General features: G+C 45.7%; 1 long non-coding RNA gene across 5 annotated transcripts; it reads left to right on the top strand.

Annotated features, from left to right (window-relative positions):
* Positions 1 to 13767: 13767 nt before the first annotated feature.
* LOC139046235 (uncharacterized) lies at positions 13768 to 51683 on the top strand. 5 transcript variants are annotated; one of them, XR_011506054.1, is made up of 6 exons: positions 13768 to 14356; positions 14795 to 15374; positions 36333 to 36636; positions 38076 to 38271; positions 41483 to 48172; positions 48989 to 51662. It is a non-coding gene; the product is annotated as an uncharacterized lncRNA (long non-coding RNA). The 5 variants fall into 5 exon arrangements; XR_011506056.1 differs by having other exon boundaries at positions 38076 to 43345; positions 47971 to 48172; positions 48989 to 51658; XR_011506057.1 differs by lacking the exon at positions 38076 to 38271 and having other exon boundaries at positions 43158 to 48172; positions 48989 to 51683.
* The last annotated feature ends 20194 nt before the right edge of the window (positions 51684 to 71877 follow it).

Raw genomic sequence — 71877 nt, forward strand, 5'->3', positions numbered from 1 at the left:
AATATGCATAAATTCGTGTGATAGTACCAACACAGACTTTATTTCCTGTTTTGGGTTTGGCGAATTGTGTGCTTTACGTTGCACTAAAGTCGATTTCTATATCTATCATAACGGTTTCCCGTGTTTGCTGAGAGATATATAACCGTGTAGGCTTTTTCCACTATGAGAAAAAATATTTTCCAGCTGCATTGCGTTTCTGGAAATGGAATCAACCGTAACCACTGGCACCAAATATTTAGCAGTCTGGGCGCTGGTGGAGAGAAGGAAGGAGGAGGTTGCACTGCTCTGAAATCGCCTTGGCCGCAGGGCAGATATTACGATGTGCTATTTCTGTGCTCTGGATAGTTGAGCTTGTGGGGAAAGCCAGCACGGCCGGTGATCAGTGCGAAACCACAGCCTGGAGTTGGCGTGCCCACCAGGGCCTTTATCCTGGCTGGGGGAAGCTCCTTTCCATGGATAGAAGCTGCTTGATTATCCGCTGGTGTGGATAACCCACTCTATGGATTATTCACAGCAATTTTTAGGCCAAGCCTAGATCCTTTCCTCCCAGCTGTCTTCCACCCACTCTGATTCCCCAGACGGTCTCCTCCGCTCAGCTGGTATGAGCGGAGGAATCAGTTGTAACGCCACCATGTTGGGATGTATTAAATGCCTGTCGTGTGCCCAACTTTATTAGATCAAATCTTCATACAACTTTGCGACATAAGTGGTATCATCTTATTTTCCCGAGGCGGAAACAAAGATTTAGCGAGTTCAAGGTACTCGGGGAAGGTCACACACACATCTCAAAACTGAGTATAATGAGTTTAGGTTGACCACTCCTTTTGATAACTTGAGCCATAGAAACTTCTCTATGACTGAGAGGAATCTGAAATGAGTTTTGCCAGTTTAGTGTGACAAATTTTAAACAAATCTCCTTTTATATAAGAAAAATTAAAGATCACTTAATACTTGCAAGGGCAAGCAAATACATAAAATTCAAGCTGTGTAGCATACACTCTATGATTGTTATTCAGGTTTTAAAAATAAATCAGATGAACAAAGATGGCTAAAGTATCTTTATTGCTAGATAATTATTCTTTTAGGGCAGATTATAAATGTAGGTAATTTTTTTTTCAATATATTTTGCTGGATGGGGACAATTTCCTGTTCTTTCCAGATAATCCTTTCGTTAATATTTCTCTTTAAAGCCTGTTACCTCTGCTCCTTGTGCTACTATACATCATTGTTTCCATGGCAACAACACATAATGAGGAGAGGGTAGCAACTGGCTCTTGAGAGGATGGAAATGCAGTGGAAAGTTCCACCTGAAATAACAACACGCAGATCACTTAGCGTATGATAAACAACAAAGAAAGGGATGCTTTTTTTAGAACACAGCTTATTTGGTTTTGGGAATGCGCTCATTTTTCTGACAGCTTCTCTTTCTTGTGCTATGTTTCTTGCCTTATTCTTTTTTTTTGAGACCAAAATAAAATCATTAAAAACCAAAAATTCAACCTGACATTGCAAGTGATTCAACGGCAGATGTAGCGATTTGTGCTTCCAGACATAGATCTTGAGCAGAACATTTACAAAGGCTCTTAATTGGGAAAGGAACGGGACTCTTGATTAAGCTCCCTCTAGCTGCCAGGATGGCGCTGAAGAGTGAGATACTCTGCTGAAGCGAGATTTCCCCAGACGTTTTCCTACCAAGGACCTCTGTTATTTCTCCTTCTATCTTTCCGAAAGATTTTTAACACACTGAAATAATGGAAAGTATTCACTATTAGTCTATATGGTCTTAACTCAGAGAAATATGAGATTTCCTTTTTGGAATACTGAAGATAGCTTTCCAAGTGGAGTTCCCCAAAAAGGAAATCATTGCTGAAATACTCTGTTTTGAGAGGGTCAACAGAATAGAGTGGACAACAAAGATGATTATTTTATATTAAAAAAAATTGTAGGGCTGTTTGAAGTACCCTCCCTTCCTTGTGCAGCACAAAGCACAATGTAAACACGGCTCACATCTTATGGGAGTAAACACAAACACAGAGGTGGTGTCCCGAGAAGCTGGGGAAATGCCTATATTACCTCACTGTGAGGCCAAAGGAGGCCACTTGTCAGAACCAGCCATTGGTTCGTTTGTGGGCATTGCTCTTAGACATTTTTTCCCTAGGTTCGAATTCTCAAGCAACCAGGGATCATAGACTACATTTAAAAAACCCTCTAAAGGTAACAATTAAGCACCACAACACCTCTGTTTGTGCATCTGTGTAGTGTAGCTATCACACGTCAGCTGAATCGTCTCAAATCACACTCTTTTCTTTGAGTATCTTCATGCGCACTCTTCCCTGGGATCACGCCTGCATGTGGGAGTCCCATTCATGAAGCCCAATGTCTTATTTCACAGCTGCTCGCTGCATGTTTTGCTCTACTTATTGAGGTCAATGGCCAGAAGATCTCAAGGTGAGGTTCTCTGGCCACCTGCTTCAGCGTAACTTGGGGTACCTGTTAAAAATGCACAGCCGCAAATACAGACCGATTGATTCATTTTGGGGGATGAGAAATGATAATCTGAATTTTTAATAGGCTGATCTGGGTAGAAGCAGGGTAACAGGAGAGAGCTGGGCCTCTGTAAGTGGGGAAGGGCATGAGGAAGATGTGGGAAGTAGAAATGAGGGGTTGGAAAGACAGTAGTAGTCATCCTGCCATTTGCAAATGATTTATAGTTTTCATAGCCATGGGCTCAGGACACTGAAGATGGAGAGGTGGTTGTTAGCCCCATTTTATACATGAAGATACTGAGCCACAGAGAGGTAGTGACTTGCTCAAGTCTTGCTTGGACTAGGACAAGGACTTTTGTCTCTTATTCCTCTCTTCTATTTCTTCCATTTTATACTGTGGACTAGTAGACTGAGAATAACCCTACACTCTGCCTGTGTCGTAGCTTTGCCCAGGGTGAGCTCGAGCAGGGAATAAGCTATCAGAGACGGAGGCATACCTAGGAGACCGGACTTTTCCCCAAGATTGACCTGTACTAAATGGATGTCCATGACCAATGGTGTTTCATTAGGCTCAACTGCATAATGGGTCTTTAATGTGGGTAAGACAAGACCACCCAACCCACTCTTAACTGATGAAGCTGAAACCAGATCTGCAGAGGTGAAAGGCTTGTGCATTAGCCCTGTGATAACAGATTTCCTGATGGCTGGAATCGACCTCTGTCTCTGCCTTCGGCCAGTGATATTGACCAATAAACGGCTTTATGTCAGTAGATCATGAGATATAGTGCAAGTGAACATTACACGCAGATAATAGCCTTTGTTCAGGGTCTTTTGGAAAACCATTTAGTGCGCAATCTTTACCTAAGACTCTCAGAGGAGAAATGTTCTGAGAAACCTCTTTAGGATGAAAGGTTTTCACATGATACAGTTTATTTTCTGAGGGGTAACATACACTGAAGTTAAGGAAGGCGGTCTCGTAAGAAGGAAGACGGCGAAGCACTTAGGAGCGGTTTGGACCGTGTTTATAAGGAGTTGTGTCAGCTTTCCAGGCGTCCTCTCTGCGCATGTCTTAGAGTGGTGTCGGGAGTGACGCGCGAGGAGGTAAAAGGCTGTCCTTGCTGTAGCTGCCATTTTTCTCTTGGAGAAACACAATTACTTCCCACTCTACTTTGTGTAAACAGAAATGTAAGTGTGTGTCTCTGAGCTGGTTATTCTCCCCTGTGAATTAACGGAGTCCATCAGAAAGGGGCGATGAGTGGGCTCCCTGTAAATCATGACCTCCCAGACGTTCCTTTGACATTCAATTTAAGGAGATTGTTCTGGTTGAGGCTGGTAATTGTGCCTCTTCCCTGGGCAGTTTGCATCTCTGCCTGGCAGGGAAGTGAAGCAGAGGCGGAGGCAGGAGAGCACTTGGCAGGTGACCTCTTCTAGCGATTGATTTTTAAACCTTGTTTCGAGTGGTCTGAGGAGTAGATTATTTAACAATTATTGCCAGAGTTTAGATTCTGAATTTAATGTCTTCTTCACATCTAGAATATGGAACACTATTGTGAGACATAAAACCGCAAGGTGACCGGGGTTGAAATGAAGGTAATAATGCTCTAAGGAGGAAGCCAGCTGGGCTGAGTGGTGATGCAAATCGCCTGAGAGACACGAAAATGACAAGCGCATCCCAAGCATTCGTATGTCTGTCACATTGGTGCTTGTGAGGTGGAAGAGATGTAAGAGTTTGTAGCAGCTGCGTCCGCGGCAAGAATCAGAATTGAGGGGGAAACGAGAGAAATCAGACCCGGCTCTTAGATTCCGGGGTGACAAAATGGCCTGTCTGTCTCATCTCAGGATTTGCCACGCTGATCTGAAGAATAATTGATCTAAAATTAGGGCAACATGAAAGGCTTCCATATGTGTGGTTCTTGATCTCATAGTTTTTCCTTTTATACGCTCTGCAGTAGGACGACACACGATGAAGAGTTTTCTGGTTATGAAAAGAAATGACGCTAAAATATTACAAATCACATTGCCTACTCTCTTTTTAAGTTTGTTCTTAATATAATTTAGACCTAGGTAAGATGTTCTCTTAACTTCTCTCGTCTTCTCTTTCTATTTACAAAATGGACAAAGCGTCCCTCATGACTTCAACTCAACAAATACCCTTCGAGCCCCTTACTGTGTGTGGTGCTCTGTTCTGGGCGCTCATACTGCTGATCTCCTTTAGTCCCACCAGCCTCTGAGATAGTGCCCTAGGTCGGGGTCTCCAGGAGTCAGAGTCTGAGATGCAGAAGTGTGTGCAGGAAGCTTATGGGGAAAGGCTGTTGAGATCAGCACCTGCCGGGAGGGAGGGGTTGCAGGCCATGGAGCTGCCGCAAAGGCCTCTGCAGGTCCCACTGGGTCTCTGGGCTGGGAAGCCCCTTCTGAGTTGTCCCATCTTGAGGCACGGGGGCTAGGCTTTTACATCCCCCATGGCTCTCACTGGTTAGCGGATGTCAGATGTCCCCAGGAGCGGGTGTGACCCTGGGCAAGTCCGTCTCTCAGCAGCTGAGAGCCATCAGCTGTGTATCTTCCTAGCAGCTGGGGACGGATGCCTCGGTGCTGAAGTGGGGCTATCTGGGTGCCCGCCATAGCATTCAGGACAGGTAGTGTCCCGATTTTTACATGAGGACACAGAGGCTCCAAGAGTTTAACTTGCCCAAGGTCACATAGCCAGGGGGCCAGGATGAACTCCACGCCATCTGATCCAGAACCCACACCCTGAACAACTGTTTTGTCTCCTCCTGCAAACCAGATAGCAAAGCAGGAAAGACAATTCTAAGAGAAGAAAATACTCTAAAGAAAATAAAAGGGGGCATACTGATGTGGAGTTAACATACTGATGGCACTTCTAATTTCTGGTACCATCAGGTATTATGTTGTGTATGCGGCAGAGCCCACCAGCCACCCCGTTATTCTCCCTGGGCCCACAGCCAGATAGCATCATCCAGTTTCTCTTGTGGTGACGGGACCACTTCCCGGACTGGCCCACAGACCCCTCTATACACCGAGCTCCTTCCCCAGACCCGTGGGCTCCAGTGGCCACCTTGGAGCTGGTGCTGAAGACAGCAAACTGCCACGGGGCTGGGTCTCTCAGGGATCCTGTGCAGCTGACCCGGAGCCCTCACCCTGGACTGTTTGTCACACGAGAGAGGAATAGACTTACTCTTTTCAGCCCTGGAATTTTAGGGGGTCTGTATTGGTTACAGGAACTCAGTCTACGGTCGTGAGCACAGTGTAGACATTTATTTAAAACACTTCAGCATAAACAGTACAATGTAAGGGTAGCTATTATTGGGGTAGTGTGATGGTTAATTTTACTTGTCAACCTGGCTGGGACACAGTGTCCAGATATTTGGTCGAGCATTGTTCTGGATGTTTCTGTGGAGCGATTTTTTTGCATGAGATTAACATATAAATAGGTGGAGTTGGAGTAAAGCAGATCACCCTCCATTATGTGGGTGGACCTCATCCAATTAGCTGAACACCTTCATAGGCAGAGACTGACCCCTCCCAGGCGAGAAGGAATTCTGCCAGCCATCTGCCTTCCAGCTTCATCTGCAATGTCTGCTTTTCCTGGTTCCCCAGCAGACTGCCTTTGGACTCGAACTCTGCTCTTTCTTGAGTCTTCAGCCTGCCAGCCTCCCCCGTCAGATTTCCAGCTTCACTCATCAGATTTCCAGCCTCCTCCATCAGATTTTGGACTCCCCAGGCGTCCTCAATTATGTGAACCAATTCCTTAAGAATAAATCTCTCTATATACATATCCTGTTGGTTCTGTTTGGGCAACCCTGACTGATACAAATAGTTATTAGCATTTGATGAGGAATCCCTACTTCAGAGATGGCTATAGCATCTTCATATATCATATAGAAACATCTAGAATGTTTGTTAATCAATATAAAGAATTTTAGAAATACGTTTTTTGTTTTTGTGGTTGGCGGTGGTGATATGGATTGTGTTCAAGATGCACAGCTGGCTAAAAGGATTTTTCAGTTCCCATCACTCTTGCAAGAAAGAGATACAAGACCGTGTCGAGCCCACTAGCCTTAGGCCTAGAGCTGTCTTGGGCCCGGCTGTGTGTCCACAGAAAACTTTGCAGCTGGCTCCGACAGGGGTCCAGCTGATTGCGCTGCTGGAGCTTCCTGTGCCTGCCCCTGAGTGAACCGCTCATGCAAAGTGTTTGCCGGTGAGCCTGGGGACAGAGAAAAGGGACTTCATCCAGCTTCCAGGAGCGGGTTGTAAGACTGCTTTTTATGTTTATTAATCACTTTTGTACGGGTGGCACAATCTGATAGAAAGCTTGTTTTCATCCTAACCTGACATCTGCATGTTCCCTCTCACCTTGAATCTCTGAAGGCTGTCAATGGTTACCAAAAAAGCTGACCATTGTTGCGTGACCAGTGTGACTTAAATTAGATCCCCAAGAAAGAAATAAGACAATGCAGAGAAACGTGGGCATGGGCATGGACGATGGCTGCAGAGGACCTAGATTTGAACTCCAAATCTGCCACTTGCTGGTTGTGTGGCCTTGGTCAACGCCCCCTTCCTTTTCACAGTCCCTTTATCAAGTACGTACCTGTCACTAGGGGCTGTTGTAGCTAGGAGCGGATGCCTGTGACACACTTAGTCCGGTGCCCACGTACGTGTCGAGAGTAAGTGCTGCCGGGTACCACCATTGTCAATGAGCAGCGCTGCCTCACGGGGGCTGTCAGGGAAGTGAAGGGTAACCTTTTAAGCATCGTCAAAAAAAGTAGACAGTTTTGATAGCTACATTCCCTACTTGTCTTGTTGATAAAGAGTGACCATTGAAAAACAATGCTATCCCACGTTCCTAAAGAGTGACAGCTCAAGTGTTTACTAACAAGGTGTGTGGAGAGAGCTGTAATCTAATTCTTTGAATTAGCCTGCACAACATTTTCTGAACCATTTTGAGAGATGTTACTATGAGCTTTGGGACCTAAGAGTTCTGTGTTCAAGTAAGTTTGGGAAATACTGGTGTATTCGTCTGCCCAGCTGCCGTCACAGAATGCCACGGACTGGGGACAAACTAGGGGAATTTATTTTCTCACGGTTCTGGAAGTCCAAGATCAAAGTCTGCAGGGTTGGTTTCTGGGGAGGCCTCTCTTCCCAGCTGGCAGATGGCCACCTTCTCGCTATGTCCTCACGTGCCCTTTCCTTTGTGTGCGGGCACTGCTGGTGGCTCTCTCTCTTCTTATAAGGACACCAGGCCTATTGATGAGGGCCTCACCCTAATCACCTCGTTTACTTAATTACCTCCTTAGAGCCCTGTCTCCAAACAGTCTCACTGGGGGTTAGGACTGCAACAGGAATTTCGGGGAACACGGTTCAGTCTGTAACAACTGAGCGTGAAGCAAAGTTAACTGTGCATCCCTGTTATCAGACTTTGTTATCTTGAAGAGCCTCCAAGAGGATGTACATTCTGTAGTCTTCCCAGACTGATTATTCTGTGAGGTTCCAGTCTCATTTTTAACTGATCACTTATTAAGGATTTGGGAAAAACTACTCAAAATAAACCGTTGTGCTAATCTGTGTGTGCATTGGTATGTACTCAGAGAAAGCTGAGGCGGGTAGGACTCTTGGTTATAATATTAAATATTCTAGTTTGTTCTCTCCTTTTCTTAATTGGTTTTGATGCTGTTTTTTATAGCCATTCCCCCGCAGGCCAGCGAGATGGCTCCTCTCTCTGCGACAGTGAGCTCGCTGGTCACAGTATACCTCTGCCGTGTCAGGGGCCTCGGTTACTGCTCGTGCTCAGATACCGTTCCCACTTTCCCTGGAAAGCTGAGGTTGAATGAAACCTAAATATTCATAAGCGATGTGTCCTTGTATTTAGAAAGCAATTCTCTCTCCCGGAAAAAATAATGGTAGTACCAACATCTTATGCTCCCGGGGTGACATTGCTGTAACGTGATGTGCTCATTTGTATTCATGCCGAGCTTCGAACCAAGCGTCCTCGTCTGCAGATTTTTCTAATTAAATAGCTGGAAAAACCATCTACCATTATCTCATTTGAACTTTCTGTAATTGCTTATTTCCTCCTCTTCTTCTTTGTAATATATAAATAAAGCCTTCAGATTTTAATTTCCCTGTGACTTTTCTTTATTCTAACTACTACCTTTTCTTGACATTTTTTCATCAGTTCATTTAAAATAAAAGTTTATTATATTATCTTTCTGATGTAATGTTAAAAGGCAAATTGCTGTAATTCCCCATTATTAAGGAATTAGTATTAATAAATATTGTGATTCATTGCTGCAAAACGTTAAAGCGTATAATTTTCTTCTCTGTGTTAGGCCTCATTATTTAACAAATGTGCAGATTTGGTATTATTGGTGTTATTTTTAGGAACAGATTTCTCTTGGAGGTAGGAGAGTGTTGTGGAAAGTTGGCCTCTGGAGTCATAGAAGCTGCTTATGAGCTGTTGGACCCTGGTGGGGGGAGGGGGTGTCTCATTTTTCAAATCTGTAAAATGAGACTCTCTTATTTTGGGGAGAGATTCATGTGGTTGCAAGGAGGATAAACCCATTCAAGGGAGCTGGAAAAAAAAGGGGAGTTTTCTCTAAGAACATGGTAGTAATCGATCATTAATTGACTGACTGATTGATTGATTCAAAAATCTTGAGCACCCAGTAAAACCCAAGCAGGCGCGAGCACACACACACACACACACACACACACACACACAGACATCCATATCTTACTGACAATCTGAACTTTATTTAACCATTCTTCTATTTTGGGTGTTTAAATTGTTTCCAATCTGTGCAATTATAAATAATGTTACAACGAACTTTTTTTGCACATAAATCCTCTGAAATCTGTGATTAGTTCAGTAGAGAAGATTCCTGGAAGTAAGATTACTGGGTCAAAGTGTATGTACTTAAATGTTTTATGCATATATTTCAAAGTTGCTTTCCTGAATGATAACCCAATTTACCTTCCCAACTAGGAGTTTGTGACAGCAGCTGTCTCTCCACATGGTAAGTACTTAGTATTACTATCTCAGTATTGTCTTAATTTGCATACCCATGGTTATTAGTAATTGGTAAGGCTAAACATTTTCTTATGTGTTTATTAACCAGATCTATTTTCCTGAGAATTACCTAATTGCACATGCTTATCTTTGTATTAGATATTACTGTTTTTCTTATTTATGACAACTCTTTACATATTAAGAATGTTAAATATTTATTATGTTGTTTGCAAACACATTCTCCTACTTATCATTTGATTTTAATTTTGCTTACACCATTTTCTGGTGGACAGATGTTTAAATTTTTTTATACGGACAAACACAAATATCTTTTTTTTAATATGAGTGGTGGATATATGGATGTTCATCATATAATTTTTTTCTATTTTAAAATGATTTGGAGATAAAACACATTTAAAGTTGTACCTGCTCATTAAAGATTTTTTCCATTTTATTTACACTTAGAAAGCCCTTCCATCTTTCCTAGGTCTGCTTCATGAAGAATGCCTTTCTTCCCCCTTGGTTTGTTTCATATAGTGCTCTAATTATTAACTTGTCTGCTTTCCAACTAGACTGTGAACTAGAACCTTGTATTTCTGAGTCCACAACGTCTGGCAGGTCTCATTCAATGTTTCCTGAATAAAGGGAAGAACTGTCTCTGGGGGAAGCAGGACTGCCAGATGGATATGCGAGGCACGCCCCGAGCGGTGGCTCCGGCGTCATCCTGAGGCTACGAGGATAAGTCTTCAAAGTAGGGAGCTCTCAGCAGAGGTGACTTCACACAGATGTCATGGTCTAGACTCATCGAATCAGTCAGAATATTCGAGACCCCTCTGTGAACATATCAACCTCCTCCCCAGACATGTCCCTCTCCCAGGGTTTAAATGGCATGTGTGCCTTTGTCAATGCTGCTGCACAGACAGATCAGGAGCAAGGAAGGGACGTACCACACTGGACACCCACCACCAAGCTCCTGCCACACTGAAGAGCAGGAGCTAACCTGTATGGCGGGACATACGATCTTGCAGAAATAAAGGCTTTGGGGTCAGTCTTGTCTTTTAAAAAGAAGGCAAACTTCCTAGGAATCTGGCTGTGGTCCTCGCTCCTTGTTTCCTGCGGTGCCCAGAAAACTGCTGAACGTACAGTAGATGCTCAGTGAGTCCCACGGGACTATCGTTTCCTTTTCTTTTGCAGACTGCCTTTCTTAGCAATTTTATGTACAAGAGGACTTTATTTTTTTCTCTTCTCGGATTTTTGTTTTTAACCAAATGCTTTTTTATATTCAGGGCTGAGAATAAATATTCTAAATACAATGTTAAATCTCAGTTGGATGCACAGGCAATTTTTCAAAACCTCATTTGGATTCTTGTTTCAGCTCACAGTTACCTTGTTATTACTTTGTGTCCAGAAGATTCATCTCTCTGAATGCAGCCCTGTTTCTCCCTTAAATCTGTAGAGCAGTTTGTTGGATAAGTATGCATCTTGCTATCTTTTTCTGCTCCAGGCTGGAGGAAGATAGTAGAACATCTAGAACAGACTAGAAAAGACTGGGTAACATGGTGCAGGAGAAGCAATTTGGCAATGAGACGTCAAAGCGAGGGCAGCTCTGGGGTCTGCCAGTGTGAGCGGCCGGCCGGGCGAGGTCTGAGTCAAGGGGCCAGGAGCTCCGGGCAGTGCGACGTGGTTGTTTGAAAGCAGCTTTTCCTGGGAAATCAACAGCTGCCTATGTTGGCTGCTTATTTGACAAAAACAAAGGCAGCAAGTGATGAGCTAGCACACGAGGTCCCCGTGGAGACCTTGAAGACACTACTTTGCATACCGCGTGCAGCCCTTTGCTTTCAACCACTGTTGTGTTTGCTTTTTCTATTTTCAGTTGCAGGTATAACTTTTTGTGATTTTGCTGGAATTTTTTTCCCCAATTTTTAAAAGTTGTGGTAAAATGCACATAAGATAAAATTTGCCATTGTAACCATTTTTAAGGTTACAGCTCAGTGGTGTTAAGTATGTTCATGGTTTTGCTACATTTTTAACACTAATGCTTTCTCTTCAAGATTTCCTGCCTTGGGCCTTTGAGGGCAGACAGATTGGCACTTGGCATTGTAGGAAGTAGCCTGAAATTTCTATTTGTGTTTTAAAAATTCAGATTAACTTTATTTGCGTTTTATTTTTAAAGGGTATTATTATTATTGATGTTGTTTTTGGTGGTGGTGGTGGTTAAATATGAGACTGAAAATAAAACCTGGCTTTGTTATTAAATATGACATGAGGGGAACTTTCCCGGCGCGATACTTCAGATAAAAATGTCTCTGGAACCTCAGGAATCTAATATTCTTCACACAGCAAAGCTGGTTTTCCAAATTGGTGTTCATTCCTGTGCTAGGTTCAAATTTCAGCTCGTCTGAAGTGTCTCCTAAAGGCAGTAAGTGAAAACACATCGTCCTTGTATGCCTTCCATGGTGGTCCTGGGGTCCAGCCACAGGATTTTAGGAAAGTCACTTTTCTGTTCTGTGCCATAGTTCATCCTGCAGAGAATGGCAGCATTTTGCACATAACTGAAGAGCTGAGAGGAATACGATGAGGTCTGTGCGAGCAGCACAACAGAATCCTGCTGTCTTCAGTGGTACTGTCCTCTGGGCTCACCCTGCTCTGTTCTTGCAAAGCATCTTGTGTACCAGGAGATGTCAATACTGCCTGGATGGGGTGTGTGTGTGTGTGTGTGTGGTGTGTTTGTGTGTGTAGGAGGTCATTGTGAATGTATGTTGTTGCTATAATTAACCATTTTCCTCCCTATTTACTCAACTCCTGACATGAACACAGGTAGTAAAACAAATGACACATTCTTCACTGCTCACTTGGCAGGAATTCTGCTTGCCACCTGTGAGTGATTATTTGCAAATTGAGAAATAAAAAGAAGAACCAGCTAAAGGCTTGGACAGAGTTGTATATTGTTTCAACAAAATATTTTAGGAGGTGTAGATTTCTAGTTCTTTCTTCCTATCCTAGTTACTTTTCCCTTCCCTCTCTTCCTTCTTTCCTCCTTTCTTTCTCTGGTGTAGAACATACTACCTCTTTAGTGTTGCCTTTCTTTGGTAAATTTTGATGTAGTTTTTGATCACACTCACCACGCACGTAACTGTTTCTTTGCAGGTGCGTTTACTGATAAGATAAATCAATAGATTTATCACAGACGGCTCCTCTGAAGTTTCTCTGTTTGTTATATTTGCTGTACTGTGGCTAGGAAATGGAATTCTGGTTTTTGCATTTTTTTTAATATTGCAGTTTGTACTTCATAGCATCCTGCACTTAAAGAACATGATTACTGCTAATTATCATTTAGAAAATTGTTTTTTGCTTGATTAGAGATTTTAACTATGTGTACTCAAATCTAGTGGGTCTTCATTATGTGCATTACTCTCTATTCTATACTGGCTTAAATATTAATATATGGAAATTCAGCTTCATCTGCCATACCTTTCGATGTCAGAAGCATAATCGGCGTAATTGGCTTAGATTGTTGTTTCTCCTGTTTGTATTTCATATTATCTAATGTCATTAGTGAGTTGACTACTGAGTGGGTAATCTGCATTTCAGAGCTGCTTCTTGAGCACATTGTTACCATTGATTTTGATGATTTTAATTCCCCTTCACCCCAGGCAGGCCCTCAAGCTGCATCGTATTATTCAAAGACCTGCTTTCCTTTATGCAGTGAGCGAGTCTTTCTGTTTCTGAAAACCCATCTGCATTCTGATAAATGCTGAGTTTTTTCCTTGGTCTGGGGGACAACTTGATTTTTGCAGCCTGTGGGAGAGGGTGGGTAGCTCAAGACTTGAGTGCCTTCCTTCCGAATGGTGGTTAACCTGGTAGCCTCCGGTGCCCAGAGGGAAGCTGGGCGCCCGGTCGGGTCTGTTTCCGAGGCTGAGCTGGGTAACTGACCAGCTTCTCCGAGCCTGGGGCCAGGGTGCCCCCTCTGTGCAACCCTTGTGCAGTTTACTGCTTGTACACAGCAGCCAGACCTCTCTGCTCTCCCCGAGGCTCGCAGGTCTGTCTTGCCCTTCCTTGGGAAATGATTGCTGGACTGATTGAGAGATTGGAATCCAACTTCCTCTTGGTGTTTGAGTGTATTCCAAAACTAACTGTAAAAAGAAGCCCACATTAAGGACTGACTTTGGCTACGGTCAGCCGCAGATTCTGCTCGCCCTCTGCCCGGGGGGCGGGGGCGGGGGGTGGGGGTGGGGGGAGGGGGGGCGTGGGCTCCTCGTAGCTGCTGGTGGTGAGTAAGCCATTTGCATTTGCACTTGCACAGAACCTTGAACGTTAAGGCTGCCAGGGAAATCACCAGCACCAGTATTCTGCTTCCGTCTTTTCATAGACAAGAAAATGGAGGCCTAGAGAGGTGAATGGCTGGCCCGAGGCCACAGGGCTCTGAATGGCAGGCTGAGAGGGACAGCCGCCTCTCCAGGAAGTGCTTTTTCCGTCTTCACAGTACCCTGTTAGTGGCGTGCTGTAACACCTGCTCACCACGTCAGCGTGGGAGTGACAGCTGTGTACGTGTACAAGTCGTTCAGCGTGGGTTTTGGGGGCAGAGGCTTTTACAAGGGAAATGAGAATACAAAAGGAGTGTAATTCGAAGCGCGTGTGTATGTGTCTGCGCACAGGTACGCGTTAAGGGGTCTACCAGGGTGGTTCTGCCTGAATGTGACTAAGTCCGCTTGGAGGAGCGTCTCTCCCCTGTCTCCTGTTCGGGCCAGCTCTCTGCTCTCATGGTGCTGGGGGGATCCCCGAGTTGGTGCTAAGGCGTCTGTACTCTGTGGAAGGCACCGCCTGAGTGAGCGAGCCCCCATCCCTGGTTAGCACTTTTCTTCGCAGTCTGGTTTGAACCGAGGATCTGGCTGTGGAGGCAGCTTCCTTCGGGAGGGGAGGAGAGCTGGGTGGGACTGTTTGAAGTTTCTCTAATAATTAGTTTAGGACCTACAAGGTGTAATTCCTCATGAATTTAATTATTGTAGGAATTCTTACTTATCAAAAGCGGTTTTAAATGTTTTAACCAAGAAGCCTCCAGGGTGAACATCTTAGACTGAGTGACGCGGGGTCCATAACCAGCAGTGCCTCTAACAGTTGGCTTAAGTTAATTTGGTTTCATCAAAGGAGGCAAATAAAATTGATCCAGGCAATGTTTTACTGCACATGTCTAGAAATGAGAATCTTAATCCTAAATAATCATTTCCTGCTGTTTCCTCTTTGGGCCAGGCCTCTCCTTGTTTTAATTTGTTGGTTTCTAACACAGGGATGTGAGCTAATGTCCTCTCTTCTGGATCGTGTGTGAGAACCCAGCCTTTGGATAGACCCAGAATGTGCCAGCATCACTCACCTTCCCTTTTGATTCAGTGAAAAACACCATCAAGGGGGCAGCTTGGCCCTGAGTGACCCCTGGACTAGCCAGAGCATTTGGAGAGTGGCTGAGTGTTTAAATGAGTTGTCATGGAACTTTCAAGTGGAATGGACCTGGACGCTTGGACTTATTTACTTAGCGAAAGCGGCCAAAGGATGGACTAAGCCAGAGATTTCTAGACTTTTGGATTTCACTGACCAATGAAATTTCTAAAACGATTTTGAAGATTGACATAGAATTATCAACAATTCTTCTTGCCACTAAGACTATTAAAAAAGCATTAAGTTATCACCCACCATGACCACCCCATATGGGGGGCAGAGAGAGAGAGAGAGGGAGAGGGAGAGAGAGTACCATAAAGGACAGCAGTTACATTCAATTAAAACAACTCTATGAAAAACTTAATATGGTACCCTTATTTTTTTCATTTCACCAAAGACTGGTAAAAACTGGCATTTAACAACTACTGAGCCAGGTGACCTTTTAGAGTCCCTTCTACATAGAACATTGGCTTGTATTTAACTCAAACTTTGCTGTGACCCAAAGGTCCTTTCCATCCTTCTTCATTTTCCTTCCCTGTCAGTAACTCCTTCCTTGCTGGCATCATCTTCCTCTCCCGGCTCCACCTCTGCCGCTTGCTCCCACCTGCTCCTCCTCCTCTCCTGCTCGCCAGCCTTCCCCAGGTGATCTCTCAGGGCAGAAAGGCTGGGTCAGCACTCTGGGTGCCCCTGGCCAAGGGGCTGGTTTCTCTGTTGAGTGGGGTGGTGTTCTCACCTCCTGGGATGCTGGCGTACAGAACGCTCATGCTGTAGGTTAAGACATAGAACATCGTTGTTGTGCTGACCTTCGCCTCTTCATAGCTACTTGTGGGCTGTGGTCCTCCAGCTGGCTGTGCAGCTACCCCGTAGTTTTGTGTTCTGAATATTTTTCTAATTAGTCTCCGTGGTATGACTAAATCAAAAAACCTTTCTTAAATCCAGATATATTATATCACTTGCTTCTCTCCAGTCTACTGGGCCTATTCCTCTGTCATAGAAATAGATCGATGGACTGCAAATTTCACCAGAGCTTGTTTTCTCATGATTTTTCCTGATCTGACTGCTTTGTTTGGGCCAGAATTTACAGCAAGTGTAGGTCTTATTGTTTTTCAATATTTGGCTTTCAAGTTTCAGTAAAATATTCCCAAAGTATCCAAGAGTGAAGGGCAATTAGAAATATTTTAATAAGTTACACACATACACCTGTTTTGATACCCATAAGATCGGCTAGTTTGTCTTTCTGATAAAGATTTGGTTAGAGCATCCCTCATTCAAATGACTTCTAGAGAACTGTTTGATCGGTTAACGTGAAACAAAGCACTTTTGTTTAGCAAGTTGTGGTCTAGTATTCTAATCATCGTGAAACAGAACGTATAGCAGCTGGATAGTGCCATCTCAACTTCATTTATTTGCATGGGTTTGAATTCAAGGACTAGATAATATCTTTTGACTAATGAAAGAGAATACTGTACAACTTCTTTAACACTTCAGATATTTCTTTTGTTCTGTCTGTAAAAAGTGCAATGAAGTCCTAGTTAATTGGGTACCATGATTCCTTAAAACATTTTGGCAGATGTTTTGTTGAGCTGGCTTTGATATGTGTGGGGTATTTAGGACCTTCTACAGTAGAAAATAGAGTTAAATGTCCAGGAGATTCTAAGGGCTTCATGTAAAAACATTGTAGTCCAGGGGCCAGCCCAGTGGCGTAGTGATTAAGTCTGCGTGCTCTGCTTTGGTAGCCCAGGGTTCACGGGTTCGGATCCCAGGTTGGACCTACACACCTCTCATCGAGCCATGCTGTGGTGGCGTCCCACATACAAAATGGAGGAAGATTAGCACAGATGTTAGGTCAGGTCCAAGCTTCCTTGCAAAAAAACCCAAAAGACACTGTGGTCCGTATAGTCTAAGAGTTAAGATACCAATGAATTCATGGCAATGTGGAGATGCTGGCTTGGCAATTTGAGTCTGTGCAGCAGAGCTCCAGGAGAGCAGGAGGTCTCCGAGGCTTCTAAATTCCGTGTCTAGAGTGCTGCGTGTGCATGGAGGTAACCCACCAGCTCCAGAGGCTCCTAACTGGCTCCATCCTACCTCTGCAGTGGGGTCCCAGGCAGAGCCCTGAACTTGGGCAGAGTCCCTGGGCTCAAGTCCTGACAGCCCCTCACTAACTGCTGACTTAGAAGGTCTCTCTCTGACTCAGGGTCTCCTCCCCTGGGAATGGCATGCCTCACTCAGCGGGTTATTGTGAAGATTAAAAGACGTAATGTGGAGAAAAATACTTTATAAACGTGGAGCTCTACACAGATATCAAGTATTTGCAGTTGTGTTAACCCTGTCAGAAGCAGAGGTGCTTGATAGGGGTCGCCCACATTCGTCCCTCCCCTCTTCACTCTCTCCTAAGGACGTGGGGCGGGTCTGTGGCACCCTCCTTGTCCACCCTGGTATGCTGATTTGATAGCAGTTATGGGGCATCCGTCGCATCACGTGATTATATTCAGTCTTGGAATGTCACCAACGGGGGTCCACATCAGAGTAGATACAAACTAAGGGTTCTAGAGGTTTGATGGTAATCATTCTGACCTCAAAGTGTGGGATGCTATACCCTTCAAGAACCAGGAGTAAGAAAATAAGAGTCCAAAGCAAGTGAGACTTCTGCCTGAACATGTTGGCTGTCTGGAGGTGGAGGGAGAAATTCTGCCTTGGTGGCATCTGAGCATAGAGCCCTGATAGGATGGGAGGCGTGTGGGGGCCCATGCTTTGTTCTTGGCACAAAAGAGCCAGCCTGCCGGGCTCCTTGGCAGGAATGAGCCACAGCATCTGTTGGGAGCAGAGAGTATATTTCAACGGAGTTAGTTTCAATTTCTCAGTCTCTTGTCACCAGGGATGTGCAAACCCAGTAATGCTCTATGTTTTCAGAAGGTTTGACTTCTTTTTCAAGCATTTTGGGTTTGGCTACATTCTATGTGTGTTTTGCCAGCTTTCCTTCTTTAATTATTAGTATTAAACCCATGTGTATGAATTTGAATGGAAATTTAATAGGCATTTAAATATTTATTTACAGTTAATTCATCCACAAGCTGCGTGGAGTAAGGGCTGCTGTTATATCTTGTAAGGAGTCTTTGAAAATAGTTTACCAGCATTTTTCTTCATAAGATGTAGCACCAATTTCACCCCTTCTCTCCCCACAAAGAGATTTGGATTTGGGGGTGGTTAGGGTGGGACCCCGAGTCCAGAGCCCCTGGTGGGATTTGAGCAACACAAAGTGAGTTCTCATTGTCTTCATTGCGGTTGACTTTGAGGCAGATGTTTTGGTAAAACCCCCAAATGGATTTTTGAGAAAGCGCATGCTCTTTTAGAAAATAGTCTCCATCTCTAGGTCTCGCATGCAGCTGCCAGAGTCATGGAAAAACAATTTCCGTGGCCCATCATTTGTTTTTTCTTCCAAATTATGGCGCGCAGATTGGTTCCGGGCAGTAGGAGACGAGTAAAGAGAGGTAATCCTTACCTTCCTCCACTGCCCGGTCAACCATCTGTGTCCCTCTCGGGCTTCGCGCAGCTCCAGCTACGTCAGTAATATTGACTTAAAGGAGCAGACGTTATTTTAATGACAAGATAATGGTGTTACCTTCTCTGGTCACAAGATACTGTTCTATTCGTAACAGTTTCTTCTGAGATGACAGCAGGAGTGGGACCTGCACTTAGAATGTTCGAGCTGAAGTTTGGGGGGAAGATTTAGTGATTCTCAGTTGAACCTCCTTGTTGTCAAAGGGTTTGAAATATTAAATGAAACAAACGTAAACCCAGGCACGTGGTAGGCATATAATAAAGGCTTTTGAATTAATGAACTAATGACTTTTAAGATCAAGCTCTTTTTATGCCTAAGGAATTATAAATATTAAACTGAAGTGCACATTCAGAAAAGAAGCATAGCTGGTTATTCTTAGGGATTCCTCTTCTGTCCTTTTTCTACAAAAAGAGCTGTGTTTCCTTGAATTGAGGATGAGTTTCGTACCCCATTGTCAGTTCATACAACTTTATAACAGTACCTATTGTACTTTAATGAGTATTAGATTGGAGGGTGGGAAAGAGATCCAAAATCACTAGATATTTGGTCATAATTTATGAAATTGTTTACCTTAGAAGCTGCATGTTTTACTTTTTTTTGCTGAGGAAGATTTGCCCTGAGCTAACATCTGTCACCAATCTTTCTCTGTTTTGTATGTGGGTCACTGCCACAGCATGGCCCCTGATAAGTGGTGTAGGTCTGTGTCTGGGAACTGAATCTGGGCCGCTGAAACAGAGTGCGCCGAACTTAACCACTAGGCCACAGGGCTGGCCCTACATTTTTTAATTAAACTTTTTATTTTGAGATAATTATAGACTTATATGCAGTTGTAACAAATAATGGAGAGATATGCCATGTACCCTCTACCTAGTTTCCCCCAATGGTAATATCTTGCAAAACTGTAGTACAATATCACAACCAGAATGTTGGCATTGATATAGCCAAGATATAGAACTTTCTTTTAATTGAAGTATATGGTAATTGACATATATCATTATATTAGTTTCAAGTGTACAGCATAATGATTTGATATTTGTATGCTTTGCAAAATGATCACCACAATAAATCTAGTTAACATCCATCACCATACATAGTTACAAATCTTTTTTTCTTGTGATGAGGACTTTTTCTTTTGATTTGCTCTGAGCTAACATCTGCTGCCAATCTTCTCCTCTTTTTTTTTCTTCTCCTCAAAGCCCCAGTACATAGTTGTAAGTTCTAGTTCTATGTGAGCTGCTGCCAAGGCATGTCTGTGGTGTGGTTCTGCACCCGGGAACTGAACCTGGGCCAGTGAAGCGGAGCACATAGAATTTTAACAGCTAGGCCATCAGGGCTGGCTCTCTTGTGATGAGGAGTTTTAGGATTTACTCTCTTAGCAACTTTTTTTTTCCCCTGAAGATTTGCCCTGAGCTAACATCCACCTGTTGTCAATCCTCCTCTTTTTTTGCTTGAGGAAGATTAGCCCTGAGCTAAAATCTGTGCCAGTCTTCCTCTATTTTGTTTGTGGGATGCCTCCACAGAATGGCTGATGAGTGGAGGAGGTCTGCACCTGGGATCCAAACCCGCAAACCTGGGCTGCCGAAGCAGTGTATGGAGATCTTTAACAATTCAGCCACGGGGCCAGTCTCTCTCTTAGCAACTTTTAAATATGCAGTACAGTATTATTAACTATAGTCACCATGCTGTCCGTTCCAGCCCCAGGACTTACGTATTTTATAACTGGAAGTTTGTACCTTCTGACCCCCTTCACCCTTTTCACCCACCCCGGCAACCACCAATCTTTTCTCTGAGCTTGGTTTTCTTTCTGTTTTTTAAAACATTTCATGGATAGGTGAGATCATCTGGTATTTGTCTTTCTCTCTGACTTATTTCACTTAACATACTGCCCTTGAGGTCCATCTGTGTTGTCGCAGATGGCTTGATTTCAGTCTTTTTTATGGCTGAATGGTATTCCCTGGTATATACACCACATCTTCATTATCTATTCATCCATCGATGGACACTTAGGTTTTTTCCATATCTTACTTATTGTAAATAGTGCCACAATGAACATGGGGGTGAAAATATCTTTTTGAATTAATGCTTTCATTTTCTTCAGATAAATACCCAGAAGTGGAATTGCTGGATCATATGGTAGTTCTATTTTTAAATTTTTGGGGAAACTCCACACTGTTTTCCATAGTCTCTGTACCAATTTACATTCCCACCAACAGTGCACTAGGGCTCCCTTTTCTCCACATCCTCGTGAACGCTTGTTATTTCTTGTCTTTTTGATAATAGTCATTCTAACTGTGAGGTGATATCTCATTGTGGTTTTGACCTGCATTTCCCTGATGATTAGTGATGTTGAGCCATTTTCATGTACCTGTTGCCCTTCTGTATGTCTTCTTTGGAAAAATTTCTGCTCAGATCCTCTGCTCATTTTTTAATGGATTGTTTGTGTTTTTGTTACTGTATGAGTTCTTTATATATTTTGGATATTAACCCCTTATTCGACATATGATTTAGAGATATTTTCTCCCTCAGTATGTTGTCTTTTTATTTTGTTGATGGTTTCCTTTGCTTGGAAGGTTTTTAGTTTGATGTAGATCCTCTTGTTTATTTTTGCTTTTGTTGCCTTTGCTTTTGGAATCAGATCCAAACAATCGCTACCAAGACCGATATCAAGGAGCGTATCACCTATGTTTTCTTCTAGGAGTTTTGTGGTTTCAGGTCTCACAGGGAAGTCTTTAATCCATTTGAGTTGATTTCTGTGTATGGTGTGAGATAGTGGTCCAGTTTCAAGATATTCTATTACCACAAGGATTGCTCAAGTTGCCCTTTTATGGTCATACCCACTTCCCTCCCATCCTCAGCCCTTCCTTAACCCTTGGCAACCACAAATCTGTCTTTCATTTCCGTAACTTTTTCATGTCAAGAATGTTATATAAATGGAATCGTATAGTCTGTAACCTTTTGCAATTGGCCTTTTTCATTCTGCATAATTCTCTGGAGATTCATCCAGGTTGCTGTGTGTATCAATAGTCCATTCCTTTTTATTGCAAGTAATATTCCACATTTTGGGTAGAACAAAGTTTGAAGGATGTCTGGGCTTCTAAAATTTCCATTTATTTTTTCTTAATATTTTCTCTTTCTTTAATGAGTCTTTATATTTCTTTGCTGAAACTTCGTTTTTTTCATTTATTTCAAGCTTGTTTGTAATTGCTCCTTGAAGCATTTTGTGACGACTGCTTTAAAATCTTTGTCAGATGGTTCAGACATCTCCGTCATCTCCGTGTTGGCATCTGCTAATTGCCTTTTTTCATGCAGTTTGAGATCTTCCTGGTTCTTGGTATGATGAGTGATTTTTGATTGCAACTTAGACGTTTTGGGTATTGTGTTATGAGATTCTGGATCTTATTTAAGCCTTCTGTTTTAGCTGGCTTCCTCTGTCACCTCTGCAGCAGGGGGAGTGGAGGAAGCCCCTCATGATTAGCAGTGGATGTCCCACTTCTCCACTCTGCCTCTGTTGACACTCAAGGGCTCCCCTTGTAACTGCTGGGCAGGTGGGGGAGCCCCAACACCCGACCTGGGCTTCACTGATCCCTCCTGGCTGGAAGGGGTAGTAGGAAGGCCTTGTTACTGCTCCCCACATGGTCTCACGTGACAGCGTGAGGAGGGAGATGGCCCTGTTCCCGCTAGTGACAATGGTGATGATGAACCTCCTGATTCTCCACTGGGTCTCCCATGCCACCACTCTGGCAGAACGGGGAGGAATGCCTTATTGCCGCTGGGTGGGGTGGAAGTGCAGGCTCTCTACATGGTCTCTAGATCTGGGCGTGAGGGTGGGACTTGTTATCATTCCGCAGGGATGAAGGTGCTGGTTCCCTGCTTGGCACCTCATTATGCCCTCTGGAGAGTCTTGGTTCCCTTCTGCCTTTGTTGGCGTGGGTGGGACTGGGGCCATACGTCTTTCTGTGGCGTTTGGTTGGATTAGGGTGGTTATTGTCTAACAGTGTTCTGTCTTCCCTCGCTGACCCTTTCCTGGGCCTTCGGCTAAAGAGAGCAGGCTCTTGCTGTTGATTTTTGCCTGTGGGAGTTGGTGTCTCAGGTCGCCAGTTTCTTCAGCTCCCAGTCTGAGATATATGAGGCCAAAAGACAACCCAGGAAACCTACCCCCATTTTGTTCCCTGGGTCTTGAGCTCCTTAACGGTTTTGGTTTCTCTCTGCTTTCCAGAATCTTCTATGTTAGTTTCATGTTTAATGTCCAGGCTCTTTTTCTTGTAATTAGTAGGAGGAGTAGGGAAAAGTGTATCCATTCCACTTTCCCATGTTTACATTTTAAACAGGAGGAGAAGAGACGAAATTGATGTCCGAGAGTAAAAATCTCTTTTCTGATTCCTTCTTTGTTATACAAAGTTGATTGGGAACGTTTTGTTTTGTTTTTAACTGTCCTGCTCATCTTGAGTCAGACATTTAATACAACTGCGTTGCTTTCTAGACCCCTCCACAGCTACGAAGCTCGCTGTGTTTCACTTTTCATTAAGGCCAGTCGTTTGCAGCCTGGCGCCTTCCAGCCAGCCCTGCTGGAGGAGGACCCTGGGAGGTGATCCTCAGCCCGCGGGAAGGCTCCTATTTTCTGACAGTTCCAGTCTCTTCTGCCATCCACGTCTTCACTCTTTATAGATGTGGTGGTCTATCAGCAATTTTATTTTATCACTCGAGTCAGGGTAGGGTTTTGTGTGCCAACACATTTATCATAAATAACATTTTGGCCCACTAAAAATGATTATTAGGACCAAAGCTCTATTTGGAAAACCAGTTTTTAACTCTACTATTAGCCTTGTCTTGAAAAACTTATTTACACATCCATACACATGTGTACCCATATGTGGAGCCTCCAACCTAAAAATTGGCTGTTAGCGTTCACATTTTATTGAACCAATAAATTGTGAGTTTAACATTTTAGTCAAATCGGATGCCAAGTGTTTCATTTCAGGCCCCAGTGTCCATATTGACAGGACTTTAAATCTGTTACTTGTGCATCTGGAGCTTGTTAGATGTTTATAGTTTGATGGAAGCCAAATGTCAATGGCACCTTTGGTCCATGGAGAGATCCAGTGGGGCAGGCAGTTACTCTGCCCGCGAGGCAGGAACAGGCACCAGAGGGCAGGGCCCCACTGATCTGTCTTGTGTGAGAAAGGCCTGGGCCAGGGGGAGATTGATTGGGCTTACAGTTCCATGTTTTCTCATAATTCATCGCTAATGCACAAGGAGTATGTTCACAGAGACAGGCACAAGAAGTTCTGTGAAGGAGGACCAACACGGCCTCTCTGGAGTAGCACTGCCCAACAGAACTTTCTGTGATGATGAATGTTCCATATCTGTGCCATCCAACATGTAGCCACTCACCACACGTGGCAACTGAACATTCGAAATGTGGCTAGTGCAATGGAGGGAGTGAATTTTTTTGATTTAATATTAATTAACCAAACATTTTAATTTTAATGGACGTATGTGGTAATGGTTACTGTTTTGAACAGTCCAGCTCTAAAGCCAAGTCAGCTGTGAAAAAATATTGGGGATCACTTCCTTTTTTGCACCCATAATAACCGAGTGATGATTTTATTTTTTGAGGAAAATTAGCCCTGAGCTAGCTTCCATGCCCATTGTCTTCTACTTTATATGTGGGACACCTACCATAGCATGCCTTGATAAGCAGTGTGTAGGTCTGTGCCTGGGATGCGAACAAGCAAACCCTGGGCTGCCAAAGCGGAGCAGGAGAACCTAACCACTATGCCACCAGGCCGGCCCCCGACAGTGATGATTTTTTATTCCATCCATCTATCCATCCATTCACCCATGCATCCATCCATCCATCCATCTGTCTGCTCACCCATCCCTGCAGTGTGCGTTGAGCATTTCTATGCCAAATCATTGTAATAGCTGTGGAAGATACACAGGCACATGTTGTTCCAAGCCCTCCTCCTGGCTCAAAATGTCCTATTCAAATGAGTTTCTCTGCGGGCTCAGCAAAAAACATCTTGAGACCACATGGACTGTGGATTCAGACAGATCTGGGTTTCAGTTCCACCTCAGCTGTTCCATCTCCTTGGGCATGTTACTTAACCTCTCTGAGCCTCAGTTGCTTCCTCTATGAACTAAGATTAAAACCCACCTGTGATGGTTAATGGTTGGCTGGGCCATGGTACCCAGATACTATTGGGTCAAACGTTATTCTGAATGTTTCTGTGAGAGTGTTTTTGGATGAGATTTACATTGAAATCGGTGGACTTTGAGTAAAGCAGCTTGTGCCCCCTAAGGTTGGTGGGCGCCATTCCATCAGCTGAAGACCTAGATAGAACAAAAGGCTGACCTCCCTGGAACAGGAGGGGATCCTCCAGCAGACTGCCTTCGGGCTTCACGTGCCCCCTTGGTTCTTTCTGGTTCTCCAGCAGACTGCCTTCAGAATGGAACTGCTACTCTTTCCTGAGTCTCCAGGCTGCCTGCCTCCCCCATCACATTTTAGACTCACCACGCCTCCACAATTGTGTGACCTAATTCCTTCCAATAAACTTCTTCCTCTGTATATACACACACACACGTCTGTTAGGACCTGAATGTGCCCCCCTAAATTTGTGTGCTGAAGCCCTAGCCCCCCATTGTGGTGGCATTCAGAGATGGGGTCTTTGGAAGGTGATTAGGGCTAGAGGAGGTCACGAGAGGGGGGCTCTCGTGGTGGGACCAGTGCCCTGACAAGAAGGGAAGAGAGACTGTTCTCTCTCGGCCATGTGAGGACACAGGTAGGAGGCGAGTGAGGAAGAGGGCTCTCCCCAGAACCTCGCCATGCTGGCAACCTGATCTCGGCCTTCCGGCCTCCAGAACTGGGAGCCATGCACTTCTCTTGTTTAAGCCCCGTGGTCCATGGCGTCTGTTGTGGCAGCCTGAGATAAGGCAACGTCCTGGTGGTTTCTCTGGAGAACCCTCATGGGTACGCCACCTCACAGAGGTGCTGAGGACCTTGAAGGAGACGTATGCGAGTGCCCGTCACTGTGAGTGGGTGTCGTCCCCTTCTCCTTCCACAGCAACAGCCCTGCCCTCTGTTCCCCTGCAAGCTGTTATTTCCCCTCGAATGACTCTCCGTCTCTTTTCTATGGTGCAAACTCTACCATCCTTCAAGGCCGGCTCTCAGTCTGCGGCCTTTCCAGATAACGCCAACAGAAGCCATTTCTCCCTTTTCCAAACTCCAGGGTATTTAAAATCTATGCCTTCGATATTCAACACTTTCGAATGTGCTTACTTGTTTTAAATTTTTAAAACCAGCCACTATTTAGTGACTACTTCCCGTGGATGAGGAACTGTAACAAGTCCTTGCCCCCTGCTATCTTGCGTGATTCTCGACATAACCTTACATTGTAGGCATTGGCGTAGCCACCGTGCATTTCACAAATGAAGGGACTGGTCCGGAGAGGCTGCGCGTGTGTGAGGATGTATTGGGAATATTTCCTGACGCCTTCCCCCGTCGTATTCTGACTTTCCCTTCCCTTACAGCCCTTCTGCTGTTACAGCTGAGCAAAGACTTTGTCGGCCTGAGAGGGAGAGGGTAGGGACGGCTTGGGGACACAGGGTGACAGTGTGTCCCCTTGTTCCTTCCTGGCAGCCACCTTCCATGATAATGGTGGATATACTGGGCGCTCATTCTCCCAGCCACCTTTACAGCTGGGCACGGGCAGGGGAGGCAGTTCAGACCGAGGTGACCTGTGGAGACTTTGCTGAGAGCTTCTGCAAAATAGTCCCTTCCTGATTGGAAGAGGGTCTCCGGAGCAGAAAGTGCTCTTCTTCCTCTCCTTTTTGGATCCTGGCAAGCGAGGCCTTGCTGCTGCAGCCCGCTTACAACCATAAGGGGAGGATTGCCTGCCCTCTGCGAATGGCTGGATGGAAATACAGGTCCTGATGCCAGCACTGAGCCACTGAAACAACCCTCAAACCACCTATAGTCTTAACTTCTTGTTGTAAGAGAGAATAAAAATGTGTGAGCCAGTTGGGAATTCTGTCACTGAGAGAGAAAAGTATTCTGACATACACAGGTGAGTGCTGAATCTCAAATTACACACTTTTTTTGGAGCCCCTATTGAGGCAATAATTCTCTTGAAAGTTAGGGTCTTGCCACTGCAGGCAGGACCAGAGCACACGGAGGTGGAGAAACAAGTGGAGGGAAGTTGTTCGTAAGGCCTGCAGGTCGCTAGGAAATGGAGGCCTTCCCCTTCCAGTCTGGGAAGGGAATGCATCTCCACGCACAGACCACAGAGATGCCTCAGTCATGGACACACAGAAACGAAGGACCAGAGGCCAAGGAGAAAACCGAAACAGGGTTGCATACGAGCACATGTTGGGTCGGACATACTGCTGGCATGGAATGGGTGCCCATTATCTCCTGTCTCTTCGTCTCTCTGCCCAGAGTTTAAATTACACGAGAGTAGAGTGCAGGGACTACACTGCGTCACATGCCTGTTCCTTGGCTGGGGGAGGGCTGGGCCTGGACTTTAGTCCTACCAGACTGTGTGCAGAATGGAGATAATTACTCATAGGAAACCGGGATACTGTTAGAGAGTGGACATGGATTCCAAGAAGACCATCAACAAATGTCCCCCGAGCCGAACTGCTCGAAGCGCAGGCTGCAGACTGGGGCGGGTCTGCAAATCTGTGTCACCCAGCCTGTGGTGTAGTAAATTCAGACTGGAGAAGGGCTTTTTAGCTCTGCTTGCTAAATAAAAGTCATTCTCAGAAATTTAATGCAAAGCTTTCTTTCTTCTTCTTTTTTAATCTTTGAACAATTGAGCTTGCAATTTTTCCTCCCTGTATGTTCCAAATCTCTCTGACTGCTGGAGAAATTGGATAAAGATTCCCTTCTATCCTCATTTTATCACATATTGCTCTCTTCCAAATAGTTGGAAACAGCTGGATTTCTCATTAATCTGTGGGAAACTTGGAAATGGTCAAAGGCTGGCAAACAGCTCAAGTGTACGTGTGAAATGCTATGTCGGATTCCGGAGGAGAAAGCATTACAGCTCAGACGGCCTTGGTTAGCAGTCGCCTGATGGGGGGGGCGTTTGGCAATAGGGGTATTTTGTTTATTAGGGTGGTCATGCTCTCACTTCTGGAAGAGAAACTGAGGACCAAGCTTTCCTGTTGGCACTTCAGTAATCAGGCCAACCCTCGTGTTGGCATGAGAATAACTAAGCCATGCTGACATCGTAACCCAGTACTGGTGGGAATGACTGAGTATTGCTGGAAAGTACATTTCATCACGGGGAGAATAATCAGTTATTCTTGGCACTACTGAGTTTGTTCTGAAATTGAGGCTAACCCAAAAGAGAGATAAGCGTGCTTTTCCACACCCGCCCTCCTCTGCAGTGCTTTGGGCTCCATGAATCTATCAGCTCATGACGCGGTGCAGTAACGATTACTAGACACGTTGATTCAAGAGTCCATGTGACCCTGCTGAGTTGTCTGGAACATCAGGAATTCTGTTATCTAATCCAAGAATATTTCCTAAAATGACATTTCCTAAATTGATAATATTTTCTTCATCATCTATTGTAAATGTGGGTGAGCTACAAGGGAGGGATAGGAGCGTCATGTGGAGTGGTCAGAAGTCACTGGTGAGCTGAACACGCCCCTGTCTGAGTGACAGTCAAACAAACTGCGAACAAGGCCCAGTGCCTTCCTGTTCCTGTCTTAGACACGGTTGTTTTCTTTTTTCTTTTCTGGAATTAAACCTACTCAAACTCACTTAAACAAAGATGGGGGTTTGTTGGAAGGATGAGGAGTGTGTCACGGGACCTCAGGGAGGGAATTTCAGGCAGGGACCGGTGTGCTGAGAGCTGCTCTGTCTCACTGGGGCCACGCCCTCGCCCGCCTCTGCTCTCCCTGCACGCCTGCCTCCTTCCCTCGCCAGCTCGCTCCCCTTCACTTTGTCTCACTAACACGCCCGCCCCAGCTTCAGCTTTACCTCACTTCCCAGTTCAGGGCCCCAGCAAAGACTGACGAGACCCCCGAGTCCCCCTGTGTTTCCGAGACCAGTTTCTGGTGGAGGCCTATCTTGACTTGGACGCTCTCTTCAGATTTGATCAATGTGGCTGGGGGCCAGAGGCCTGGGGGTGGGGATCTCACTCTCTGAAAAGGATCTTGCTCTAATTTTCCAGGGCAGGGCGGGCAAATTGACCAACAGGCCGACAGGCCACACTTCCCTATAAATTACTGTTACTGTTACAAATATCAAGTGGACGAAGTGCTAAATGACACAACTACTGAGTGCTGCTCAGAAAGAAACATAGATTCCGGTACAGCCTTGCTTTCTACCCATGGAGCCAAAACATGCTGAGCAGATCAGGAGGGATCTGCACAACCGCATCAGGTGACCTTAGAAACAGTGGGTTCTGTGGCTGGGCTCTGCCCACGCTGGCTTTGCAGTGACTCACAAAGCCAGAATAATCAAACGCCTTCTAACCTAGTTTCCTGTGCCGCCATCTTTCCGGTGATCAGGCCTGCACTGCTCAGGGGATATTTTTGTCACCAAGTTCAGGAGACTAAATGGCAGCTGGGGTCCTGCCTTCAACACAAGCATAGACCTTGTGCAAACCAACCAGGAGAGGTTCCTCGTAGAGAAAGAGGATGAGGACAAATTAAGAAAGTCGGTTTGTAACTTGGAGTCTGTTCGAGTGGCTCTGCCCCCTCAGCGGATAAGAGTGGAGGTGGCCTCCATGCACCCTCCCTCCATCACCTCGGCCTCCCACTGCACCTTTTCCCCTCTGGAATCTGTATGGTGCACTGGATGGAGCAGGGGCTCCTTCACCTTGCCCTTCCAGGTGCCTACTTGTCCGCTGTCTGTCTGTGTAGGCAGGTGCGCCGCCCAAGAAGCATGATTGAGTGTCCTGCCTCTCCCTCGAGACAGGATAGCGTAAAGACCCAGACCATCTGGAGACACCGGGTCCATCAATGAGCCCCAGAGGTTTGATGGTGGTACGAGAGAATGTTATGGGCAGGAGGTGAAGTCAGAGTTCAAGGGTGGCCATGTGTGTGTAGGAAGCAGCAGGTGGTGGAGTTTTGGGCAGAATAAGTAAAAATGGAGAGTGAGTGGGACCCAGGAGATTTCGAAGACAGCTGTTGGGCAAGAGGGAAGGGGAAGGGGTGAGCTGGGCTTCTGGGAATGGGACAGTCTGTGCACAGACCCGCCCCCCCAACACAGAATCCATCCTTTGATCCGAATTCACTTTCCCCTGCACGCGTTGCTGATTTATGTGCTCCCAGGAGCAACTGGTATGGGAAGGGGAGAAGCATGATAGGGAAGAGGAAGAGAGAAAGGATGCAATTTCCAGAAAACTCCCCTGAACAGCAGCTGCAGCCCGATCCCGCAGGGAGCTGTGGCGATAAGTTGCTCGGGTCTCAGAGTGTGTCCCGACTCAAGGAGAGGAATTTGGGTTTCTACACTCCTGAGCCCCTCAGCCATCGGTTAAGTGTTCCCTCCATGGGGTTCTATGGCTTTTAATTCTGTTCTAGAATCAAGGGACTATGTCTAGGAAAAGACCACCTTGTTCAAGTAAGTGCTTAGGCCTTTAAAAAATGTTGACATACATAACATAGTTATTTCCTATGATATACCAATTCCTTCCTTCACCAAACTTTCGTTGAATGCCTATTATGCATGCAAATTGTGCCAGGCACTGGGGTGCAAAAACAGCCCAATGAAGTCCTGTTTTCCAAGGAATTGAGGAGACAAAGAAATCGTCAATTTCTATAATAATAGACCTACAAGAGGAGAATGCCCATCTTATTATAGAAGCACAGCTTTGATGCCCGTTGATCGGGTTTCCACATAAATTCATTAGAGAACTGAATTGTCTCTCTCCTAGACTCTTTTCATAACCGATTATCGTATCTTCTTAGCTATTGTAATGTACTTAAATTAGCCTCAGACTTGAAGGACAAATTCTGCAGGAAATCAACCTTTGGGGAAAAAAAAGAAGACATTAATTCTGTGTTTATTCAGTGTACCAATTTTCATAAAGTAATATTCTCTTTACAATTTTTTGAGTGGCATTTTTCTGCTGAGCACTTCTTAATTGGCCTGGTGTCTCATTTAAACAGATAAATAGAGAGAGCGATAAAAAACAAAGGTGCTTATTGAGCACTTATTGTATATCAGGTACTATGCTGGATACTAGCAATGTTTTTAACCCTGCAGAAGACCCCCTAAGGGGTTCTTGGGTAGATTAGATTTGGAAAAAGCCCGTGCAAACTTTCCAGGCTGATTAAAAGAAATGAAGTGTGTGTGTGTGTGTGTGTGTGTGAAAAACCAGCAACAAAGCTGCTTTTGATGCGTGGGGAGAGCTTCTGTGTAGGGCTGTGGGTCTGTGAGGAAGCTGTGCTAGCAAGGGCTGCATCTTATCAGCCCGGGCAGAGGGAGCACCAGCCTTCCTCCACGCAGGACGCCAAGGCGTCGGTGAGCAGGGACGATTCTCCGTGTGCGGAAAGCGAACGCTGACGCGGAGAGGGCAGGCCGTGCCCCACTGCCTCTGGGCTCCCCAGGAATATTTTGGATCACGTTGTGTGAAGCACTGGGATGGTGAAGGGAGACGATTGCTGAGCATACTGACCCATTCTTTCCATACCCAACGTCATAAAAAAGTAGAGAAAGCAGAAACTTTGCTTTTGGACAAGAGACAGAAAGTAGGTCACTGAAAGCTAGTCTGCACCCCCTACTCCCCGTTGTGTTTTGGGGGACAAGAGAGATTGTAAAAAACTGGTGAGAAGTGATTTTAATTTTTATGATTGTAACCAGCCCTTTAATCTCTAAAAAAATTTTAGTAGTCACAGAATGCCAAGAACAGCCATAAAGAAAATGCTGACCAATAGGCACAGTGTCTTCCAGTCTCTTTCAGACCAGACCTGAGGGACTTGGCCAGAGTTTGGGGAGTGGGGAACACCTGAAACTATTATCTTGGACTTGCTGCCCTCAGATCAAACAAAGATGAGCACAGCAAGGGAGTGAAAAATTGGCTTAGTTGTGCAGCCTAAATAATGTCTTTGCCTCTGTCTATGAGACACGGGAACCTCCACGTATCGAGGGTGAAATCAATCAGGGTCCGGTGGCATTGTCAGCTGGAGTCAGCTCTGTGTCCAAACTTAGGCTGTATGTCTAGAATCTGTGTCTTAATGTAAATTGGCTTATGGCTACGTCTTCCCTGGGGTATAAGCTTCCATCGTCCAGATGGCAGGGTGACCCTGGTGGAAATAAACATATGGTAGGTTATATCTGTTGTGCACAGAAGAATAATGACACTGATACAAGAGCCAACTGAACAAAAGAGTTAAGGCCATAAACAGTGGACATCTCTGACGACAGATTGCCAGGAAAGTAAGACTTTTGAGTAAGGGCAACTGAGACCAGGGAGGAAGAGCTCTATCACGGGCGTGCTGAACACTGGTAGGAGGTGGGGAAAAGGGAGGGATGTAAGAGGAGGCAGGGAAAATGAAGGCCTGGACACAAGCTGTGCTTTTGAGGTTCTTCCATGGGGGAATGTCAACAAGAGGAACAGCAGGACAGCTATTTGTCCAGTGGCTTTTGGTCATCTTCCATATTCTTTGGCGAGGGATTGCCTTAGTTTGGGTTTCCCCAGGAGAAGATGCTAAGGTAACGATTAAAGTTTGTTGTTAGTGCTGTCGAGTGAATTCAGACTCCCAGCAACCCTGTACAGAGCAGAGCAGAACAGCGCCCGGTCTTTCTGTGCCATCCACGCCCCTTTTGGCCATGTATCAGACAGTGCTCCGCTGCTATTCATAGGGTTTTCATGGCCAGTTTTTTCAGAAGTGGGTTGCCAGGTGGTCCTCCCTAGTCTGTCTTAGCCTGGAAGCTCTGCTGAAACCTGTCCACGTGGGTGACCCTGCTGGTATGTGAAATCCCAGTGGCATGGCTTTCAGCATCACAGCAACACGCAGCCACCACAGTATGACAGTCGATGGACGGGTGGTGTGGGTGCCTGAGAGCGCCAAATCTTGACCACCAGGCCGCCAAAGGATTCAAGTGAAGTCGTTAATTTCGGGAGCCCAGTAGAGGGCAGGGGAATGTGAGAAGGCAACCAATAATGGGTGTGTTCTCAAGCCAGCCTCACTGTGGGTGACTGGAAGTCAGTCCCTCAGGGGAAGCTCTGGCAGCCCGGGACCCAAACACTCCCTCAAAGTCATCCCACCAGAGGGGCAGGAGGCTGGGCTACCAACCAGCTGACCGTTCAGTCATGGGTTCAGGACTGCTCCTAGGCACACTCATTCCACAATACTTTGCCTGTTCCAAAGCCCTAAAGTGGCCCGGGCAGTAAGGAAACACCCTCAAGCAAAGACAGGCTGGTGCTGCAGCGGGAAGCGGGCGGGTGCACGCTGGAGGGGTCGGCTGGGGGTGTTGGCGGCGCACTGACTGCGTTGCAACTGTGCTTTTGCAACTGCCAGGCATTTACGGGGGGCGTAGGGTAGCAGAGGACACACACACACACGTATTTACACATAGGAAAGTGTATAGATATAAATTTTATTTATTGAGGAAATAATGCCTGTCTATGGTTGACAATTGGCACAGAGAAAGAACGCAGGGAAAGACTGCAGTTCTATTTTAGAAAAGGAAATAGCACCTAGGATTGAAGAAAAGCTGTCCTTCTTCCTGTCGCGTCTCTGGTGCTGTCCGCCTGTGGAAATGGGCCACAGCAAGTGGGAGATCCTGTTCCTATGACTAAATAGCGTTCGAATAAAAAAATGCTGTGAGCGATTATTTGGCGATCTGGAACTCACTCTGTCTCCCTGAAACTTCGGATATATTTTCGTGATAACTTCACAGGCTACGAAAACAGTCAGCCATTCTCATGGAACAGAACTCATTGTGTCACACCTATCAGAGTTTTATTAGGTAACTCGCTACACTGAATTACAAAGTAAAGTATTTCTTTATTGGATTTACTTTATGAGCCATTTGCTATAAAGGGGACTCTGATGGATGCTGCCTCTTGGTGTTGACAGAGCTCCTTTGCTTAGAAGAATGTACATGAACACGAAACAACATATTTTCACCTTTCACAGGAGGGAGAAAGTGAGGCAGAGAAGGCTATATGGGGCAGGGTATCTTCAACTTTTCCCACAGGGGCTGTAGAAATGCCCATTCTGTTAGGAGGCGTGTTTGATTCAGTGCCTCGTCTCCCTCCTGTGAGGAAGGGAAATACTACTGTGCAGTGTCAGGATGCAGGACCTCGCCGGTGGCTAACGGGACTTTCCTTGCCTTATGGAATAGTAGCTGCACCATAATATGCTCAGGAGATAGCTATTCCATTTAAAAATCCCAATGCAAATAGGAAAAAGAGAAGTGCACAGCAGATAAAAACCTGAAAAATCGGGGCCAGGTAAGCTGTGGTTGATATAATTAAGAACAAACGGTTGGCCTGAGTGATGAAGACTTCGGTGAGGACCAAAGCCGGCGCCCACGAAGACGAGTCCTTGCTCTGCAATGGGCCTCTCTTGGGCTGGTTTTATGCATTATGAAATAAAGAAGATGACATTATTTGGTAAATTTAGAATATACAAAAAATACAGGTGTATGGCTGAGAACTGAATATTTTGAATGGGAAAGACCTTAAATTTTCTACAAGTGGCATCTTGGAGAGGCAGCATCGCAAAGCGGCTAAGAGCGTGGACACTGGGGCCCCACTGTTCGGGCTCAACTCTTAATTCTACTACTTATTAGCTGTGTGACTTTGGGCAGTCCACGTAACCTCTCTGTCCTTCAGTTCCCTTCTCTGTAAAATGTGCATATTCATAAGACGTATCTCATAGAGCTACTTGTAAAATATTTACAATAATGTCTGGCACATAATAAACCCTGTAGGTGTTTTTAAGATAAATACACAAACCTTAATGGAAGCCCTTTCATTGTGTTCCTTCTGTATCAGACAGTTTTCTAAACATTTAAATTCAGCAAATATTTATTAAGCCCTCGCTCGGACTGGGCATGCCAGGTATTGGATAAGAATGAATTTCCGCGCTCTCTCCCTCCAGGTGCTCGTAAGCTAAGAGTCTTTTTTTTTTAAATTAAACTTTTAAAATACTTTGAAACAGTGATAAACTTATAAAAAAACTGGAAGTGCAATACAAATAACTTTTTTCCCTGACCTGCGTGGAGTAAGTTGTCACGTAATGGCCATTACCACTGATTACTGTATAGATCTTACCTACAAATAAAGACATTCTCCCTTGTAACCACAACACAACCACCCAAATCAGGAAAACAGCAGTGACACATTAGTACCATCTAATCCTCAGACCCCATTCAAGTTTCGTCCTAGCAATATTTTCTATAGTGAAAGTTTCCAGGTTTAAACTATGTGTTGAATGTGGTCACGTCTCTTTGGTCTACTTCAGTCCATAACACGTCCTCAGTCTCTCCTCGTCTTTCACGACCTCAACACTTCTGAAGATTACTGGCCAGTTAGTTTGCAAAATTTCTTTCAATTTGGATTTGTCTGATGATCATTCATGATTAGCTTTAGGCTGTGCCTTTTTGGGAGCAATAGCATAGAAATGATTGTGTGTTGTTTTCACTCCACCTTCCCGGGTAGCACAAGATTTCCAGTTGTTCCATACTGATGATGTCCATTGCCATCACTTGGTTAGGATCGTGTCTGCTAGGCTTCCTCACTGTAAAGATGTCCTTCGTTCCTTTGTAATTCATTAGCATTTTGTGGGAGGTACTTGAAAACTTCGTAAATATTCTGTTCCTCATCAAGCTTTCAATTTGTTTGTTTATTTCAGAATGGCTTCATAGTTTCCTATTTTATTCAATGAGTTATAAGGTGTTGCCGTTATAAGTGTTTGTTGCTTAAATTGTTCCAGATTTGGCCAGTGGGAGTCCACTGAAGCTGGCCTCTGTGCCCCTTTGGCATTTCTACTTCACTTTTTGAGCTCTTCCTTGCTTTCTGGCATGGCAAGCTCTCCCACTTGTCTTGTACTCTCCCTGTTCCAGCTCTGGAATCAGCTGTTTCTCCAGTGAGCCCTGGTTTCTTTTAGTGGAGGATAGTATCTAAGAGTGACTACACTAGGTGTGCTCACGGTCATTGCTCCCAGGCCCTAGCAGTGGACAGAGCTATAGTTATTTCTATAGTTATCATGTATATTGACATCAATATATCCAATTGCAATTCAGCAGTACACAGGGTTCATTCTAGTTTTCTCCCTTTCTGCTAACCTTAAAATATTTACCTATCTGGTCAGACCTCCTGTGTGTAGCCACTCTGCCATCTCTGTTGCTGTCCTGTCTCCTTTGCAGGCACCTTCCTCCAGATGCTCAGGCTCTGACCCCACTCTGGGCCCAATTCCACCCCGCCACAGGAACCATGTCCTCAGCCTGCTTGGGCCCTGACAGCCCATCCCGCCTGTTCCCAGATGTGGATGCCCCCCTTGCCTTATTTGGGCTCTCACTTCCCACGCCAGGCTGTCCCTCCACGCCTCCTTGTGGACATCCTCCTTAACTGGCCTGGGTCCTGACACCCCATGCCGACCACCCCTCCCACGTGGATGCCTTCCTCCCCCTGCTCAGGCTTCCCGTCAATCATGTACAGTGTGACCCAGAGCAGCTTTTAAAAGGCTCCTCTTGGGTATACATACAAAACTGAGTTTAAGAAACCTTGCCCCGAAAATACAAACAGACGAACCTGATTTAATAACATGCATCACATTTAAAAAGATGTAGCTTAGAGTATTAAGATGAAATTTGTTGATTCTCCTCTTCTCCTCCATTTTTAAACTTTGAAACAAATGATAGGCCTTGGCCGTGAGACTTCAGCAGGTGACTGATGAGAAGGAAGTGAAGGCGTGTCTGCCTTGGTCTGCACCCCGCACAGCGAGCACCAGCCTGGGGATAAGGGGGCAACACGGAACAAGGGGCACGGGGAAGACTGGCTTCTGCCTTTCTGTTTGACGTCTGATCTTGCCTTTGGAGCCAGATGTCCTGATGAAGGAATAAACGAAGATTGGGAAATAGCCAAGAGTTCAGAAAGGGGCAACTGACAGAAGATGCTTCTGGCAGACCAGGAGACTTCAGAAAACAAAGAATAATCCAATTTTACGTAAGTAAATTTCCTCTCCCCCAGTCCAGCAGGAAATGTAATCTCCCAGGAAAGACGGAGTTGAAGATTTCATTTTCTAGTTATCACTTTTCCTGCGCTAGAGAAACGGTTTTACTTCAAAGGCGTAGATGGGAGATGTTTCCTGCGACAGTGATGGGATTTGAAGGCCGGCTGCGGCTCGGCTCCCTTTGTGAGGAACACCTGCACGGGGCAGCCCTTCGAAGGAAGGAGAGCCTTCCAGCCTCCACCTGCTGGGCTGGAGGGCTCTGCGGTGGGGGTTTGGGGGAGCACCCCACTGTTCTTCTAGCTGGAGCTAGAGCAAAGCAGGATTGTCCCCAGCTTTGTTTAATGGCATTTCAATGGGGAAATGAAGATTTCTGGTGGAAGCAAAAGCCCCAAATTGTTCTTGTTTCATCCTCCTCCTAAATGTGTGTATTCCTGGCGGGGGGGGGGGGGGGAGGGAGGGCAAAGGAAGCAGAGACCCCCTCCCCATCTGAAACTCCCTCTAAGTTGTCCTCTCTGACCATGTCACATCCCAAGGATTTGTGGGAATTCTCATTGAGGAGCAAGCAGATTCTGTCAGAACAGCACACCTTCAACGTTCCACGTGGAATCAGGAGAAGAAGTGCTAATTTTTATTGGGCACAACTTAAGCTGCATCCCTGGTTTTGTTTCCTTTTTTTTTCCTTTTTAAGAATAATCACTTCAAAATGATTAATGATGCCTGAAGCCACCAGTCTTGCCTCCTGCGGTGAAATGGGGAAATTCATGCATGTCTGGGTTTGTAGGAGGGTGTGCTCCGAACTCTGAGAGATGCTTTCCCATCCTGAACAGACAGTCGGGCCTTTGTTCAGAAAAGCTGACTCTCTGGAGGAAATGCTCCAGAATGGGCCCACATCCCCTGCAGGGGGGAAGGCTTTGCTCCAGTTACAGAAGGGAAGTGAAATCCTTTACTTCTGAAGGTGCCAGAATGAGAGGTGCTCGTTAGTGGGAGCCTAATCCTTTTTAAAAAATCTTTTGGTGGGAGTTGAGAACAATGAGGATGGTGTCTTTGAAAGCAATTGGGGTACTGAGGGATCCCAGGAGAGGAATGGCTGAAGCAAAGGGCCACAGGCCTGCTGGGAGGCAGCCACCACCCTGGACTTCTGGGCTGACCTGGGGACTGATTCCCAGGGGAGCGTCCTGTGCCTCGGCCACTTCCCGGGACCAGCCTTAACCCACTCTCGCCCTCTCCTCACTGAGGACCCGGAGGGGAAAAGCAGGGCGGGTTTGCAGAGCTGCATTTGGCATTTTTGTGAGACCTATTTGGAAAAGAATGTGGGCGATCCTTGTGTGTGAAAACTAAAGCTAAATCCAGAACACTGTTGATGGATTCTCTGCAGAATTCTGGAAGTCTCATCTTTGACATGTACTGTGCCCCCCCCCCCCCCGACCCCCAGCCAGCCTTTATGTTTTGCTCTGAGAAGAGAGAGATGGTGAAGTGAAGTAGAAAACAGACCGGAAGTTTCCCTTTTCTGGAGCTCTGAGCGAACTCTGCCGTGGTCCTCCCCTCAGTACAGTGATTTATGGAGGAGCTGAACTTCCCGTGCAGAAGGGCAGACCCCATGGGCTGAAACACTAGCTGAGGGGACACAGGTGAGCAAGGGGAGGGGGCGCAGCCATGCTCGGGATGCTAAGGGAGGTGCCCTTGATGCCAGCGAGTGAGTGTGTGTGCATGTGGGCAGGCCTTTTCCCTTTGGAATAAATTACTTCCAAGAGGTCTCAGTTTCCGCGGGACCCATATCATCTCCCACCTCCGGGAGGAAAGTGAAGAACAGCGCTGGTCGCAGCAAGCACGTTTGAAAGTGTGGAGCATTGCTGCGCGACTATCTCCTATTAGAAAGGGCAGATGTAAGAAAACAGGACAAAGCAGAAAAAAAAAAAAAACCCGAAACCGAGAGGCTCATACTGGCCCCTCCTGAGTGGAGCTTCTCTCGGGCCGCCTTGTGTAAACCAGGCTCTCATTTTGCAGAACTATCTTGGCACCCACTGCGTAAGAAACCGTGAGCAATTTTGGGCAGCGCGCCCGAGGGCTGGAGCAGGAGCACTGATCTTTATGTTAACAGGCGGCGCACCTGCCGCAGAAAGCTGGGAACACAGGTTTTCTTCCCACGACACCTTCTCCATGCGAATTAGTCCATTAGCTGGTACGTGTGTCGGTTTATTTAGGAGCATGTGTGCTGGCAATTGGCTTCTGACTGTAAAATATGGTCTTGGGGGAGAAAATGATTAATTGCTTGCCGTAAAGAGTGTGTGTGTGTGTGTATGTGTTTGATGAAAGTCGCTATTGGGGTGTGTGTCTACAAAACTAAAGGCAAATAATCCAGAAGAAATTGGAAGGTGTGGGTAAACAAAGAAGCTCATAGAGTTGTCCGGACACTCGTGCCCTCTTTCTCTCCAAGTCCCCCCAGTACATAGTCGTATATTTTAGTTGTGGGTCGTTCTAGTTGTGGCATGTGGGACGCCACCTCAGCATGGCTGGATGAGCGGTGCCATGTCTGCATCCAGGATCCGAACCGGTGAAACCCTGGGCCGCTGAAGCAGAGTGCGCAACCTTAACCACTTGCCACGGGGCTGGCCCCGCCTCGTGCCCTCTTGATGGATGTGGCGGTCACGGGAGTCTCACGTCTTGCTGAAGGCATTGTTTCCAAAAGCAGAAAAGATTTCCAACCCTCGAGGAGCCAATATTATGGTGAAACGTACTTTCTTGAAAAGAAACTGAGGCTGCAGACATCTCAAGTGATTCTTTACCATAGCAAACCCCTTTTTGTCTCTGCCTGTATCTTACTTTTAGACTGCTGTACATGGTAGGAAACTCTTCATCCCATGGGGTCACAAAGCAGAGGCCACTGGTCCCTTGCAGAAATCCAGAATAACAGACTAGAAAATATAATTTTCCAAAAATAAAATTTAGGCCATTTACAGTTCTGAGCTCTGTATTTTCCCAAATAAGGATCCTGAAATAAAGAAACCAAGCAAAATGACCACGGTTTCATTATAGAAAGGGTGTTTTAATATAGAAGGCAGGAAGGACGCGATCTTGGACGAGGAGCATCTTTAAGTTGAGGAGGTGTAAGAGGAAGCTTGCTGCGCGGCCCTTGTGGTTCTCATTTTACTATGATGGACATGAGGGGACCCCTCCTTTTAATGACTTGTGTGTTGGGGGCACACGGAAGACCTTTAAGCTGGGAACTGACGCTCTGCGTTAGAAATACTAGCGCAGCAGCGGTGCTCAGTGTGAACTAAAGGGCGGAGAAACGGGAGCAGCGGGTGGTCTGGAGGCCGAGCCTGGATGGAGGTTTGCCAGCCCCCATCAGTGCCGAAGGCCCTGTGATAGGGGCGTACATGCATTACATCCTTTAATTACTCTCTGTTTCCGGAGGCTGGCCATGAGGAGGCTTGTTTCAATCCACATGTGTTCCCAGGCCGTCTACACTGAGGTTCCGGAGAACGGCTGGGCTAGAACGTTTATGAGGTCGGCAGGGGGGGAGTTGGGAAAGGAGAATGTTGCTGAGATAAAGAGGGGGATGGGAAGCTGGAGAGGCAGGAGAGTCAACTCAAGACTTGAAAATAACGTAGGAGAGGGTGGTGACACAAAGGCAGGAGGGCGATCCCACCGACCTGTACTGGGCGGGGAGAGCCCGCATGAGGAGCAGCCTGGAGACCAGGTGGTCAGGGAATGACCTAGCATCGGGGAAGCAGATCCAGGGGTCAGTTGGCAACAGAAGTGAGCTAGCAAAGGAGTGAGGACTGGGTTAGGAGAAGTCTGGGGGAAAGGCAAGCAGAGAGATGCAAGTAGACAGCAGTTCCAGAAGCTAGCAGGGTGATAGGTCGTCTTTTCTCTCTTTTTTTAATGGAAAGACTTGAACATTCTTTCATTCACTCAACAAACATTTATTGGATGTCTACTAAGCACCAAGGGTTGTGGTAAGTGCTGGGCATTTAAAACAAAGGAGCAGTCTGTGCTCTTAAAGAGCCCTCCGTCTGGGAACTTTTTGAGGGAGACTGGGAGGGGGCAGATAATGCTAATGTTGGGTGTTAAGAGCTCTGGGGGAGGAAAGCCTGGGGCTCTTGCTGCACAGGACAGGGAGCATTAACCTTTACTGGGGAGGGCCAGTGGTCCAGAATCACCACGGAGGTCAATGCTGAGCTGGGCTTTGCAGGATGGTTAGGAGTTCTCCAGGTGAAGAATGGAGGGATGGCCTTGCAGACAGAGAAAACAGTGGGTGCAAAGGAATGGAGAGATCTTAGTGAGCTGTACGGCTGGAGAGGAAAGCTCGATGGTGGAGCTAAGGCAGGAGACAGCCTATGAGTTTCAGCCTGTGCTGAGGACTTCAGATTTTAATGTGTCCGTAGGTCAAGGAGAAGCAGTCAGTTGAATAAAGATGAAGGGTGATAACTGGGGGGAAGGAAGAGAAGCTGAGAGTGATTTTGGGGAGGGGAGGAGAACGTCGAGGGGGTGGGTGGCTGGCCTGGATTCCCCCAGGACAGGAGGTGCTGTGCCATCTGGCTGGGAGGAGGAGGGGTGCGGAAGAGCCTCTCTGGGGAATCCTAGAGAGAAATAAAAGGATGCCATATTGTCCTTATTTGAGATTCATGAAGACCTTCGTCAGATATGTAACTGATTCTCACTGACACCAGCCCACACATCTGTTGTTCTGCTTTTAAATGAAGTGCCATCTTCCTTTCCAATATCCATTTTCCATAGAGGGATCAGGTGCCGGGGCCTGGCCGTTCTGAACGGGAGCCGAGGTGTGTTGATTACATGTTCCCTGTCCGCTTGTTGAAACTTGTTTGTATTTCACAGGGTCAACATCAACCAACAGGAAGGGCTCTTTGTGGAACACCAATTATTGCTATTGGTGGGAGGTAGTTTTTTTTTGAGGAAGAGCGGCCCTGAGCTAACATCTGTGCCCATCTTCCTCTATTTTCTATGTGGGACGCCTGCCACATCATGGCTTGATGAGCGATGCGCACGTTAGTCCACATCTGGGATCGCAACCTGTGAACCCTGGGCTTCTGAAGCGAGCGTGAACTTAACCCCTAGGCCACCGTGCCGGCCAGTGGGAGGTTTTTAATGAAGAGGAAATCAGGAAAAGTATCTAAACTCGAGGTGTATCTAAAAGTGAATTCCTACCATTTTACTTTTTAATCTCAAAGAGAAGAAAGACATGGAAAAGATAGCATGGCCAGTGCAAAGAGCACTGGGCCTGGAGTCCAGAGGCCAAGGCTTTTGTCCAGTCTGAGCCATTAATAATCTGCATGACTAGGTAGGGGTTCCAGTTTGGATTACAATTTTTCCTTTTTTTCCTTCCTCACGCATCACAACTATAGAAATATAATAAATATATTAGAAGTCTTAAGCCTTTCAAGTCTTGATTTTATAGAGACAAATAAACAATTTCCAGAAACAGTTCTGAATTCCATTCCTCCCTCTAATCTAAAAAATGAAATTGGCTAATGTATGTTTTATCAGTTCATGAAAAGTCGGGTCTGCTCCGAGATTCACCAGTTTCTGCCTTAAGGGAAAGGGAATGATGAGCCGAGAATGTGAGAAGAGCAGCGCGCGCTGAATCAGAGTGACTTCCGTGGGAACATTCTGAAGGAACTGTAAATAGTGAGAGAAGCATGCGCTTTGCAGAAGATGTCTGACGTTTGCTGATATAATCCACACTGATTTTAACATGTACCTTAGGTGATTCATGACAAGGTTTCCAACAGAAGAAAATTTGTGTGAGTTCTTTCCTTCTCCCATAAAAAAAGAAGATGAAGAAAAAAAGAGGATAGTCTTTTCACGAGGATAAAAATGATTTGACTTACGCATGCTAAGCATTTTTAGTTTTTCAGGAATTAACTTTGTGGTAGACAGAATAATGCTCCCTGCTCCCCAAAACACAGCCATACCCTAACCTGGGACATGTGTTACTTTACACGGCAAAGGAACTTTGCAGATGTGGTTGAATTAAGAATCTTGAGATCAGAAATTACCCTCGATTACCCAGGTAGGCTCAATCTAGTCACAGGGTCCTTGTAAGAGGAAGGCAGGAGTGTCAGAGTCAGAGACATGGACATGTGACAACAGAAGCAGATCCCAGAGAGGCCATTGTGGAAGGGACCCTGAGAGAAGCACATGGCCTCCAGAGGCAGAAAAATCAAGGACCGGCTTCTCCTCTTGATCCTCTGGAAGGAGTGCAGCCTTCATCCTAGCCGCCTAAGGCCCATTTTTGGACTTCTGATCTCCGGCACTCTAAGATAATAAAGTGGTGTTGTTTTAAGCCACTATGTTTGTGGTGGCTTGTCACAGCAGCCGCAGGAGACCAACACAAACTTATCGAGTGTGCCTGCCCCTCTGGGTTATATACTCCTCCTGGGTTGCAAGCTCCTTCTGTGTGCCCTGAATTCACCCCAGATTTCCTTCTCTCGTAGCCCTGGTCACCCTCTTTGTGTGTGATTGCCCTTTTAATTATGTGTCTCCTCATTAGACGTGAGCTCCCCCAAGGTGGAAAATTGTCCGACTCACTTTTGTGTCTCAGCTGTGGTGCAGAGCCTCGCATGGAGTGAGAACCCAACCCCTGGTTGAGTGAACAGTGAAATCAACGCCAGACGGGAATTGTCAAATAGATCCGAAGGATCCAATGGATCAAGAGGAAGTGTGCATCACTTCTTCTTGGTAAGACCTGGGTGTCACCCTCTGATGGTTCCAACCGAAGGTGAGAATGGGTTGTGAGGGCGTGTGAGGAAGCATCCTTTTATCCCCGGACTCCTTGGTTCCAGCCATTGTCTCCCCGCCTTTCTTCCCTCACACTGCGGTCTGCTGAAGGCTGGCATGAACAGTAGCTCATGTGGGTGACCGAACCTGAGCGGGCTGCGAGGCCTTCTGGGGTCACCCATCCAAGAAAGACCTTTGCCAAGTCTTGTTCGACCCACATGGCCTGCCTACTTGTTGGAAGTACTGTGTACTTATTCCTCTTCTGTGCTCTGTACTGGGTCTCTTGGGGCTTCAGAACTCCTGGAGACTCCACTTAACTTCTGCTCTCTCGCCTGAGCCTTGGGACAGGCCCTCTGGGACAAGGAGAGTCTTTCTGTTCAGACCCCGGTCGCACCTCTCTTGAACTTTTGGCTGAGCTCCTGTGAGAGCTGTCACCTCCATCGCTGGGTTCTCACTGGGGATTTTGCTTCCCACCTTCTCTCTCTGGACTTGGCAAAGCTTCTCTAGAGGCTGCACTGTCAATTCCATACTCTTGGTTGTTCCGTATCTGCAGTTCCTGGATTCCTGTGCCTCAGGATGCCTGCTCCTCACTCCTACACGAATCCTGTTTCTCCTCCATCTGGAAGCCACTATTTCACTCTTGTCCTCTCTTTTCCTCTCTATCCTGGGTGACTCTATCACAGCAGCACCATTTAGAATATCCAAGACATAGAAATAACCCAAATGTCTGTCATTTGATGAACAGATAAACGGATAACAGATGAACAGATAAACAAAATGTGGTATATACATACAATGGGATATTATTCAGCCTTAAAAAGGGATGAAATTCTGATACATGCTACAATGTGGTTCAGCTCTGAAGACATTATACTAAGTGAAATAAGCCAGACAAAAAAGGATAAGTGTTGTATGATTTCATTTATATGAGATACCTAGTAGTCAAATTCATAGACAGAAAGTGTAGTGGTGATTACCAGGCACTGGGGGAGAGGGGAATGGGGAGGTATTGATTCATGGGTACAGAGTTTCAGTTTGGATTCTTTGTTCTATTTCTGTGAAAAATGTCATTGCGATTCTGATTGGGGTTGCATTGAATCTGTAGATTGCTATAGGTAATATGGACATTCTAACTATGTTAATTCTTCCAATCCCTGAGCATGGAATATCTTTCCGTTTCTTTCTGTCTTCGATTTCTTTTGTTAATGTCTTACAGTTTTCAGTGAACAGATCTTTCACCTCCTTGTTTAAATTTATTTCTAGCTATTTTATTCTTTTTGTTGCAATTGTAAATGGGATTGTGTTCATGATTTCTCTTTCTGCTAGTTCATTGTTAGCGTATAGAGATGCAATTGATTTTTGTATGTTGATTTTATACCCTACAAATTTACTATGTTTGTTTATTACTTCCAGCAGTTTTTTGGTGGATTCTTTAGGGTTTTCTACATATAAAATCATGTCAGAGTTTCAGTTTGGGAAGGTGAAAAAGTTCTAGAGATGGAAGGTAGTGATGGTTGCATAACAGTGTGAATGTACTTCATGCCACTGAACTGCACACTTAAAAATGGTTAAAATAGTAAAATTGATTTATGTATATTTTACCACAATAAAAAAAATTTAAAAAGATAACATGGAAATGCAGGTCTCATGGTTTCCCCACAATTCCCATTCACTTTTTGGTTAAGTGTACACATAAAAAAGTCAAATGATACACAAAAATTGTTAAAGGAGATTACCTATCAATGTGGCTCCCATTTTGTGTACCTTTCTCTTTCTAAATAATGGTGAGAAAATCTCCTTTAAACAGCACTCAAGTACACCCTCCTACTAAGTAATTTTTTCCAGTGACTTTTGCACACTAATCTAGGAAAGAAAACATGTTTAATGAGTCAAATGTGTATTTGCAAAAGTTACCAAATAGACTTGGTGACCGTGGCAACCTCTCAGAGTTGTGCTGGGTCATCCTGATTTTGCAACTTACGCACACACATTGAAGAACACTTTTTGTCCTGGGTTCCCTTCCTTCACACGGGAGGTATGTGACCTCCAGGAGCCAGGCACTCAGAAGGAGAGCTTTGATTGAACAAAGCAAGCCATCTTGATTCCTCTTGGTTCAGGTAATTTTTGTGGCTGATAGTTGTGTTGAACTTTTGAAAAAGAAATGCCACCTGCTTACCCTGGCAATGAGGGTTTGCTGTTTGGGTGGGATAAGCACAGATTTCATGGCCAGATGCCCTGAGCACTTGGCGGGCCTGGTGGTGATTTCTAGTGGGTTGTTTGCCATTCTGTGCCCGTGTGCAGTGAGCAGGCAGTGTCCACAGTGGTCTCCGTCACACTGCCCAGCCTTCCCAGGGCAGCCTGGCTGCATTCCTCATTATAATTTGGGGTGCAGGCCTGGTGAGAACGGAAGCACCTCCTCTAATGTAATTTAAAATAAAAAGAATGTTAAATGATAAACTATGTATAAGGAACTCCAACAGGATCTGTATTCCACCCTGAAGATTAATTCAGGACTATTTTGAAATATCAAATTGCAACTATTTCATATTCTTTTTCCCTCCCTCCCTCCTCCTCTTCTTCCTCCCTCCTTCTTTCCTCCCCATCTTCCTCTTTTCCTTCTTTCCTATGCCTTTCTTTGCTTTGTTTTGCAATGCATGCACCCTGAGTGCAGTTTTGTCTGCCTTTTGTGTCATCCAAAGCTGCCAAAACAAAATGCCAAATAAAACTCTGTCTGCCCTGCTTTGCTGTCACATCTTTAGGCAAAGATTACAGATGGCTACAAGAATGTATACAGTTGTGTGCCACATAATGATGTTTCAGTCAATGGTGGGCTGCATGCACAATGGCGGTCCCGGAAGATTAGGGACATACAGCCTAGGTTTGTGCCACCTACGTTCATGTAAGTAAGCTGTGTTGTTCACACAATGATGAAGGTGCCTGATGCCGCATTTCTCAGAACAGATCCCTGTTGTTAAGTGCCACAAGACTGTCTTGGGAGACATAGGAGGAGGTGTAAGGAGTGGCACATAGATGGTCGGTAAGAGTTGTCTGAACACAGAAGAGGCAGGGAGGGTGTGGGGGTCACCTCCACCTCAGGCAATACCCCTCCTCAGCTCCTACATACAAAAGCCTCTCCTAGTGGAGAATGGTTGGGAACCCAAAAGAGAACAAGAAGTGATGTCATGCTCACTCTTCCTCCTCCTTGGTGGCTCAGTGGGGACCGGGGTATTACAGTTTCCTTGGGAGATGCCCCTCCTCTGGAGAGCCAGCCAATCACATGAGGCCAGAAGGCTGGGACGAGGGAGCTCCCTCCAGGGCTGTTATCATCTGACCCAGAGGGAGAGGAAGGGGCCTCTGGTTTCTTTCTAGGCTGTCCGTATCACTCGGATTGGAGTGGTAGGAAAAGGACAGACACACTGTCCCTGAGTAAGGATTACATATTTGGCCCTTTCCCAATAACCCAGAAGTGGAGGCTGGGTTTGGGTGATGAAAACCCTTCTAGCAGCATTTGAAATGTGGCTCAGTATCAGCAATAGTAACAATTACAGCTAATGGGCCAGCCGAGTGCTCTCTCTGCCTCACCTCGTTTCCACCCTGTGATGCACTGCTATTTTCTTCTTTTTAAACATGTGAGATAGGCACTAAGATAGGCAACACACATGGTATCTCCATTTCACGTACTGAAGCTAAAGGAAGTTGTTTGCCCAAGGACAGGCGACTAAGGGGCAGGCTCCTCATTGTGTGTATTTGTTGCCTCCTTCTTTCACTCTTTTTAACGCTGTTGATTCTTATATTTCGCTAAGAAATCTCTCGACCCACTGCGTATGTCGGGAAACCATGTGAAGCCTCGTTTGAAACCTCTCTCCTGGACTCTCTGCAGGTAGGAGAGAGAGGGAAGCTGCTTCTCTGAGCCAAAAACTTCGTGCCAGCGGAGGCAGGCCGTCCTTCCCCAGCATGCTTTAACTTTATTGGGAAGTAGGTGTGACAGTCAAAAAGAAACAATTTTGAGATGTGGTATTCTTGAGGTAGCATGGAGATATGAAAAGTTTTTTTTTTTTAATGCTGTTTTAGTTTGGGCAATAATAGAAGTTGAGCAATTTTGAATTCTGAATAAAAGGAAAAGCCAACATTACAGTGTTAACTGAGAACGTGAGAACAGGGAGATACCGGTGAGAGAGACAGTGGCAGACGATAACTGCCAGCTGGAGGGACACCGGCTTAGAGCCCCAGGGGGATCTGGACCTCAAGTGGAAGCACTCTCTGGCTGTGCTCGCTATTTTCTGCCACTGTCCCTCATTCTCTGCTCTGTGCCCTGGGAGCCTGGCCCTTGGGGACCACCCCTCCTGGGCTCCCTTGAGCTCTGTCTTCTGGTTGGGTTTGGCCAATGGGGGGTACCAGCAAGAGCCTAGGTGGCAGGAAGAAAGAAAGGCTGGGCTATTTCTTCTCTGCTCTCTCCTTGCTTTCATGATGCGTCTCCAGAAGTTGCTATTTCTTCCTTGAAGACAGCTCCACCAGGCAGCCTCCTCTTGACAGTTCTTGTGCCAAGTGGGCTCAGGTATCACTTATTCTCCTTTGTGTCCCCTCAGCCCCAGAGGTTGTAATGGCCACAGCGGTTGCTAGTCCAAAGGTTCCTCTCCATCCCTGTGTGTGCATCTCACTCTGGCCACTGCACCTCCCTAAGAAGTCCTTTTGCTACGCCTCTCCTTTTGTTCCACCTGCGGTTGACATCTGTTTCTTGCCAGGACCTTGACTGACAGATACATCACAAACAGCAGTGCTTCTCAAATGGTATGTTCCTATGAGCCACCTGGTTCAGATGCAGATTCTGATTCAGTAGATCTGGGCAGAGGCCCAAGATTTGGCATCTCTAGGCAGCTCCCAGATGTTGCTGAGGCCTCTGTCCGTGGACCACGCTTTGAGCAGGAGGGACCAGTAGCCCTTTATTAACTGTGAGGTCATAGCTGTTGGCAAATATGGCCCAAGAAATTAAAAAATTGAGTCTAATTACAAAACTCTGTAAGCAAACATGTAGACATGCACTTATCCTGAAAGTCAGGAATGGGTTAATGTAAAAACAAAACAAAATAAAATGAGAAACATTCTGTTTGTCAAATTGGGTTCCCCACCCCTACCAGCTCTGTGTGTGCGTGTGTGTTACATACATAGGCAATTGAGGGGCTCCCAGGTCCACCAGCTGCTGAACGGTTGTGGGCCATCTCAGAAAATCTGAGCCTGGACACAGGGACAGGAAGGGTGGTTGGAGATATAGAATAAAAGCTTGGTGTTTTCTGGTTGGCAAACTATGCCCTGTGGGCCAAATCCAGCTGGCCGCATGTACTTGTAAATAAAGCTTTATTGGAGCACAGCCACACTCATTTGTGTGTGTATTGTCCATGGCTGCTTGTCTGGGCTCTATGATAACATTGCTGAGTTGTTACACAGAGACCCTCTGGCCTCGAAGTGTGAAATGTTTACTATCTGGCCATTTACAGAAAACATGTGTTGATCCCTGCCTTGGACTATTGTGCTATTGTGCAGAGTTTCTCAAGAATTAAGATCCTTGAGCAAAAGGAGTCTTAGACATCATCTTGTCTCATTTTACAGATGAGGAGATTGGATACCCACGTTGTCCCATCTGGCTTAAATCCGTATTTCTAAAAAGAAACACGGAAGAAACTGGAGGGAATTTGGAGAAGAAAACCAACAATTATTGGACACCCTTTGTGGAAAGCCACTCTCTAACCATAGCGGCTAGAAGTTAAAGGCGTGACTACGATGACCTCTAGGGTGTTAGAAAATAAGCCGACCTGTTCTCCACCTCCATGCGAGGAAGAGCTTCCCAACTGTAGGTGGGTCAGATGTTGGAGTTAGGTTTCCAATGGGGACTGGGGCCTGGTGATCTTTAAAACAGAGTCGAGACAGCTGCTTCAGACGGCTTAGGCTGAGGCTGACGAGCTTTCTGAGGCAGCACCCAACTTGTCAGTCATTTATTCACCACCAAGTAGTCCAGAGGAGGGCAGGCACCCAAGGCAGAGATAGGGCAGTCAGGCACACTGTCCCTGGTGTGTATCCCCCGGTCCTCCCCGCCACCACACATGCATACGGTATTTTGTTCTCCACACGCCTGGCCACACAAAATCATCTTGAGGCTAGTCAGCTGCCAATCATTGGTGCAAGCATTTGTCATCTGGGATGAAGGACCCTTCCAGCTTACTGATTCTCAGAGCGGAGTGATGGAGCTGTGATCACCTAAGTCCCTTTAGAAATACCTTCAGTAATAATACGGAGCATCTGTAGGTTCAGGAATCACTAAGAGCTTTTTGATTTGAGAGTAGAAAAAAACGTGCAAAATTTGGATTTGTCACAGTACATATCATGGCCAATACAGTCATTGCTAATGAAAGTCAGCTACACAACGGTTGGGTGGTTTTTTTGTGGAGGGTCTCGCTTTGGGATGCTCTAGGCTTCTGGCAGACTCGCCTCTCTCTACACTATATAGAGAAGACACAGCTCTCCTACTTCAACTATGAGCTCTGAAGAGGTAAGAACTACGTAACATTAATTTCTGTATTTGCAGCCCTTAGCACAGCCTTGCACACTGCAGGTGCAGGATGAATGTCTATTCTATTTCTTTTGGGGGGAGTAGCAGGTATGCAGTGAACTGCAGCGTTTGGTCTTTAGGATGAGCTCCCCGGTGTGCACAGGCAAGTGGGAACCCGGTGAAGGCTGGCACGGAGATGAGGCGCTCACTGTCCCTGGCCCTCCTGCCCTTCGCTCTGCATTCCCAGCTCCTCCTCATTCAGATCTGTGGACGCAGGCAGTGCTCACGCAGCACATTTCCGTCAGTTCACACTGACGTCTTGACAAGAATGCTGGAATTTATATTGAGCCTTTCATCTTTGAAGTTCAATGTTCTAAGTGGAATCTTTATGACTTCCTTGTGAGGTGGGAAAGAGGTGGGGTTTGTTTTTGGATTTTTTTTTTATTGAGGTCATAACAGTTTATAACATTGTGAAATTTCAGTTGCAAATTCTTATTTGTCAGTCACCATGTAAATGTGCCCCTTCACCCCTTGTGCCCACCCCCTACCCCCTTCCCCTCTGGTTGCCACTAAACTGTTCTCGGAAAGAAGTGTTTTAATTTTGTGTTTACAAGCAGAGGCCGAGAATGTGACAGAGACTCAGGTTCAAGGACTGGCCCTGGAGCCCTGAGTAGTCAGGGCCAAGGTGGGAATGCAGCTGGATACTTTGTAGCCCGATGTTAAAGTGGCCTTTATTTTCCTTTCCCCCGGAAAGTTGGATAAATGCAGCATGCCTTTTTCCCCCTTAGGACAGAGATGTTTGCGGGGCTTTTTTTTCCTAGCTTGTTCCAAATACATTTAGAGTCTGAGAGATACAACTCAAAGAAATCGCGGAGTCGATATTTTCTATACTCACGCGGTCTTTGGTCCAAGTGCGGGACGTAATTTGAAGCTGAGGATGTAGTCATCGCCCCCACTTTGCCCGTCAGCCTGGCTTTTCTTCCTGGCTTCCCAGCTGATGTTCTTTCCTTAAAGTAAGGATGCAGGTGTCTTTGTTACAACTCCCAGGCTCATGACGCCTTGGGGATTCCCAGCCAACCCGAGGCTCTGGGCAGATGACCTTCTCTCTGCTCATAACACAGACCCTGAAGATCGACTCAGCAGTGACGGCTGAAAACTCAAGACTTTATAGTTAAAACCTGGTGCTTATTTGGAGGACAGTGTAGAGTGCAATACAATTTAAAAACTGATGCCTGTAAATAACGGACCTAAGGTAGTAATACAGAGCCGGTGGAGTGACGTATGTGAACGAATCGTAGCAGTTTCTTTGACACGTCTCATTAGCGTTTGTCAAGGAGTTAACAGTCTCAAAACAGTTGACAGCTAATCTGTAGAGCATCCATGTAAATGACTGGAGACTCTGATCTGAGCTTTGCAGAGGAGATGACTGAGAAGCTCCATGACCTGACTGGAAGCCACGGCTGAGCCGGGTTTTCGATAAAGGCCTGTTCCCTCGACAGAGAACGCTCCTCACGCTCCTCCTCTGACGTTACTTTCACTGTTACGAATAAAACAAAAGCAAGAAGAAATTTATTTAACTTTAGCTGGTTTATATTTAATGCAAAATAAAACCACAGTTAATTCACATCAGAATTCATCCTTGCCTCCTGCCATGCTTGTTTGCGAAGACCAGAAGGGACGCCACTGACGCTGGGTAACTGTGGAGGTCCCCAGGCTTCTTCACCCCCTCCCATCCCGAGTCTACGGCTCCTTTGACACTCAGGTGCACTGGCTTGAGGTGAGACTTTGCTCCCAAAGTGCATCCTGCTAAAATGCCTAGAGTAGCAATAAGATCTTGAAAATATCTGTCACGACTTGCCAAAGCCAGAAAACATCGTCTGAATGACACATGTCCTCTTTGGTGTCCCCTGTGCCTTGTCATGGAGTGAAGTGGTGTAAACGTGATTTAACAGGAAGTCTTAAAATAATTCCTTCCCCTCAAAGAACTTCCTAGTCAACAGCATTTTAAATTGGTAACATAGAGATTGAAACAGATTTTTAGAAAATAAGGCATATTGAATCAAGATATACTAAACCTGGGGGCCAGCCCAGTGGCATAGTGGTTAAGTTTGTGCACTCTGCTTTGGTGGCCTGGGGTCCGCAGTTTCGGATCCTGGGTGCGGACCTACACACTGCTCACCAAGCCATGCTGAGGCGGTGTCCCACGTACAAAATAGAGGAAGACTGGCACAGTTTTTAGCTCAAGGACAATCTTCCCCAAGTGAAAAGAGGAAGGTTGGCAACAGATGTTAGCTCAGGACCAATCTTCCTCACCAAAAAAAAAAAAAGATATACTAAACGTATTAAGGCTTTAGATTAGTAACAATAGGTGACTATTGCCTATATTGACAAAAAGATGAAAATCTAAAACAATTTCTTGTCCTACATGTATTGCTACCTGAAGATTCTTTGAAATACTGTGCTTTAAAAAAATGTGACCATGTAGTCTTATATTGATCATGGAGACAGAATTCTGTAGAAAGATGCCGACCTTAAGAAATGAAAAATTTCTTATTTATTATTTTCTGCTGAGCCAGTTACTTTTAAAATTTCCTTCCTTTAATATCAAGGAAAATATACTCACATTAATAATTTCTGACCACATAACAAAAGCAATAAGCTAGTTAGTCCTCAAGTATCAGCCGTTGCTCCAAGAGCTTAACATGTTCCAATTATTTTTCACACGTGCCTCTGAAGAAGGGAGTGTTGTTGTCCTCATTTTGTACATGAGGAAACTGAGGCTCAGATTAAAAACACTGACAAGGTCATACAACCAGCATGTGGGGAAGTCAGGACTGCAGCCCGGGTAACCCAGCTCCAGGGCGCTAACCGCTGTTCCTACCCATCACCTAAGCAGACCCCGAGAAGGAGGCACTTGGTCCAGGGACGGGGGGGGCGAGGTGGGGAGTACTGAAGACCCGTCACACAGTAACAGGGAGTTTTAAGGAAGAAATTCTTAGGGAAATGAAATGGAATTGACTTCAAGTATAAAGTAACTACACCAAGAATAATGATTTGCTGCCAGAGATAACGTTTTGCCTTAAGTTTCCAATGAGGTGTGGAAGATCGGTGTTAGACTCCGTCATTAAAGCTGGGTTTGACAAGGGGAAAGGGGAGAAGGAAGAACACGGGGCATCGGCAGAATGATGCGGGCACTGCTACCGTGGCTTCCGAGTGCTTCAGCATCTTTCCCAGATGCTCTGCTTTAATGCACGGAAGATCTCTCTAGGTCAGCGTCTCCACCTTTAACACACGTGCGCTGTATACACAGCGACAATATTTATGTTGAAGATGACTTCGAATTCTTGCATACCATACATCTCTAATGTAATAATGGGTACAGCATTTGAAGTGAGTTGTAATCACTTATTAAGAGCTTATTTTAATCATCCCTTTTTAGAAATGCAGAGATAGATTTTTCAAAGGGAAAAACCACTCTGGAGTGGAAGCTGGGTAGAGTTTGAAACGGAGCCCAGCTGATGTCTCGCTGTTCAAGTCTTATCTATCAGAGCCAGGGATGAAAGGCAGGAGACCCGTCTCCTTCCTGTTTGTTTATTTCTTGGCCTTCTTGTCCTGTCTGTGGCTTTGCCCCCAGAGCTCCTCAACTGTATTTATTTTCCATCTGCTTCCTGCTCTCCGGACAGCCCAAGACAGCCTGCTCACTGGCCAGCGGTCACAGCAGAGAGAAGTCAAGATTGTGGTGCGCAGGGAGCCCTCGGTTGCAGGCAGGGACGAGGAGCAGAAACAAAGACCCCGGCGTCATGCAGGCCTCCATTTTAGATGGGACCGAGAAACACTGTTCTCTGGGGTCAGGCAGGGCTGGATCCTCAGGAGGAGTTTTTTTTTTTTTAAAGATTTTATTTTTTTCCTTTTTCTCCCCAAAGCCCCCCGGTACACAGTTGTATATTCTTTGTTGTGAGTCCTTCTAGTTGTGGCGTGTGGGACGCTGCCTCAGCGTGGTTTGACGAGCAGTGCCATGTCCGCGCCCAGGATCCGAACCAACGAAACACTGGGCCGCCTGCAGCGGAGCACGCGAACTCAACCACTCAGCCACGGGGCCAGCCCCCTCAGGAGGAGTTTTTTGATCAGGTCTATTGCTTTATTCCCTCCTCAGAGATTTTTTTAGAGTCTTTTACAGTAGACTATATCAGCTGAATCATCTCTTAAGGGTTTTTTTGTTTTGTCCTGTTGACCAGTGCTTCCAAATTTCTGGATATCACAGCCTAGGACAAAAAAAAATTAAAATACGTGTGTGTGTGTGTGTGTGTGTGTAGGGGGAAGGGACAGATCACTTTAGGATTGCCACTTTTTGTTTTTGCCAAGTAAGGACATTGACAAAAGACTACCACGTCTTCTCATCTTTGTTTCATATATGAAAGGCCAGCTTAACCTCAGACAGTAGGAAGCAGGACCATCCTTCCTAAGAAACATGGTCAACAACTTTAAACCCACATACGTGTCTGGAAAGACAGATATAAAATTTTTGAGTGTAAAATGATCAAGTGAAATTAAGTTAAATTTTAGTTAATCATATCACCTTTTAGATACTTGCTTTCTTATTGCAAATTTGTCAGTTTGAAGATTTATGTTCTGCAATGTGAAATGGAGCCCAAATGCCCAGCTTCTCGGAACTACATTTAAAAATCATATTCCGTGCCAAAAATCCAGTCTCCCATAACTCTGTCAACGCAAATGGAAACTTCATTCCTGGTGCTATTTCATCGAGTTTGGAATATCCTGGGCAGAGAGGTACTTGTGGGTGCCTGAGGCTAGCGCTGGTAACACTTACACTCAACATTTGTTAAGGAGGGTGGTGTCATTGAACAGAGGGAGGACAAGCAAGGAAGACGGGTGGCAGAATTCAGTCTTGCTTTAATTGGTCTGAGCCATTAAATACTGCCTCCAACCTCGAAAACCCTACTCAGCAAAACCCAAATCCTATAGTTGGCAGGATCTGTTCTCCTAGGAAGACTGTCAGGAGACATCTGTTGTTATTCGAACATGCTCTCAGAGGGCTGCACGATCCCTCTCAGTCTGGTAAACACAAGTTTCTTTATCTTACTTCATTTGCAGTGGTTTTAGGAACCCCTGTGGTCTAATAGGTTGGCACCCAGGAAAGATGTTCTGCTGGCCCACTCCTTAACAGGGTCTAAATAATGCGTGAGCCAAGAAAAATCAAGAAACAGGAGCCATCTCCCCAGCAGCTGCTCCTCCTGACCCCTCTCTGGGTCAGGGGAGGGCAGATGGTGGCGGACCAGGTGTCTGGCCAGTGGAAAGGATGTGGAGGGGTGCAGGGAGCTCTCTGTGTGAGGCAGGGGGCACAGATACAAATTCTTCTGACACGAAGGTTGCAGTTTCTATCTGCCTCCGCCCTAGACCAGGATTTGGGGATCATGGACTGAGATTTGCATGGGTTGAATTGTGTCCCCCTAAATTTCGTACATGAAGTCCTAACCCCCAGCACCTCAGAACATGACCTTATTTGGAAATAGAGTCGCTGCAGATGTAATTAGTTAAGATGAGATCATGCCCTTGACTTTGTTTTCTGGGCCTTCAAGGCCACTCTCCTGCTCTCTGTTACCTCTGGTGCTCTGCTGGCGAGGCTACAGAATGCCTCCAGCACAGAGGGATACTCTGGGAATTGGCTTGAGAAAGGAGCGAAGAGCTCTGCCTTCCATTAGAATTCCCCTAACCCACGCAGCTCTGCCGAGAGGCACTTTTGGTTGGACTAAGGGTTACCCAGGCCAAATGCAGAACGCTGGAAATGCACTTTGAGGTCTCTTGGCAGTAGATCCTGGGAGAATACTCCAGGCATGGCATGATTAACTAGAATAAAGTTCTTATGGGCCTAACAACAGAGATTCCAACAAATGGGAGGAGGAAGCACGCCCAGAGTCGAACCTTTCTCCTAGAAAGGGTTTCCTACGGATGCGTTAATTGGACTCCACCCAGATGCAGAGCTTATAAACTTCAAAGAGTTGGGCAAACATGTGTTGGCTTCCTGAACATGCTTGGGATAGGCATCTTCGGTACCTTGTTCTCAGAAGGGCACCTCGGGCAGAAAGGTGGGTGTTTCACAGCCACAGTGTGGGGTGCTGCCAGAGTCAAGTTTCCTAAGCCGGTTTTCTTCCCTTCTTCAGGCTTTCCATTGTTCTCCTCAGCGCCTGCAGTGGAAGCCACAGCAAGCCAGAGGTGAGGGCAAGAGGGGAAGAAGCAGGCAAAGTCAGAGATGGACTGCTAGACCAAGATGCAGGCTTTGCAATCGTCCAGGGGTTACCGACAGAGTCCTTCTGTCTTTCTCTGAGGTTAGCATCTTTAATTATTAAACACAGGAGCTTCATCGACATTTGGGCTCCTTGGAGACAACCGGCAATTATCTCAAATTCTGTTCCCACTGCCACCCTCCCCAACTTCAAAGGAAACTCATTACCAGGCCCCGAATTCTTCAAATTACTTTCCCATCATCTCAAATGAATCGTAGTTCATAATGAGGGTCTGATCTCGCCCTTTAGACTACTAACGAAGCTCACGGAAGACGGACTGTGAAAAAATCACTCCAAGTTGGGGTCATTATCTTTGTATTATTCTTCCCAAGAAGATTTTTTCACTGGTTTGCTAAAATTTTAGAAGATATTTTATGTACATATATTTACAAAAATAATTTGTACAAACTTCTTTTTGACTTTTATTTGCAAGTTAACATCCAAATGAGACTTCTTTTCATAATGAACTATTTTATGTCTCGCTGATGAATAATTAAAAACACATATGAAACAGGAAAGAATTTGATGAGCATGTCTCTGAGGTTGCCAGTAGAATCTAGTTGCCTTTGTTTTCTAGAAGAGTGCATTTCATGTAAGAGAGATCAAGATGTGCCCGAGACTTCAAGGCTGTGCTAGGAGTCAGACAGCCGGGTTCATTAATCTGAGCCGTGTTCCCATTTAGCTTTACCCTTGACATCCACAAAAGAAAAGAATGAAGTAAACAGAGGAGAGGCATGTAGGAACAGGCATGAAATTTTCAGGGAGCCTGTGTTTTTTTAACCAGGATGTTTTTCAATGGTTATTTACATTATTATTTCTTAAACTTTTAAATAGAAAACTAGATGATTAAAGTAGAGGGTAAGATTTTTCTGGAAGTCATCTTTATATTGATCAAAAAATAAATGCCTGAGAACATACCTGCCCTCCTGAGGTCTCTCCTCTTCTCCGCCTCTGGTTTCACGTCTTCGCAGTTGTCTGTGTCCTGAGATAGGCTTAGCAGCAGCTGCTCGCTGCGACCTTCAGGTTACAAAGTTGGGGGGAGAGGGTGGGGTGGGGGTGGGGGTAGAGCAAGAGTCTGCCCTCAAGAATTTAAAGGTCTATAGGCACAGATAACTATGGTGGTTTCTTCCCTGTAGGGGCCCTGTTCTTGGGTAGAGAGCAGCAGCCTGCACACACCACGGCAAAGACACGACAAAGAACTCAAGCAGAGGAGCCCAACTGGTAGAGACCAAGGCAGGGGGCAGTAAGGCGCATTTGCAACATGCCCAAACAGCATCCTCATCATTGATGTTACTGTTCTTTGAGGAAAACCAAACAGCACAAGCGAAGGCTGCGTGTTTTCCCTTTCTGCTGAATGCTTTGGTAGGCAGAGACACACTGGCAAGTCTTTTCACTTTTAGTGGTTCCATTTTGTTTGGAGCTTATTGGTTTCCTGACCTCTCCAGTCTGAATTCAGAACACAGTACTACCTCCTTAATTGATCTTGGTGGGGGCAAAGAGCCGTTTGAATCCCCAAAGGGTCTCAATAGCAGAAGAAATGTGATTCTATGGCTATAAAGCCTACATAGTCACTCAACTAATGGCTGTAAAATGTTATCAAGGGAGAGCCTGGAGGGACCTGGAATTACCATCTTATCAAAAAGCATTGATGGGTGTTTGTATGTAGGAAATTAAAAGAAAAATCTACTACATGGCCAAATTCTATATAGATAAGAATTATTTATTTGTAAATAAGCACATTGGTTGAATGGGAGAATAAATCCAGCTAAATGGTTATATACAGTCTGCTCCTATATGAAATTTGAAAATTCCCTCTCCCACCCCAAAGTTTAGAACACATCTATTATTTTTCTCAGCAAGCCCTGTTGGGGCTCTTCGGGGTCTGCAAACTCTGCTTTCTGTCCTATTGCAGGACCTAAGACCTTAGCCCGTCTCCCTTCTCCCACCAACAATCTACCGCATTCCTTTGCTCTGCTCCTCCCAACAGGGTTTGTGGAGTGGGTGTAGGTCTTACCTGTTCCTCATGTTGTTCGAAGGAAAACATACAATCCCTTGTCATTTATTGGTTTTGAAACAGATGATAATGGAAACTGTAGATGTGAGGAAATTATAAATGTTCAGAAATATAAAGCTATTTGAATCATAACTCAAAATGCCCTGTTTTCTCAAACAGCTCTCATAAGTGCTCTAATGTTCCCTTTTCTCCCTCAAGTAATTCTGGGGGGTCCCCAGGGAAAGGTCGGCCCCCAGGGCTGCAGACCCTCTACCTCGTTCTCCCAGGTCCTGGAGTCTCTCATGCTGACCCCGGCAGGCACGGTGTGATCAAGGAGTGCAGAGCTGGGCAACCATCTAGGGTGCGAGGGGGAGAGGTAGGGGCCCATTGATCTAGAGCCTTTATTGAAACAGCTGTTTTAGAAGTAGGTGAAGGGGATAGAGAGGTAAAAATGTCCAGTTATAAGATGAATCAGTCATGTGGATGCAATGTACAGTGTAGAGAATATAGTCAATAATACTGAAATAACGTTGTATGGTGACAGATGGCACTGGACTTAGAATGGCGATCGTTTCATGATGTATAAAAATAGCAATCACTAGGTGTACACTTGGCACTCATATAATATGGTGTGTCATTTATACTTCAATAAAAAAACAGAATGTGGTCATAGAGTTCTCTCTGCCCAGGACCTAAACATGTGGCCCACGGGATTGGGCCGGGAGGGAGAGAGGACCCACTCACAGTGTTGCTGCAGGCGACTCCTCCCACTGCTGTCCTTGAATACTAAGGCTTCCTTACTGTCTTCAGCCCTATTCCTGTCTCCTTCCTCTCTCAGAGTGTGGGGCCTCCCAGAGAGTGGAATTTTGCCTGATAGGCCACCAGGTTGTCATGACCCAGATTGTATGCCCTCCAGCAGTGGGTACAACTGGGCTTGCTCCCAGGAGGCTGCTCAGCCCCCAGGCAACAGGCTTCCATCAGACCACAGCCAGCAGCCGAGATCCGGGGAGCTCTGCTGCCCGGCAGAGCCCAGCAGAGCCCAGCAGAGAGCCAGGCTGGCTGAGATCCCCCTGAGGCTGGGGCTCTGGTTTCTGGCACTGAGATAGCACTTCGGAGACCTGCCTGTGGGCTCCCTGCCCTCCGTGTTACTTCTGAGCACAGGGCTCACAAAACTCTCCCCCAGAGAAGAGGTGTGAGGGTCTTCTCCATGAAGGTCGACAGAGGCCGCTGTGTGTCTCCAATGGCAGGGACCCCTGACTGGATGCTGCCATTGCCTTTGGTGCCTGCCCCATCACAGGTGTGACTCCCTTTGGGCGTTACCTGACTGCCCTCACAAGTATAATCTTTTACCAATTTCTGCTTCTCTTCCCACAAATTCAGAACTGACTGGGACCTGAGCTGATGAAGTTTTCGTGATTTCAACTCTCACATCAAGACAGTGTGTGGCGAGTTATATGTGATCCTTATTTAGGATGAGCAGATTTCAACTTTGTGAATATAAAAATACAATCCAGGCTATTAATATCTTGAAAAAATTTAGAGAAATTTTCTCCTATGCAGGAAAAACAGCTTCAGATGTCATGAATGTGTGAGACACTGATAAGAGCCAAGTTTGAGATAAAGAAACATTTACTCCAACAGCCGTGAAATGTGTATTCGATTTAGAACCAGAGTTATCTGTCAGTTGTCTATGAAATTCGTTGCTTTAGCTTTCGGTTTCTCAGTTTCTCTTCTACTTGTTACCCTTTTCTCTTTTGCTGTTTTTCTCCAAAGCTCACCTACCATCTTTCCTAAGCCCACCCCCATCTTGGTTTCACCTTTCCTCAGGCCCTCTAAGATCCAGAGGGGTGGGCCGCACGGTGCTTGGTGGCATAGAGGTGCCTTAAAGTTGGCTATAAATTTAAAGCCACATTTGCAGATGTGAGTTGATTTATGAGTCAGTGTTTGGTAAACTCATGGAGATGCTCATGAGCAGGGCAAGATCCAAGGGCCCGGGTTATTGCCTTACTCTTTGTCTTTGTAAAGCATCTGGTACCATGACAATACTCACTAAGCAAATAGCAAAAGAAGTGAAAGGCACTTCCTTCTATTTTAATAATGTACTATTCATGCATTTTTCTTTTTTCTGGAACAAAGAATCATTGTAGCGAGTCGCTCTGCCAATATTAGGCTGATATCTTATTGCAAGCAGAATAAAGAGAGAAAATGGACTCCACAGGAAAACCGATAAAGTTTCTTTTCAAAATGAAGGAGAGCATGGCAATAACACAAAATATGAAAAGCAGAAAATGATTCAGGACAATTAATGCAAATATGAATATAGGCCCCTTGATTCCCTAATACTTCCTCCTGCTATAAAATAAAACCCACATGTCCAGGGGAAAATTCAAATTACAGCTTCTTGATCAATTCTGTTTTTAAAAAATCTATTGTTCTTCTCTGGATGATCCTGTCCTTAGGAAAAGCTGACAGATGTTTAACAGTGCAGAACCATTGCCAGCCATTTCTCATGGGAACTGAGCTACCAAATATTTTCCTCAAATTATAGAAAATTGCCATTCGTAGAGTCGACATTATATTTAGCTTCTTAATTTAGGATTAAACATCTGTAACTTATTGTTAGGACATCCGGAGAGTTTGCAAAACTCTCTAATATGAATATTGTCTCTCTGTTTAGTCCCCATAGTATCTCTGAAGAAAGTTGTTTTGGTTGCCTTTGTAAGGATTTGCTGATGGTCAAAAGAACCAGTGTATAATTTTAGAGTGAAAAAATTGTGGTCTTCTGCAGGGCAATGCTGACATGTTTTCACCATGCCCGATTTGCCACCAGTTGACCAAAGACCCAGACGGTGGTTATCCTTCAGACTACCTCACACAGCCTAACCGGGATCCGAGGGAACAGAGAGATGGGCAGCTCCGTCTCTTGCTCCGCTGGCTTTGTCTGAAGACGAAGGTGCTGTACCAACACAGGCCTCAGAAGAACGGAGGAATGGCCGTGATGTTGCCCTTCGAGGCTTCCCCAGTAACACTCAAGCAACGGACAGAGCAACTTATTCCTAAAACATTAAAGAATGGACATAGTGATCTTTTAACGACTAAATATAGCTGACGGGCGTACGGATTCCAAAAGATCAAGGGAAATGTAATAGAATTTGAATCTTGTGTTTAGAATCTTTTCAAGTTAGTTTCAGTTCTGTTTCTTAAAATAGGATCAAAGAAGGCTTCCTGGCAAAGGCAACATTAAAGACAAGCCTTGAAAGGTGAAAAACATGATATTGGAATCAAATTCAAGAGAAGGTATCCTGGCTAAGGGAACAGTGTGAGTAGAGCAAAGAAGTGGGAAAGGGCGTGGGGTGCTTCATGTTGGTCAGGGTTCTCCTCTGGGCCTCGAGGTGTGGACAAGGCTAGAAAAGTTCTGCAAAATCCTGCTCTTCCAGATTATTGGCATTGGTGTTATCCCTCCGGAAGGCCTTCTCTGGCCTCCAACACTGGACTGGGTGCCCTTTCTCTGCGCTCTCAGAACCCTCTGCCCTTGTCCCAGGGTGGCTCTTCACGCAATGTACACATTTATCTCTTCCGATTTGACTTCCTCTCTCTGTTTTAAGCTCCTTACAGAAGGGACCTTATCTTGACCACTTTTGTCTCTTTAGTGCCCTGGACAGTGCTTACTGGGTGCTCAATAAGTATTTCTTGACTTGAATGAATAATGCAAGCTTTTCCTTAAATGATGCCTTTCAAATGTTTCAAATTTTTTCAAAAGCCTTAGACTAGACTGGATAATTGCCCTAAAGGCATAAAGTAACATGTAATAATAAATGTGGCTATATTTTGTAATTAAACTACTAAAAATAAAATTCACTCTAGACCATTATAGAGAGAGCAGAATACAATACCACATGAGTACCTTTGGGATCCATCCAAAGGCTTTAGTCTATCAAATGGTCAACAGGGTCTCTTTATCAAGGAGTTTGACTTATGAGGTGACTTGCCAGTATCCAGGACCGTTTGAGCAGGAGTATTGGAGTGGGCGGAGCCCTCACCGTGTGCTGGGGAAAGGCTGTATGGGAGAGAACCCTGGACTGGGAGTCAGAAAACTCGAGACCCGGCTCTAGATATTGCTCTGTGAACCCGAGCAAGCTATTCAGTCTCTGATCTTCAATTTCATATCTGCACAACAGAACCATAATATCAGTTCTGCTCACTTCGCAGAGTTGTGAAGATAAAAAGATAACATAGAAATGAGATAATAAACTTCAAAGAATTCTCCTTTTTCTTATCATAATGTATGAAATAAGTTGAATTGACCTCCTGAATCTGAGGATGTCTTTTGTCCACCAGTTGAGAAACATCTAGCAGACCTTAGGACTTTTGATTTGATACCCAGCCCATCGCTTCTACCCTGCTGCCTCTTTCTAATCTGACAAGGAAAAGAATGCAGATCGTTAGTAGAGGAATGTCGCATTGTAAAAGTTCGTTCTTGGCAGACACTGTATACCTCCCGGTATCTAACAGCAGATCCCAGAGTCAGATTCAGCCCCCAGGTAGGTTTGTGTCCAGCTTATTCACAGCTGCGTGAAGATATCCAGTTCTGGCCGCGGTGCTGTTAGTGCTGGCTCAGGACAGATAAGCGCTGTTCTCCAGCACAATTCTCCTATTCTCTGCTCTTTTCCAAGCTGTCAGGGCTTGGCTCTTGCCAACATGTCGAGAGGCCTGGCCCGTTTCCTTCAAGGCTCTTCCGTCTAGATTAGAGGGAGGGTTGGTGTGTTTACTGACTGTTCCCACAACAATTTAAACCGGGGAGGGGTTTGTCACTCTCTGGTGGCACTTTGTCTTAGTTTATGACAGGTTCATTATCTTTTATTGACCAAACCCAGCGAGTGGAGAATGGGTGTTTGATTTCATATCCCAGGTACCATTGACTGTAATTATCTTCTCAAATCAGCCCAGCACTCAGGGATGAGGGCTGATGTCTCAAATTACCCCTTAGTTTGGACAGCCTCTAAAACCACAATGTGCATATTTAACTTAGTTATTCGGTGTTTATCAAGAAAAGCCATATCTTGCTGAGCTGTGATTTCTGATACGCTCCTTTTAAAATTAGGATTTTTCAAAATTGATTTATAATTCTGAAAGGAAATAGCTATAAGATGTAATGTGAACAGCCAGTCAGGGCTGGAACACATGCCATACAGTTTGTCCACATGCTCTGCTGAACTTGGTGATCGATAAATCCTCTTCTTTGCTTGGTGATAGCGTAAAAGGATGAAAGACTGAAGATCAATGTGGCACGTGAGTCAGTCATGTCACATTTAATAGCACTGAGAATCAAAAATTTTTTCTCAGTTTCAAATCTTTCACCCTAAAATTCTGTCCCATTGATTGGGTCTTGTCTAGGGCATCATTCAGTTTGCATAGTAGTTTAGTCAATTGTGGAATTAGAGCTTGACAAAAAAATTTAGAGTCATGCACCCAGGCATCCTGGCAGCCAGCACTTTTATACGAAAGGTGCCATGGTAGGCATGGGAGGTACCAAGCCTGATGAGCTCACAGAGCAGTGCAGTGAGTCCCAACCTCTCCTTCTCTCCTTGGAGAACCTGGTGACAACTATGAACCTTCTCTCAGAGAGAAAAAACATTCAGGTGCAGGGGATTCATCAAGTCTCCGTGGACGTAGGTTTACAAACTTCTGTTCCCTCGTGGGAGGCACAGAGGAGTGAATGTACAATCACGGCGGAGATGTATTCCATCTCCGAGACACGTCAGGGTGCCATGGGATTGCAGAAGGAGACGTGCCCCACTTTCCCCCAGGAGGAGGAGCCTATCGCCTCACCAGTGGTCCAGCGGGTGCTCTGAGTATTTTAACAATATTCAGAGCACAACAACAATCAATGGTTATGGCTTTTCCCTGTCCTATCAGGGCTTTTAAGGTGGGCGTGGGAGAGAGCAACAAAGTCAACAGGCACACCGGCAAGAGTTCTGGATTTGGGGTTAGAAGTTTAGGATTTGGTAGTTCCAGGCTCACATTTTCTAGTTGTGTTAAATGGACACATTTCTTAACCTCTCCAAGTTCCACGTCTTCATCTGCAAAACTGAAATAATGATGTCTGCCCCATCAACCCCATGGCCAGGGAGGGGACCTTGTGGTGAGGCGGGTAGGGGGTAGGGTGTGGGAAACAGTACAGCTCCTCATAAACTATAATGTCCTATGAATGTAACGTATTGTCATCACCATGCCCACAAATACAGATGTTTGAGAAACTGCTAAAACTTGGTGAAACAGGAGACATCCAGTTGCACCCAGGGGCTTTCTGTGGCTCATGGTGATGGGAGGGCAATCATGGGCTGCCAGGGACAGAAACCATGACCTCGATTTTGGAGATTGATCCAGTTAAGGAAGCATGTTCAAAAGTCTTGAATGTATTGGCGAGAGAGCCCAATTTATAAATTCAGAGAAAATGAGGAGTAAAAAAGTTACAAGCCAGTGGTTTGATTGTTGGAAGTGCATTTATTTGCTTTACCTTGATGTGGGATTTTAAAAAACCAGGAGACTATAAGAACTTTGTCAAACATGCCCTCTACCCAAACCATCCTTTCCTTCTTTCTTTATCTCTCGTGCTCCAATCGAGAAGCAACTCATGGCTTAGCTGGCAGCCAGGCATGGCATGAGGTGGAGGATGTGGGGATGAGAGCGCCAGTCTTGGAACCTGAAGTCCTGGGTTCGAGTCTTGACTCCGCCTCCACTGAGTGGCTCTGAGACAATGACTAGCCAATTAGCGCCCCAGATTCTTCATCAGGAAACAAGATAGTGACCCCTGTTTGCCTGGCTAACTGGGTTGTCGTGAAGCTCTAAGCAAAATTTCTTGTAAACTACCAAGAGCCAGCCAAATAAAGTACTATCGTAATTATTGTGTGCATAAATGTAAACGTTGATCAATGAAATGATCAAAAGGCACCGTATTACATTTTTACGGCTTGGCAGCCTAATTTGCTTCTTAGTTAAGCACACGTCAGATTTCTTGGCTGCCTAATTATATTTGTAAAGGACGTATCTAGAAGTTTCTCATCAAAATATATCCAGGAACTCTGCCCTGGCTGCAGAAAGGAAGGCAATCTTCCATTAGTGACTTTCACATTTTATTTTTAGCAAAAAGCACTTTAAAAAAAAGTTTGATTTTCAAGAAGCCATCAAATACATTCTTTCTTCTGTAAGAACAAGTACTCAACTCTCCTCCCTCCGCCCATATGCTTTTGCCCATATGCTCTCTCTCAGTTCTCTCTTGCCCTCCCCTCCCCGCCCTTTCTATTCCCTTCCTCCCCTCCCCGCCTGCTCACTGTGTCTCTGCAGTCCGGACGTGGCAGCTGCCCACGAAGCTGAATCCCGTGGATCCACGGTGGCACTGTATCCATAGGAACCCGGAAAGAAGCAGGCAGCCTCTGCTTTCCAACCCACGTGTTTGTGGTGTGGCCAGAACGGCTGGTGAGGGAGTTTTGCTCCGGTTAAGACACATAGGAATAGACAGGGCAGAACTGCCAGCTTTGATCCAGACACCGGGATGTCACGCTATGCCCAGCAGGAAGCATTATGGGAGTTGTAGCTCACCTCCTATTAACCCGCTCCTGGGGTGTGCCTCGTCCTCCAAGCCGAACACTCCCAGCTCCCAGCCAGGGTGGATTTGTTAGGTGAACTAGAAAGAGAATCTTCGAACTGGGAGCTTACTCCTTCACTCAACAAACAGTTATCAAACATTTCCTATAAACCAGATACTGTGCTAAGTATTAGAGGAAAACCCAAAAAAATAAGATATGGTTCCTACTTTTAAGACATTGACTGTCTAGTGAGAGAGACAAAAATGTGCACAAATAACAAATAACTATAACCTGTGACACATGCTGTTTCAGAGCCAACCACTGTGGGGACCACGGGAGGAAGTGATGAATTCTGCTGAGGGTCGGGGAAGGCCTCGGAGGGGAAGTGATTTTTGACCCGGGCTGTGAAAGATGACTCAGGTTCCACCACATGGAGGAGAGCAGAACGGCATTCCATGCACAGGAATTAGCAAGAAGCAAGGCAGGGAGGCAGGAGTACGTTCAAAGAATTGTGAGTGTCTCATGTGGCTGGAGCAGAGCGTGCGGAGGGGCAAGAGGGGGCAAATGAGGGGGCAGGGGGGCATGGGCCAGGCTGTACAGAGGCTTGAGAATGGTGCTGAGGAGATTGGATGCAAAGAGGAGCCAAGGCAGATACTTAAAAATACTCTTTATTTTGAAAAACTCTGGACGTGCAGAAAGTCCGTTGCAGGTGTTCATGCTGTGGGTGATCCCAGCAGACTCGAGTTTGGATGGGAGCTCCAGGGCAGTGGGAAACGGGCTGGCAGGTGAGGATGGGGAAGCCAGGGGACGTGGGGAGGGCTGTTAGACAGCTGCCTCAAAGCTACAATCAGGACGTGGAGAGGCTTCCACATGGGGCAAGGGCAGGGGGAGGGGTAGCCGGTCAGCGGCGCCTTAGACTTGGTAGGGGCTCCAGGACCGGCTGGGTGGAACGGTTTGGGAGTCAGCGATGATGCTAACATAAGGGATGGGTGGAGAGAGACTGATGTGGGGAACCAACATGGCGACCCCCGGAGGAAGCTCCCAGCGGGCTGGGAGAGCACGTGACTCTACTTTCCACTTAAGACAGCAGCTCTCAGCCAGAACTTGGGTTCAAGTGCTCTGAGTTAGGAAGGGCCAGGGGCTGAATTCAGGAAGCCTGTATCCTGGGACTAACCTTTAGGATATTTGAAAACAGCGACGTAGCCCTCCTTTAGTGTTCTCATCACAGAACAAGACCATCTCAACTCCTTTAATCTTTCCTCAGGGGCCTTAAATAACTTGGGTTGATGTGTAGTCCTGTTTTCCCACATCCCACTTAAAATGCAAAGCCCCAGGCTAAAAACAACACCCGAATCTTTCTGAAGTTTTACATCTAGTTATATATTTTCTGTGTGCTGCGCACACTTTTTAAAGATTACTGTACTTCCCACATTTAACGCTTGACACATTAAATACCTACTGTTGCTGAAAAAAAACTTTAAAATGTCTTAGTTCGTTATTTTTCATCTCCCCCCTCCTCAATATTTACTTCCACCAATCTGTCCGCCAGCCCGTCCGCGGTCCTCGTGCCTTGCTCAGCAGTCTCTGCGGCAAGACTCCTCTCCACGGCATGACCCTCACTGCAGAACTGCTGTCTAGGGCAAGTCCTGGAGTTTGCATTAAGGAAAGAGACTCTTCTGGCAAAACATCAAATGAGAGAACAAGCACATCCTGTCAGGAGTACGCCGGTGGCCTGGCAAGGTCTCCACGAGGCCCAAAGGCTGGCTTTGCGCTCAGAGAAGGGCTGTGCGGTATCTTGAAGAAGTTCTCCATCAGCACACAGAGAAAACAGCCCGGGGAAGAGGCTGTTTACTCTCAAGATGCTGCAGTGGGGAAGCAGTCACCGAGCAGTGCCTGGCTCATCACTTTAGGCCCTCTGAGTACCTGGCCTGACAGGGGAGGGGAAGAGATGTGAGGACCTTAGGAAGTCCTTGAGTTGTACCAAAGGGATTCACAGAGCTGTTCATTGCCCCATAGAATCCCTAATAACTGGTCCTGTAGTTACATCCAACGTGGAAGACCCTCTCCCTGCCAGGCTCACTCCTCCAGGAAGCGTGTTCTCACTGCCTGCCACGGAGCCTCCCAGGGCCGGGATCTCGGGGAAGGTGCCTGTGACTTGCTGTGCTGCTGTGCCTCCGCTGGATCCCACTGCCCCCCGGGCTCTACCGCTCAGCAGACCAGGCTCATTGCCGCGTCCACCCGGCTTGTGCTCACTCCCTGCGCCTCCTTGCTCTCCAGGATCCTCCACGCCTTCCCTCTCGTCACCCTCCTCTCCTTCCCTCCAGCCAGCCTTTCTTAAGTGGAGCTCCTCATCTAAACCATGGGACTCAGAAACAACTTTGAAAATTCTCCCAAGTGTGAGAAACAAGTAGTATCACTCCGACCGGGGAGGAGAGAAGTTGACGCATCCGCCGCAGTGGAGCTTTTAGGGCACGAGGCTTAATTCTCTGGGACCTCTGGTTGAAAGAGACTGTTTGGGCTTGTGGAATGTTTTCCCAGCTTGGGGATGGAGAAACTCTGGTCACCAGTGACATTTCTCCCACATGTGCTGATTATGTTGGGAATCCTCTCTGCTCTACCACGGGCTGAGGTTTTTGGAAACTTTAGCTGGAAAGACTCTCAATGGGGTCTTCCACGTACAGCCCTGTCCTGAGGCAGTGCATTCAGGACAGCGTGTCGCGGAATCGCATGAATCAGGGAAAGCCAAAAGGTGAAAATACTAAGGTAGAAGGTAGAGTTGCCATCCTCTCACCTTTAGATGAGAGCTGTCCTCGTAGATTTTAGGGTCTCACAAGTGGCAAGGAGTAGGCTTGTCCTGTGCTTCAAAGGATGCATGAGTTAAAGTAAATAATGTTAGCTGCTGAAACAGATAACTCCCAAACCCCAGTCACCAAACAGAATAAAAATGTATGTCTTGCCCACATCACAGGCCAGTGAGGATGTGGGTGGGATATGTCTCTGCTCCATGCAGTCATTTGGGGACCCAGGCCTTGCCTCCTCTCTGTCTGTGGAGTCCTTTCCATGCTGCTGGCAGATGAGCAAAGAGCAAGGGTCACACATGGGAGGTTTTTGTGGACCAGGCCTAGATGAGTTGCATGATACCTGGATTACATTCCATTGGCCAGAGCTCAGTTCTCTGGCTACAGCTAACTGCAGGGAGCAGGGAAATGTAGTCCAGCTGTCTGTCCCCAAGAGGAAGAGAACAGGAGTGCTGGGGGGAACCAAAGTTTGGATGTTTGGGACTATAGGTTTCGGCTCAAAATGAGATACTAATTACTTCTGAGAATTAGCGTGGTCCATGATGGGCAACCTCATGAAGCAATAAGTTCGTTGTCACTGTGATGTTAGCTGGAGAACACATTCCTGCCACTTCTACTTTGGAGTACTATAATTATAGTTTCCAAAGAGCATAGCAACTCCTGCCTCCTTCCCACTTCCACTTTCCCTATGGTGCAAAATGCTTGGTTCACATTACTGAGAAAAGAGGAGGTCACGTGCTGACCTCTTCTGTGGAATGGCTTCTTCATTTTTGGTTTTCTTTTCCATGAGAGCAAACTGGAGTATAGATGTTGAGGTGACCTTGATGGTCAGCACACAGGGTCTGAGGACCCCTTCTTGGGGTGGGGGCCTCTGTATGTGGGAGGGATGAGCCTGCCCATTACTAGAACTTGTGCCTCTGGAGCAAGAAGTTATCGTGAAGTGATTTTGTACCAATGGAGCAAAAGTAGAGATGCACAGAATTACGATAAGTCTAACATTCTGGAATCTTGGTATTTTGACATTGGAAGGGACATAGGGCCCATGGAGGCTAATCCTATTGATGAGGAACAGAGAGGTCAAGCTCTGTATCCTTAGGGTTGCACAGCCTGTCCTGGCAAAGCACAGTCAGAATCTGGGCCTTCTGATTCCTAGGCCTGGGCTCCAGGCTGCTCCTCCCACTAGGAAAATAGCAGGATTTCCTTGTTCTAATGATATTATTCCAGTGGTCTTGTCCAGTTCCACTGATGCCATGACCTTGTTGGAGTGACACAACAGAAGACCATGGGGGGCAGGAGAGGTAGGATCTGGTCCTGCTCTGCCCTCAGCTCTGTGTGGCCTTGGGTATGTGGGCGGGCCTCAGCTTTCTCATATGTGAACTGGAGAATTTAGATTAGATCAGTTTTCAAATCATGTTTCATATAGGAAGGCCCAGTATCTTCTGGAGCTCCCTTAGGAGGCATCTTGGAGAATGGAAATGAGGCTTAGGTATTTTGTATGTCAGTTCCTTGCTAAATTTTGTTAGAAGGTTCTGTGACTTAAAATGGGCAGAAGAGATAGTCTCTGAGGTTCTTTCTGTCTTTAAAATTTTATGTCTCTTTGAAGTGTACTTTATGGATTTCATTATTAAGGCTCTTCATGTAAGGGTAATTGATAAAATAAGACACAAAGCTGTGAAAAATTAAGTAACCAACCAAAGTTTGTCACTGCTTGTCACAGTTACACATCAAATGCCTTGGGGTCAAGCAGGTAAGATAAAAGGAGGGAGGAATGTGTGATGGGTTGAGTTATGCCCCCCTACATTCATATGCTGAAGTACTAACCCCCAGTACCTTAGAATGTGACTGTTTGGAAATAGAGTCTTTAAATAGGAACTTGAGCTAAAATGAGGTCATTAGGCTGAGACCTAATCCAATAAGACTGTGTCCTTATAAGAAGAGAGAATTTGGACCCGGACACATACAGAAGAAAGACCACGTGAAGACATCTTCTGACGGCCACCTTAAGTCAAAGAGAGTGGCCTTGGAAGAAACCAACCCTGCCAACAACTTGATCTTGGACTTCTAGCCTCTGGAACTGTGAGTAAATAAATTTGTGTTGTTTAAGCCAGCCAGTCTGTGGTACTTTGTTATGGCAGCCGTAGCAGACTAATATAGAATGTGTGCTTGTGTGTGAATAGGGGTGTGTATGTGTGTGACACAATAGGGAGTGGTAGAGACTGTGGCAATTTTGAGTGAGCTCATCCTGCCTAACAGGGAAAGGTGCTCTTCAGCTCCAGCAGATTATTGCCATGTGGGGAGATTAGCTCAGTGTTGCCAGATGTTCTGAATTTTCAAGAGAAGCTAGAACTTTTTTTTAATGTGAAAGTTCCTGGTTTTGTGGGCAAACAAAACATGTCTATGGCCTGAATTTGACCTACAGACCACCAGTTTTAATCAGTGACCCCATATTTCAGGAAATAATTTAGAAGTGACCTCATGAGGCAGGACATGACGAGAGAGTAAACAGTAAGAGAGAGAAGAGTGCATCAGGAGCCAGGCCACCTGGCTGCTTTCATAGCCAGACCTCAGTTCCCACTCTTGTCAGATGAGGAGACTGAACTGGTCCCATCCAGCAAATGTGCTGGGAGATTTCCAGTCTGAGTGCCATACTCTGTAAACAGCAGAGAGCTACAGCCAAGATAATGACTCTCCACCTGGCCCTCTCTCTAAGAATGAGTGCCTGATCTTCTAAAGTCACAGAGAAAGAGACTGAGTGTAATGAAGGACTTACCTGCACAGAGGTGGATAAAATATCCCCATGTCTTAGAAAAAGCTGCTCAAACTGGAAAAAGAAAAGCAGAAAAAAGTGGAAGGAATTGCTCCAAATGAATGTCATTAAAAATATGGGGCAAAGAGAGTAAAACCCTCACTCTTCCATGATCACTGTCATCGTGGTGCTCCTCTGCTCTGCGTTGGAGTTGTCCCTGCCTGGTTTTCTTGGCCCCTTTTTGGTCACCATTTCAAGGACAAAGAATGGTAGATATGGACTAATAATAAGAATTAGTAAGCCCTTACTATGTGCCAGGGACTTTAACATATAGGCATTTCTGCTGTAACATAAAATAACACTTCCCAGAACATCCTGTTGCCTGTAAAACTTGGTGTAAAAAATAATAGGATTTGTGGGAAAACTAGGGTCAAGGTAGACCATTCAAGTCTCATGCAACTCTGATGACCCACACAATCTCCTTTACCTGGGAGGTCTCTTGGACCACACTGGCAGCAGCTGAGTGG

This window comes from Equus asinus, chromosome 9, assembly GCF_041296235.1.
Source record: "Equus asinus isolate D_3611 breed Donkey chromosome 9, EquAss-T2T_v2, whole genome shotgun sequence".
Classification (NCBI taxonomy): domain Eukaryota; kingdom Metazoa; phylum Chordata; class Mammalia; order Perissodactyla; family Equidae; genus Equus; species Equus asinus.